This window comes from Nicotiana sylvestris, chromosome 8 (genome assembly GCF_000393655.2).
Source record: "Nicotiana sylvestris chromosome 8, ASM39365v2, whole genome shotgun sequence".
NCBI lineage: Eukaryota > Viridiplantae > Streptophyta > Magnoliopsida > Solanales > Solanaceae > Nicotiana > Nicotiana sylvestris.
This window is the reverse complement of record NC_091064.1, coordinates 97,610,857-97,682,945: the sequence shown is the minus strand read 5'-3', so window position 1 is coordinate 97,682,945 and position 72,089 is coordinate 97,610,857. Positions and strand designations below refer to the sequence as shown.

General features: G+C 36.6%; 5 protein-coding genes across 5 annotated transcripts; 4 read left to right on the top strand and 1 right to left on the bottom strand.

The window, feature by feature from the left end:
- The first annotated feature begins 11,377 nt into the window (after positions 1 to 11,377).
- On the top strand, positions 11,378 to 15,953 carry LOC138875428 (uncharacterized). The gene is made up of 4 exons (XM_070154257.1): positions 11,378 to 12,773; positions 13,377 to 13,486; positions 14,664 to 14,912; positions 15,699 to 15,953. Exons 1-4 carry the CDS (start codon positions 11,378 to 11,380, stop codon positions 15,951 to 15,953), a joined length of 2,010 nt encoding a protein of 669 aa, XP_070010358.1.
- Positions 15,954 to 26,999: 11,046 nt separating this feature from the next.
- On the top strand, positions 27,000 to 36,449 carry LOC104214009 (uncharacterized). The gene is made up of 6 exons (XM_009763601.2): positions 27,000 to 27,317; positions 28,171 to 29,226; positions 29,544 to 29,738; positions 29,820 to 29,974; positions 31,621 to 31,731; positions 36,005 to 36,449. The coding sequence occupies exons 1-6, from the start codon at positions 27,150 to 27,152 to the stop codon at positions 36,063 to 36,065; spliced, it is 1,746 nt and encodes a 581-aa protein (XP_009761903.1). The 5' UTR covers positions 27,000 to 27,149; the 3' UTR covers positions 36,066 to 36,449.
- Positions 36,450 to 38,815: 2,366 nt separating this feature from the next.
- On the top strand, positions 38,816 to 39,277 carry LOC138875427 (vinorine synthase-like). Its single transcript, XM_070154256.1, has one exon. It carries the CDS (start codon positions 38,816 to 38,818, stop codon positions 39,275 to 39,277), a length of 462 nt encoding a protein of 153 aa, XP_070010357.1.
- Positions 39,278 to 41,229: 1,952 nt separating this feature from the next.
- Positions 41,230 to 43,899, bottom strand: LOC104236498 (large ribosomal subunit protein uL30y-like). The gene is made up of 7 exons (XM_009790423.2): positions 43,811 to 43,899; positions 42,872 to 43,056; positions 42,691 to 42,788; positions 42,561 to 42,618; positions 41,937 to 42,016; positions 41,746 to 41,848; positions 41,230 to 41,655 (listed from the first exon to the last, which is right to left on the bottom strand). The coding sequence occupies exons 2-7, from the start codon at positions 43,052 to 43,054 to the stop codon at positions 41,440 to 41,442; spliced, it is 738 nt and encodes a 245-aa protein (XP_009788725.1). The 5' UTR covers positions 43,055 to 43,056; positions 43,811 to 43,899; the 3' UTR covers positions 41,230 to 41,439.
- Positions 43,900 to 46,209: 2,310 nt separating this feature from the next.
- On the top strand, positions 46,210 to 47,552 carry LOC104218599 (uncharacterized). The gene is made up of 3 exons (XM_009769131.2): positions 46,210 to 46,282; positions 46,754 to 47,118; positions 47,304 to 47,552. The coding sequence occupies exons 1-3, from the start codon at positions 46,210 to 46,212 to the stop codon at positions 47,550 to 47,552; spliced, it is 687 nt and encodes a 228-aa protein (XP_009767433.2).
- Positions 47,553 to 72,089: the final 24,537 nt, after the last annotated feature.

The window sequence follows — 72,089 nt, the reverse complement described above, 5'->3', positions numbered from 1 at the left end:
TTAAATCATCTCAAAATTCCTTGTAGATCAAAATATATAGGCTTCCGAAGTCGGACCAGCGAATCTGCAGATCTGCCTGGAGCACCTCCGTGACCAAATTTACGTTGTCGCGCTCCCTATTCGGCCCTGAGCGAAAATTAAGCACCAGAACCATGCATGAGTTCCGGTAATGCCCGGACTCGCTCAAAACTCACCTGAAACACACCCGAGACTTCCGGAACCTCAACCAAATGTGTCATCAAGTCCTAAAATGTCATACCAACTCAATCGAGCTCTCGAAATCACCTCGAACAATAACAAAAACATGAATCGCACACCAATTCAAGTTTAATGGACTTGAAACCTCAAACTTTCACAACTGATGACGAAACCTATCAAATCTCGTCTGAATGACCTCAAATTTTGTACACACGTCACAAATGACATTACGAGCCTACTCCAACCCCCGGAATTCTATTCCGACTCCGATATCAAATTTTCCATTGTCGGCCGGAAATCGCCAAATTTCCAATTTCGCCAATTCAAGCCTAGTTCTACCACGGACCTTCAAAACATAAACCGGGCGCGCTCCTAAGTCCAAAATCACCTAACGGAGCTAACAGAGTCGTCAAATAAAATTCGAGGTCAAATACTAAAAAGTCAAAACTTGGTCAAACCTTTCAAATTTAAAGCTTCAAGCTGAGAATCATTCTTCCATATCTATTCCGATTAACCTGAAAACCAAAACCGACAATTTACATGAGTCACAATACATCATACAGGGCTAGTCATGTCAGAGAACTGACGAGCGAAGTGCAAGTGCTCAAAATGACCAGTCGGATCGCTACAGTAGTACTTTTAGAGTATACTATCAACCATATAAAATATTAAAATATATAAACACCATCTTGGTGTACAACACTCAAAGTTGTCGATGGGTAAATAAACTAACAACGACTATGTATTGATTTCAATACTTAGCAAGGGCTCTATACAAATTCATGAGTGTGTAAGCTCAATTATTTCACCTTCACCTACTCTCCCCACTGTAGTGTTCTTCATCTGTTCTACTTTTATATCCCATTTATTTGTTTGCCTATATATTTTAAATGTTTTTTTTGAAAAGTTTTTTGACAAAATGTTTGTTTAGTGTCTGAATAATTCTAGGTTTTAACACGTTTTATTTTATTTAAATAAAAACACATAGAAAATGTGTTGAGACAGTCTTTAAATTAAAAGGTTTACTAAACAAACACAATTAAGAACAAAATTTACGAATTTTATAGTAGTAGTTTGCATAGACAAATAGCACATTAAAATTTAATAACTAATTTTATAATAATGTGGAAAGTAGATAATGGATTTTTGGCTAAAGGAATATATAAAAGGTCCAAAGATGTCATTTTTGAGGGTTTTGAGTTTTGACCACTATTTACAGTGTTTTAGACATATAATATATTATTTGGTAAAATATACACAAAGGGAAAAACTCGACTAAAAGCTTTGTCATATTATGATAAATATCACATTATAGTGGATGTCTACTCTTCTTCCTTGATCTTCATCTCAAATACTTAATGACATATTCAATGACATATTTTGTATGTTCAATGACATATTTTCTTCACTTTTTATGCCTATATAAAGATCTTGTAACAAATATAAAAATACACACAATTGAAGAAGAAAATCTCTTCCTTCTCTCTATCTCCATTTCTTGTTCATGTTTTACTAAATTGCTTTTATTTCCTTATTCCATATAGTTACTTTGAGTTATATTTCATAATACGTTATCAGCACGAGTCTCTAATATTTCATTTATATCATCATACCTACGACATTTCATATATGTCATGTTGATAGTTTGCTTATATTGTCTATTTTAGTCACATTATGTTTTTCACTAATGTTTTGGTCTTCTTCAACTTCTAAGTAAGCCACAAAATTAGGCATAAAAGTTGAAGTGTTGCAGCAAAATTTCGTATGGTCTTTCCATATCTCGCCATGAAATGAAAAGGAGTTATATGCTAGTTTGGAGCGGATGAAACAAGGTAGGACCATCAGATGCTAATATTTGGTCCGTTAAATAACCTTTTAGTGGTTCTATAAATTATAACATAATTACTACAAAAGTTAGACATGTATATTAGGTAGATAATAATTACTGCTATATCCTAGAGGTCCCATGAAACTAAATTTCAAGCATGTTAGAGTTAAATACTGTTAATCTGGAAAAGGTGATTTTCTTATTCATAATAGTTATGTCACATGATCATGTTGGAGGAATGACCATATTACTTTAAGGATTTTAATATGTTAGTAATACTATGTTGAGATTTTATTCCGATTTTGTTTGGCTTCGTGATGTGATTCTATTGCTTCTTTGAGAAAGAAAAAATTTTGCGAGTGAAAAACTGTATACTTAGGTTTCTATTTTGGTAAAGGCAATATTTTTCGTTAATCTTTTGCTTTAGGCACAAGAAAAATAATGTCAATTATATTATGATCCATACTAATCTAATTAGATGCAACATGTTTTTTTATGTTGATAGTTGGCAAAGTGATATCATTATGTTTACTAGTCTATTTTGACATCTTCTGTTAACAGAATATGCTAGCAATAGTTATTACTCATGATTATTTGCTTTCTGAAATTGTATATTTAGTTATGTATTTCAATTCTTGTGTACATTTTATGTAATCATCATGCATTAATTTGCAGTAACACATCATATAGTAATAACGCTACATGGTGACTTTCTGTTTTGAAATATTTATATGTAAGATACTAGTACACGAGTTTGTACTCCATCATATTTTTGTTGATAATAGTTCTTATCATTTCTATTTACTTATTTGTGGCTACATAAAATTATGTTCCATTCCTAAAAGTGAATGAGACAATTTGTGATAAATATTATATGAGGGTAAGACGATGGGCTCAAGTCCCAACGCACCATAAAGATAAGACATTTAGTTTAAGTCCTGATGCTCCATGATGACAAGAGTTGGGTTTAAGTCCCAATTCATTATAGCCTAACATGCCTTTATATGGGTAAGACATTGGGTTTGAGTTCCACTATACCATATTGATGATATATAATAACTAAAGAAAAATAATATATTTTTCATTAAAGGCATGAAGATTGTCCCACTTGATTTGCTCCATTCTTGAAGTGAATGTGGTGGCAGTGCATAATAAGTTTAAATAAAGACAAGTGGTTGAACAACGAACGTAGGCATTTCAAAGATCAAAATAATAATAATCATCACTATGATTATAAAAGGAGAACAATAAGGGTTCTCAAAATAGTCCTTCAAAATGTGAAAGCAATGTTTACCATCAAATTGGTATGAAAATAATAAAGCACGTCGTTGATTATGATCCATTCCTTGAAGAGAATGTGACTTATGATAAGCATTGAGAATGCAAACCCATTCCTAAAGTTGAATGTGGCAATATGTGATAAAAGCAATGAATAAAGACATGCAATTCATGATTATATGAATACCACACAACTCACCTCCAAAGGAGGTTTGAGTGAAATAAAGAGAATAAATATTATTGTGTGGTTACCTGAATATGTCATTGGTCGCGTACATGTGATACACCAAATATTATTTTGTCATGCCTTATAAAAGTTATTAAAGGCAAAATTAAAGCAAGAAATGATTTTGTTTATGATAATTTTGACCATGACAATTTATTATGATATAAGTTTCTCCGTGAAGGAGACATTTACCATATGAATGGTATAATAAAAGATCTTGTAGTACAAAAGTTATTAAGAGCTCCGGAAAACTAATTTATTACTATCCGGATGAATAAAATTATTCATGACATTGATATTGTAAAGTCTCAAAAGAAACGTTTTGAGTTTCAAATGTATAAGTCAAAGTGGTTGGCATGTTGAGACTATAAATGAAAGGAAGATTGAATATCTTCATATTTCTATAATCACACCGGGTAAATATGAAAGGTTATCCGATTTTCTTTCTTTTTGTACTACAAAAATATAAGTATGATAATGAAATCATATGCCACAAGTAAACTAGAGGTTTACTAAAACAAATATTAGTTGGCATAACCGGTTGACCATCCTTGTTCAATTATGATGCAAAAAATTAATTGAGAACTACATTGGCATATATTGAAGAATAGAAGATTCTTCAAGAATTATCTTGTGCTGCTTATTCTCATGATATACCAGTTAAGGTTGGGATTGAATCCCTTGATTTCTGGAACAAATAAAAGGTGATAAATATATGGGCTCAGTCACCTGCCATGTGGACCGTTTACTATTATATGATTTTAATAGATGCATCTATTCTATGGTCACATGTGCATTTGTTATCAACTTGTTGTTTGGATTTTGCAAGATTGCTTGCTCAAGTTATTAGAGCACAGTTCCAGAATATAAATTATGATGATTTATCTTAATAATATTGTTTTAAATCCAAGTTGGTTTAGTAGAAATTGTATGCCTCCAATTATAGCTAAATTATTGGTTATGAGAACAAAACTCCCTAAAACAAAATTTGGTATGAGATGTATTATTTACTATACAACAACACTTGTACTCATCTAGCCAAGTTATAAAAATTTCTCCCTATCGCAATCAGTTCAGAGTCAGGAACCCAATAATTTCTATATAAAAATATGGATGTGCTATATGATTTAATTATGCCACCAAAATGCACAAAGATGAGTTCTCAAATAAGGTTGAGAAATGTGTTGGTGATCCCAACATTAGGGGGAGAAAATGGGCAGCTAAGAAAGTGATACGTGAAATGAATTATTATGAATACATATAGATCCTCGTACAAGAAAATATGAACTTGAAGTTCAAGTGATAATTTATTTACAAATTATTGCCAGACGCATTTGCTGACCCAAAGCTAAATGTCATATTTCAGCTGCTAATGCTCCAAATGAAATGAAATCCATGAGGGACAGAGTCTATGGTACGCATAAAGTGTAACAGACCAATCGGTTCCAAAGATAAAACTTCTTGAAGAAGTAGAGGGGAAAATATTCAAAATGTTCATAATAAGGAGGCAAGTGTCCTGGAAGAGCACCATGACATAACATTTCATAAGACCTCATGGGAGAGGCTTAGATATCTGAAAATAATGAGATAAAGAGATCTCAATAAATTATGTCTTTATTAGGTAATAATGGAACCGACATAAAGTGATCGTCGATGATATTGTTAATATAATGTAGCGCTCAATATTATTAATATTGACGAGGATCTTGAGCTCAAATCTGTCATGAAATTTGGATAGATAAATGATTGGCCAAAATAAAATTAAAAAAATACGCAATCAAGATTGATTTCACCTGAAAAATGTGAAGTTTGACGGATAGTCCAAACACCTAAAAGTATAAAGCCAGTGGAGGTATAAATGTATTCTTGTGCGAAGAAAGACAAGTCGATAGACATAAAAACGACTTGTGTCACAAGAAGATTTGTAAATATCCTGGCATTTCAGGTTTTAATCTGGTAATACATGAAAAACTTGATATGCATATAATGAAAATCATTGAAGGATTTAGATTGTTCTGAAGCATATTAAGGTTTCCAAGAATTTATTAAATAAATTTTCAATAATCCTTATACGGATTGAAACAATCAGGGCGCATGTGGTAAAATCACCCAAGAGAGTACTTGTTGAAAGAAGTGTACAAGAATAATTCAATTTGTCCTTATGTCTTTATAAAAGGATCTGGATTTGAATTTGTTATAATCGCCGTGTATATCATTAGAACTCCCGGGGAGCTTCCTGAAGCAATAGACTGTTTAAAAAAAGAATTTGAAATGAAAGATCTTGTAAAGACAAAAATAAAATTTTGTCTTGATCTACAAATTGAGTATATGAAAGATGAAATTTTTGTCCATCAATCAGCATACACTGAAAAGATTTTAAAGTGATTCTATATGGATAAAGCACATCCATTGAGTACCCTGATGGTTGTGAGATCACTCGATATAAATAAAGATCCATTTAGACCTCATGAAAATAATGAAGAAACTCTTGGTCCTGAAGTATCATATCTTAGTGCAATTGATGTATCTTGCTAACACTACAAGACATGACATAACCTTTTCAGTTAATGTCTTAGCAAGATATAGCTCTGCTCCTACAAGGAGACATTGGAATGAAATCAAACATATATTGCATTATCTAAAAGGGACTACCGATGTGGGCTTATTTTATGGCAATGATTACAATCCCGGTCTTGTTGGTTATACCGATGCGGGGTATTTATCTGACACACACAAGGTTTAATCTCAAACATGCTATGTGTTTACATATGGAGGCACTGCCATATCTTGGATCTAATCATGTTGAGATAATTGCTATTCATGAAGAAAGTCGAGAATGTGTACGGTTGAGGTCTATAATACATCTTATTCAAGACAAAATGTGGTTTGAAGTGTTACAAACTACCTACAATTTTGTATGAGTTAGCATGCATAACTCAAATTGAAGGGAGGATTCATAAAAGGAGCTAGGACAAAGCACATTTCACCAAAGTTATTTTTCATGATCTTCAAAAGAATGGTGATATCAATGTGCAACAGATTCGTTCAAGTGATAATATGGCTGATTTGTTCACCAAATCTCTACCGACGTCAACCTTAAAGAACCTAGTGTACAAGATTGGGATGTGAATGATCAAGGATGTGAATTGATGTTCTCATCAGGGGGAGTTAATACGCGTTGTACTCTTTTTCCCTTACAAGGTTTTGTCCCGCTGGCTTTTTCTTTGTAAGGTTTTTAACGAGGCAACCAAAAGGCGTATTTCTAAACATGTGTACTCTTTTTCCTTCATTAGGATTTTTTCCCATAGGGTTTTTTCCTAGTAAGGTTTTAACGAGGCACATTATCTATGGACATCCAAGGGGGAGTGTTATGATAAATATCACATTATAGTGGATGTCTACTCTTCTTCCATGATCTTCATCTCAAATGTTTAATGACATATTCAATGACATATTTTGTATGTTCAATGACATATTCCATGACATATTTTCTTCACTTTTTATGACTATATAAAAGTCTTGTAACAGATAGGAAAATACACACAATTGAAGAAGAAAATCTCTTCCTTCTCTCTATCTCCATTTCTTGTTCATGTTTTACTAAATTGCTTTTATTTCCTTGTTTCATATTGTTACTTTGAGTTATATTTCATAATATGTCATGATTTGTCTTATTCTTACCTTATCCTCATTTTTATTTAAGAAAAAGGGAAAAGGGAGAATAGAAGAAAATACTAACATATGCATGGACTAATGGCCCACATCAGTAGCTTTAATATAGACATATAATGATCACTTTTATAGCATGTTTGGCGAAGCTTCTCCAATGTCAAAAATACTTTTTTTTCTTTAAAAAAATTGAAGTGTTTGGCCAAGCTTTTAGAAGAAAAAGAATACTTTTAAGTAGAAGCAGAAGCAGTTTTGGAGAAGCAGAAAAAAGTACTTAGAAGCACATTTTTACGGCTTGGCCAAACACTAATTGCTGCTCAGAAGTACTTTTTAAATTAATTAGTCAAACAAAAATTGCTTCTCACCAAAAGAACTTTTGAGCACTTTTGAGAAAAAAATACTTCTCATAATAAGTTGATTTTAGAAGATTGACCAAACAGGCTATTAATAACTGTTATTTTCTGCATTGGAGAAAGTAAAGTTTATTTTTAGAGAGAAAAAGTAGTGAGAGATTGAAATTCTATTCATGTTAAGTCAAAGGGTACCTTTGTCTTATCACTCCCATTCTTGACATTTTTGACAATTTTTTTCCTGACAGAACGCTTTATTGTAAAAAAGGGGTGGGATAGTTACTTTTTAACATGATATTTAGTTTTTATTTAGTATTTTTAATGCTGAGCAAAAATAGCCACTATTTTATTAAAATTAATACGAAAAATATTTTTATTCTTTCTTCATGAGTGTTGTGTAAATATTAAGGACATGTTGTCCTTAACATTTACACTGCACATATGAAGTTAAGGACAGGATGTCCTAAAGTTTAACAATGGAAGGCGTAAATACAGGACACTTTGTCCTTAATATTTACACAACATTCATGAAGTTAAGGACACCATGTCCTTAATATTTATACAACACTCATAAAGTTAAGGATACTATGTCCTTAGCGTTTACCTGCACATATGAAGTTAAGGACATGAGGTCCTAATTTTTAACAACAGAAGGTACAAATACAAGTTAAGGACATTATATCCTTAACATTTACACTGCACACATGAAGTTAAGGATGTTATGTCCTTAACATTTACACTGCACATATGAAGTTAAGGACTGATGTCCTAAAGTTTAACAACGGAAGGCGCACATGATACTTTGTCCTTAATATTTACACAACATTCATGAAGTTAAGGACACCATGTCCTTAACATTTACACTGTGCATATAAATTTAAGGACATTATGTCTTTAACATTTACATTGCACCCATGAAGTTAAGGAAGCCATGTCTTTAACATTTACACTACACATATGAAGTTAAGGACATGAAATCCTAAAGTTTAACAATGGAATGTGTAAATACAGGACACTTTGTCCTTAATATTTACACAACATTCATGAAGTTAAGGACACCATATCCTTAATATTTACATAACAACCATGTCTAGCACAGGGCTATTTCGTTCGGCCGGGTAAAAATTTATTAAGCACCGACTAAAGAGTAAATACATTTTAAACAGTGGCTAAAGAGTAAATATATTTTAAACAATGACTAAAGAGTAAAAACATCTCTAATTAATAGCTAACTGTGCACTTCCCCCTATTTATACTATGAAGAAAAAGACCATTATAGATGGCCAGATGGCCCATTCAAATTCCTAAAAGTTCCAAAAGGAACTCGAAGGACGCTTCAAATAGTCATTTGTGCAAATGGTGATTTGCACAAATAGGATCATTGGGTGCCGCAAATAATATTTATTTGAGCCATGTAAGAAAAATCTTAAAAATTAGCCTTCGGCCAGAAATTTGGGAAGCCCTTGTAGTAAATTGCCAAAATTTTCATATGGTGAGTTAGAATTTTCATATGGTGATTACCAGAATTTGCTATAAAATATGACAATCGCCAAAATTGTTCATATAGTGATCGCAGTAATTGCCATAAAATATGGCAATCGCCCGAATATTTCATATAGGAAAATTCTGGCTATTACCAGAAGCGCTTCCCAAAATTTTAGTTGGAGGCTATTTTCTAATACTTTTCTTACCATGGTCAAAATATTAATAATGATCCTAAAAAGGTCCACTTAGTGTAATTTCTCAAATTTATAACTATTTGATATTCTTAAAACTAATAAGTACCTACTATTATTTTTTAAAGTTTTGATGAATTCGTGTGAAACAACGTTCCCAGGATAGGCCATTTATACCAAAAAAGTTGAATTAGAACGCCTATGATAGTTGAGAATATTCTACTTTAACTATCAATACTTTGAAGAAGTATTCGTTTGGTGTATATTCTGTTTACTTAGCGCAATAAGAAGTTGAATTATGTTCTCCTTGCATAATTTAATAAAATAGGTTATCAATTATGTACTATATAGATAAGCTAAAATTATTTTATTACATGCTAGAAAATAGTGATGTATGAATGCGACTCTTACATGCTTGCGAAGCATTGCTTAAATAATGTTTACATGACCATAACCAAGGGATGCTGCGTTGGTCATGGGTTGAATGAGATTGCTTCATTCTTAAGTCGTAACTAAATGTTTGGAGCTTAAGTCCTGAAATAGAGAAACTTTTAGTAGGAAGTCCGTTTCTTTTAACGAATCATACACAGTGGAATCTTAACTAGTTAGACAAGTGAATTTTGCACCTAATGACTTTTAGAAAAGAAAAAATGAAATACCGTACCATAACTAGTTTGGGCAAAAAAATCTAGAAACAAGATTGAACTGATTGAAGCTTCTGAAAGTAAACTAATAGGAGTATTGATAATTTCAATTGGGATATACTTTTGATCGAAGTAATTTTAAGAGAAAAAAGTTATATCAAACACTTTTTTCTTTTGAAAAATAATTGGTCACTGGTCGGAGTGTCCGCATTGGAAAGTTTGAGATTACACCTTTGGTACTTAATTCTATCAACTTTGGAGGTTATTAGTGTATAGGTCCAAATTTGACAACCACGGTAACGGATAAGCAAGACATAGGATGAGATCGACTACAAAACAGCGACCGACGGTTGTGTGATAAAGGCCGACGATCAAAAGCGGGCAGTTAAGATAAAATAATAACAGTAACTTGAACTTAGAGAGAGACAGGAAGAATATTCCTTCGGATATTCTCTGTGTTGTATTTTTTAGGGTTTTTTGAGGATTGTCCCTTATAAATAGGAAGAGATAATGAACAATGAGAGGATCTGCCCTTTTGAGAACTAAGAAACACATTGTAAAGTCAAGAAAAAGATATACGAAGGAGTTGTCTTATTCACTTTATTCAAGCATATGTTATTCAACCTTCATCCATAAATCTCAAAGATTCCTCATTCATATCAACTGTATACCTCTTCACGTCATCAGAGGGAAGAGACACCCAATCACACAATCATTGGGTGACAGTTCCTTTACGCTATAATCATTGTCGTTTCTTGCATTTATTGCACATTTATGATATTACATTTTTCGTCTATCATAGTATACTGAACGCACTAATTAATGCTTTTAAATTCTTCCCACTATACAAGAATCTCGCTCTATTTGATCTAGAATTTATTAAGCTCAACTGAGATTTACCCCATTAATTTATTATTAATTGGTTTAGCATTTATTTACTCAAATAATTTGGCGTCGTCTGTGGGGAGATTTTAGTTGAAACTATAGTTCTTTCTAGATCATAAAAAAATACATTTCTTCCACGTTTTGCACAAACAAACGATGGCAGGAAAAGGAGATGCGAGACTGAAGGCGATAGCAGGCGTTACCACCAACATTCTGAACTCCATCAACGAAGATGACAGGGGAGATGACGAGAATGCGACACCAAACGGTACTCCTATGCGAAGTATTTCACCTCCCACTCATGAAAGCGTGACGGTTTCATGCGAAAAGGGAACCTCCACATCCACAGCCGAAGAAGCACAACCAGCAATGAAGAAACGACTAGAAGAGTGGTTGACAAGCACTCTAAGCAATATACTCGATAGACCTTCCCAAAGGGAAAGCGGCAACACCGCGCAAGTAGATATCGTAACAACTACTGGCGAGCAACCCCTTCCTCAAACAGGTAACACTTACCCCACTATAGATACAGGTAACGATGTGCTCGCAGCCGTCCTAAAGAAAATGGAAGAAATGAAAATGAAAATAAGGCGCTCCGCGACCAGATGAAAAATCATCAAAAAATGGTCGACAAGATACCAGGTGCCCCAAAGTTACTACCAAAACGAGACGTTGGTCAATTTATCGAGCAACCGTACAGCGAAAAAGCGGCTCCATATGCCATTCCCAAAACCTTCAAAATGCCACTGTACCTGAAGATATACGATGGTACTATAGATCCAGAAGATCATATCGTCCACTACGCTATAGCGGTGAAGGGAAACGATCTCTCGAAGGAGCAAGTAACATCGGTACTACTAAAAACGTTCGGTGAAACCCTAACAGAGGGAGCCCTAACCTGGTATTCACAACTACCGGCGCGGTCAATAACAACGTTCGAGGAAATGGCCGACAAGTTTGTCATTGCCCATGTAGGGGATAAGAAGGCGGAAGCCAGGGTGAATGACATATTCGCTATTAGGCAATCACCTGGCGAGAGAATCATGGACTTCCTCTCCCGATTTAACAGGGTGAGAATGAGCCTACCAAATGTATCAGAAGGGATGGCGGTAGCGGCCTTCCAGAACGAGCTGAGCAGGAACGGGTCGAGAGCAACCAGAAAATTATTAAGCAGGCTCATGAAATACCCTCCCACCACCTGGGAAGAAATCCACAATGCCTATTGTGCCGAGGTGAGAGCCGACGAGGATGATCTTAATGGTCCAATCCAATGGCTGACATTGGTTCAAGCAGAATCGAGAAGGGATCGTCATAATGATGGTCGAAGGGATCAGTCGGGCCCCCGTCTCAACCGAGAAAGACATCAACCCTACGTCAGAACATCCGTCCTACCACCTCCTCGACATATGGAAGGGCCGCCTAGGCCGTACACTGGGTCTCAGCGAAACGAAAGAGGTATGCCTCCACTCTTATCCGCTCACAATTTTTGTGTTTCCCCTTCAGAAATAGTGTATGCACTAGAGAAGCTCGACACGAATGTGAAACGGCCAAAAAAGATGAAGTCTGACCCAAATATTAGGAAGTCAAACGCCCTCTCTGAATTTCACCAAGAACGAGGTTACAAAACCGAGGATTGCATAGGTCTGCGACAAGAGGTAGTGAGAATGTTAAACCAAGGGCACTTGAAAAAACTGATGAGCGATCGCGGACGAGCCAACTTTGCCCGCAGACGCGAACTACCCCAGGGACCTCCAAAGCCGCCCTCTCCAGCTCGCACTATCCAAATGATCATCAGTGGAGGCAACGAAGCAACGATCAACCATGTGAAGTTCACCACCATGCATAAATTTAAACGGTCGATGACCCACGAACGGTACGACGATTTTGGAGACAGTATCATCTTCGATAAGTCAGATATCGACGATTTGACTTTCCCTCATTTCGATGCTCTTGTTATTACTTTACGTATCTTAGACACTGATGTAAGAAGAATAATGGTAGATGATGGAAGTGGCGCATGTATTATCCACCCTCGAGTCCTCGCACAAATAAGACTCGAGGACAAGATAATACTGCGTTGCATAACACTAACAGGTTTTAACAATGCAGTTGAGCGAACCTCCAGGGAGATAACACTACCCGTTTTGGCTGGGGGTGTCACCTTGGAAACAATATTCCATGTCATGAACCAAGACACAACTTACAACGCCATCATAGGGTGGCCCTGGATACACGCCATGAGGGCCATCCCGTCGAGCCTCTACCAGGTAATCAAGTTCCCTACTCCATGGGGAATATTCAGTATTATGGGCGAGCAACGCACCGCCCAAGAATGCTATCACATCGCCCAGGACTGCACGTACACCCAATAGATGAAGGGAGCAGACGCAGAGGCATAATAATTACCGCAGTTGGGGACTGGACTCAACCTACAAACAGATGTCATCAAGGACCCTGACATCGTAGAAGTAGCCGAATAAACGGTAGAAGATCTCCATCCCTTCCAACTAAACAACAACGACAGCAGTAAAAAGGCTTACATCGGGCATAAACTCTCAGAACCAGGTAAATTTCTTAAGTTTTTAATTGACAACGCCGATCTGTTTACTTTCTCCCATGCAGATATGTCGGGCATCTCAAAAGACGTGGCCACACACAAGTTGAACGTCGATCCACTTTATCCGCCAGTACGTCAAATAAGAAGGAAATTCAATACTGCAATCAACGAGGACGTAAGGGACGAAGTGGAAAAGCTCCTCGCCAACGGTTCCATCCGAGAATCAAAATAATCCCAATGGGTCGCTAACGTAGTCATGGTAAAAAAGAAAAACGGAAAATGGCGGATATGCGTTGATTTCACAGACCTAAACAGGGCGTGCCCAAAAGACTCCTTCCCATTGTCGCACATCGACCCGCTCATCGACGCCACAGCATGACACGAGTTGCTAAGCTTCTTGGATGTCTACTCAGGCTACAACTAAATCCTCATGGAGGAAGAGGACCAAGAGAAAAATACCTTCATCACTCATCAAGGAACGTACTGCTATAAAGTCATGCCGTTTGGGTTGAAGAACGCAGGAGCAACGTACCAAAGGTTGGTCACCAAGATGTTCAAAGATCAACTCGGCAAAACAATGGAAGTCTACATCGATGACATGCTGGTTAAATCAAAAAGAAAAAAAGACGACATCGATCACCTGAAGGAATCCTTTGGTATACTAAGGCGGTACGACATGAAACTAAACCCCCAAAAATGCGCCTTCTGCATAACCTCGGGAAAATTTCTCAGTTTCTTGGTATCACAAAGAGGCATCGAGGTCAATCCAGATCAAATCAAAGCCATTGAAGGGATACCTGAGGTGTTGACCAGTAAGAAACAGGTGCAAATATTGACTGGCCGTATAGCCGCTCTATCAAGATTCGTCTCGCGGTCATCCGACAGATGCCACAAATTCTTCAACGTGTTAAAAAAAGATAACGGGCTCCAATGGAATTTAGAATGTGTCGATGCCTTGAGAGAACTAAAGGAGTACTTGTCCTCGCCCCCACTACTCGCCAAAGCAAAGCCCGACGAGCGCCTCCTAGGTATTTGGCCATCTCAGAAGTCGCGGTAAGTGAGGTGTTGGTCCACGAGAACAAAGGTACACAATCTTCGATTTATTATATTAGCAAAACCCTGGTCGATGCCAAAACGAGGTACCCCCACCTCGAGAAGTTGGCCTTAGCACTGGTTATAGTTTCACGAAAGCTTAGACCCTATTTTTAGTGCCACCCCATATCAGTGGTGACGACCTTCCCTCTGCGGAGCATCCTACATAAACCCGAATTGTTGGGAAGACTGGCCAAGTGGGTCATCGAACTAAGTAAGCATGATATAACATATTAGCGCAAACAACGATAAAATTGCAGGTACTCGCCGACTTCGTCGCCGATTTAAGTGCCAAAATAATGCGCGAGGTTGAGCAGGAAGTTTCACATACCTCCCATGGGAAACCCAACCCCTGGGTTCTTTACACCGACGCCATGTTCAATGCGTCAAGATCGGGATTGGGACTCTTACTCGAGGTCCCAACAGGGGAAGTTATCCGTCAGTCCATACGGTGCCCCGATATGACTAACAATGAGGCCGAGTATGAGGCCGTAATTGCAGGGTTAAAGGTAGCTCTCAAGTATGGAGCACGACGAGTCATCCTCAGATGCGACTCACAACTCGTTGTCAAACAAGTCATGGGGACTTTCCAAATCAAAGAACAAAGACTACAAAAGTACCAGGCAGAAATTCACAAACTACTGCCGGAATTCGATAAATGTCAACTCGACCAAATACCCCGAGCTCAAAACATCGAGGTAGACAGCCTCGCCAAACTAGAAGCTGCCACCAAAAATATCACTAAAGAAAACGTGGTCACCGTCCTCCACTCGTCAATAGACCAACTCGAGGTACGTTCCATAAATTTGACTTGGGACTGGCGCAACCGCATTATGACATATTTGCAGGAGGGAATAATTTTGCAAGACAAAAAAAAAGCCAAAAAGCTTCGAATGCAGGTGGCTAGGTACAACAACATAAATCACGACCTGTACAAGAGAACATTTGGGGGGCCCTTGGTGAAATGCCTAGGGCCGAGCCAGACAAGGCGCGTGCTCGAAGAAGTACACGAGGGCCACTATGGTGCCCATACAGGCAACTGATCCCTCATTAGATGCATCATTCGGGCAGGATATTACTAGCCCATTATGAAAAAGGAAGCCACAAATTATGTCAAGAGATACGAGAAGTGCCAAAAGTACGCGCCTATGATACATCAAGCGGGCGAACACCTCCACTCTGTCACCTTGCCATGGTCGTTCATCAAATAGGGAATGGACATCGTTGGACCCCTCCCAGCGGGGCGAGGTAAGAGATGTTTCATTTTAATTTTAACTGACTACTTTTCCAAATAGGTGGAAGCAGGTGCGTTCACCCAAATACGCGAACAGAAAGTCATCACATTTATATGGAGGAACGTCATATGTTGTTTCGGCATCCCCAAAGAGATCAGCTGCGATAATGGACCCCAGTTCACTGGGAAGAAGATGACCAAGTTCTTCGAAAAATGGCGCATCAAGCAAATACTCTCCATGCCATATCATCCCGCTGGCAATGATCAAGAGGAATCCTCCAACAAAACCATATTGAATATCTTAAAAAAAGCTTGAGGACGCCAAAGGGCTATGGCCAGAGTTGCTACCAGAGGTATTATGGGCCTACCGCACCACACCAAAAACAAGCATAGGCGAAATGCCATATTCATTAGACAATGAAACTGACGCCATGATACCTGTTGAAGTCGGAGAACCTAGCCTGAGATACTCCAATGAAAGAGGACCAAACAATGATGAGAACAGAAGACAGGACCTCGACGAGGCAGAGGAACGGAGAGATATGGCTTATGTAAGGATGGTAGCCCAAAAACAACAAGCAGAACGGTACTACAACAAGAAGTCCAAAATACTCCACTCAAAGTCGGAGACTATGTTCTCAAGGCCAAAACACAAGCGACCAAAGACCCAAAAGAAGGCAAACTGGGAAACAATTGGGATGGGTCGTACAAAATAACAGCGGCAACAAGCAAAGGGGCATTCCAACTAGAAACAATGGAAGAAAAACTACTACAAAATAACTGGAATGTCGCCCACCTCAAGTACTTCAACTTCTAAAAATGACGCCCCTCAAGCCGTACTCTTTTTCCCTCACCCGGGTTTTGTCCCAAATGGGTTTTTCTTAGGGAGCTTTTTAACGAGGCGACGAGGGGGATGTCTCGAAGTTCAAAGTATAATTCATCGCCCCGCCTGACGATGACTTCTTCAGGCCGAACGATGAAGGGACTAGATACATGGAAACTTCTCCAATATATGTATAAAACAGACATGTATAGTACTCTAGTAAATCAAATAAAGCAGCATTTTGTACTCCATCAAGATACTCTCCAACAAAATAAAGCAACATTTTGTACTCCATCAAGATATTCTCCAACGAAGTGAAATAAAGCCAACATCGCTTCGCTCTCTTACACTTAACATTCGACCTCGCTCGAATTACAACAGGTAACATTTCGACAACTCAAAATAACACCACTACGGCCAAAGGCCATCGCCAAAGGAAGATATTCGACCTCGCTCAAATTAATTCACATTCGACCTTGCTTGAATTACTTAACGTTCGACCTCGCTCGAATTACTTAACATTCGACCTCGTTCGAATTACTAGCATTTGACCTCGCTTTAATCATTTAACATTCGACCTCGCTCGAATTACTTAACATTCGACCTCCCTTGAATTACTTAATATTCTACCTCGCCCGAGTTACCAAGATCTACGATCGACTACGCCAAAACGTTATGCACAAGCGACAGAAAAACCAATGACCCCTCACAACAAATAAAAAACCATTCGAAAGTACATAACGAAAAGATAACCATTTCATTACAACTGTTGTATTACAAAAACTTTTTACAAAGGGCTCGAAAACGCCCTCACAAAAACAATAAAACAAAACAAGATAAATACAACAACCCCATGTCGCATCATCCCCCATGGCATACTCCTCGTTATACCAAGAATTGGAGGCGAGCCTGTCCGCATCATCATCGACATCGTCACCGCCGGGCATATTGGGATCATAACCGCAGGCTTCATGGGTAGCACATGCTTTAACACGAACACCTTCAAGTTCTGCCTCGGAAACCTTCCCGTTAGCCTGCAGGGACTTGTAAACATCAAGCTGAGCCTCTGCATGGACCCACATCTCATACAACTCCTGCGGCACGACGGAATCAGTAGAGGTATGAGACGTGGAGGGTTGCAACTGCCGTCGCACCTCTTTCACTTTTAAAGCAAAAACTTGTTCGTTTAACACAAACAACTCCGCCTCCAGATCTTGGATCCGTTCCTCCAACCTCACTACCTTGAGCGCCGACGTCTCCATCTCACTTCCCCGCTCGGACCTATAAACATGAAAGGCATCTTCCAAAGCCGCTACCTCAAATACGGCAGTCACCCATCTCTTTTCAGCACGAGCTAACTCATCAACCTTAACGCTCAGTTTGCCCCTCAAACCGACGGCCTCCGCCTCTCTTCGAATAAGCTCAGAAGTCAAGGTGGCCACACGTGCCTGAAGGTCGGCGTTCTCGACCATCACCCTCTTGCTCACCTCAAACTCATCCTCCTTGGCCTTAAGAGCCGCCTCAAGTTCACTACATCAGCCAATGGACTTCACCAACTCTTTATCCTACTATTTCAGTTCTTCAACCTTCTGCGCCAACTCTTCCTCCTTCTGCTTGAGCCCCTCACGAAACAGCTAAAAATTGCTATCTTGGGTGAAGACATCGGCCAATGCACGATTTTTGGCGCGGTATTCTTTGTACTTCGAGGCCACCTTCCCAAAAATGGTCGTCCTTCGTTTATCCCTCCGATCGCACTCGATGTCCATGATAAGAGTCTGACATGCGGAGGAAAGAATGTCAGTTAAGTAGATTACGCGTACAAAATAAATCCAAAAATAAAAAGAAGAGAGAAAATACTTACTCGCAAAGCCATGCCAGAAATATTCCGCGATAGCTCCATGCCACTCATCGCCTGAAGCGCCGCGTTCTCAGAAGCAGTGCACAAAGGTCATAATCCACAGGAATGACTATGTGTCGGTTGGGACTCTCTGTCCTCACTTACACGCACGTATGTCTCCCCGATAAGGCCCGCACATCTTCAGGATCAATGTCTGAGCCTGAACCATCATCCCCCCCAGGCACCGCTCCATCCCCTCCGGCAGCAGACGGCGCACCCCCTTCAACAGATCGTACAGGTCCCCCGCCTTTACATGCTTTTTCGGCCCTAAGGGAACTCCCCGCCAAGATGGCATCCAACATAAAAACGGCCCCTGTGCCTAACCTAGGCGAAGACTCCACCCTCGAGGCAACGATTTTTCTATTTTCGACGTCGGTGGCGACAGCCTTCCCAAGCTCCACCCTCCTCCTCTTTCTCGATGGCGATTCATCTCCGTTGGAAGACTCATCAAAGAGGTTGTAGGTAGGTCGGGAAGAAATCTCGTCTTGTACAGCGACATCCCAAGGAGGGTCCCTCGTTCGTAAAGTCTGAGTACGACCTCCGCGGACGGACTCAGCTATAGTAAATTGCATCCCCGCCGATGCAACGACCTGGCGAAATGCTGGGACTGGGGCCTTCTTTTTTTAAATCCGTCAGCCTATCACCACAAAAAGGTCATGTCAATAAACGACAACAAACAACTGAAGGTCGAAGCAAAGGTAACACTTACCATACGGGACCTTCGGCCCAAAGCATTTGAGGAAAGCGACCCAATCTCGAATTCCTACCATGTGAGGTAGCACGCGAGCTACCCAATCCTCAATACCGATGACGGGAAAGGGTGCACGTATCTCAGCTGTACAGAAAAGTCACAGGTGAATTAGAATCAGAGAGAACGAAAGTAGATAGCAAGCGTATATCACCGACACGTACAGTTATGATTCCACTACTCTGGAAATCCAGCGGGGTCTGATGCCAAGTGTTTTGAAGAAAAAATGCGTGTTCCAAAACTTTCGGCTTGCCCTGTCATCTGTTCCCACCACCAATCCCATGGTCTCACGATGTCGCAGATGTATCATAGTACCCCTATGAAAGTTCAGGGAAAATAAATGCAAAAGGTGGTGAATGCTAACCTCACACCCAGCCAACTCCGCATACTTCGTCAGCACCAGAAAGATTTTATACAAGTACGGAAATAGCTGTGCCGGGCAGACTTCGTAAAACCGACAGAACTCCTCCGCCAGTGAAAGAAGAGGGAAGGTATGACCAATCACGAAAGGATACACATAAAAAGCACAATATCCCGGTCTGTGGACCTCCACGATGTCCCTCCCAGTCGGAACCATTTCGACATAAGGAGGAATATTGTACGTAGACCGAAGTTCATTTATCTAAATGGACCAATTTTAGAGATCACCGGAGCGGGAGAAGGGGCAGGCTCCTTGTGGAAATCGTTCCTGGACATAGGGTTTCTAGGGGAGTATCTCTTCTACGGTAGGGAAACTGTCACCCTTCTCAGCCATAATATCCTCGCCACCGAAAGGAGGGGCCACTGACAACGGAGTAGCGTCGGAAACATCATCGTGTGCACGAGAGGTTCGGGGCATCTTGATAATAGAGGGTGTGCTAGTAAAACTTGAAAGGAGGAACGATGACTGAACAGGAAGACGAGAAGCAGAATCACAGTGGGTCGAAGGAGAATAATGTATATACAAGGAAGGAAATGGCGAAAAAAATCTGCAAAAACGAAACCCTCACCTATTTATAGGGCTAAATGGTGCGAGAATCGAAGCGGAAGACCGCCAATGGCGCTAAACCCAAAGTGACAAGCATTTAGACGCTGTCTCAGGAAGATGTGTAACGATGACGCGCGTGGGAGTGATGTCACATCTTGACAACCACATAAATCATGATTCTGCAGGACGCGTCGCTCTCTCAATCTTGGTCAACCCGACATAATTCGATAGCCAAATTCTCCCACAACGGAAACGAACAATGTCCGCTTATCGAGGACGTGCATGGCTGCCACCTCAACAAACAGAGGGACTAACTGTATAGGTCCAAATTTTGCAACCACGGTAACGGATAAGCAAGACATAGGACGAGGTCGACCACGACACAGCGAGCGATGGTCGTTGTAATAAAGGTCGATGATCAAAAGCGGGCAGCTAAGATAAAGTAATAACGGTAACTTGAACTTAGAGAAAGACAGGAAGAATATTCCTTCGGATATTCTCTGTGTTGTACTTTTTAGGATTTTTTGGGGAATGTCCCTTATATATATGAGGAGATAATGAACAATGAGGGATCTGCCCTTTTGAGAACTAAGAAACACATTGTAAAGTCAAGAAAAAGATATACGAAGGAGTTGTCTTATTCACTTTATTCAAGCATATGTTATTCAACCTTCATCCATAAATCTCAAAGATTCCACATTCATATCAACTGTATACCTCTTCACGTCATCATAGGGAAGAGACACCCAATCAAACGATCATTGGGTGACAGTTCCTTTACGCTATAATCATTGTCGTTTCTTGCATTCATTGCACATTTATGATATTACATTTTTCGTCTATCATAGTATACTGAACGCACTAATTAATGCTTTTAAATTCTTCCCACTATACAAGAATCTCGCTCTATTTGATCTAGAATTTATTAAGTTCAACTGAGATTCACCCCATTAATTTATTATTAATTGGTTTAGCATTTATTTGCTCAAACAATTAGGTAGCTCGATAATTCATGGCAATTGGCAAGTGGGATGATAGCCGTATAACATTCCTATTGTTAGAGCTAAAGGATGTGGTTGGGGTATAACCTTGAAATCCTACGTTCAACATGTGAGAGTGTTGTTGATATTTCACACTTTGAAGTATAAATTTTCACTATATTACTGTTGTTGGAAGGAAGAGATCCCTTCATCCTTGACCCTATTTTCTGTACCATTGACTCTAAATCAATGGTTTTAGGTGTAGATTCTAAGAATGAAAGTATTTGTGGTAAGAAGCATATCCCTTTAATAAGCCTTGTACAACATAAATCTAAATTAGTCAGACCGATGAATTCTCAATGCTATATGATTAAAAAACACAAGCTTCTTTTTTTCAACATTTAAGGAGCCATTTGGTATTATGATACCTTTTGCCTTTTTCGGTACATTAGAAAAGAAGAAATATCTCTAACTAGACAAGCACATAACCATCGTTATAGCCTGTTTGGCCAAGTTTCTGGGAGGTTAAAAGTACTTTTTTCCATTAAAAAATTACTTTCAAAAAAAATTTAAACAAGTTGGACATTACAAAAAAGTACTTTTGACCAACAGCAGAAGCAGTTTTTCTGCTTTTGGGAAAAAGCAAAAAATTCTAGCTTCTTCCAAGAAGTAGAAGTAGAAGTAGAAAATTAATTTATTCAAGACAAAATTATCTTTACCATAAATTTATATTTTCCAAATTATCCCTTACTAATTTAAGTTTTTTTTTCAATTTTGTTTATAATTGTTACCATTTTTTAAAATTAAAGATATCATATACATGATTCATATTGTAACTTTCCAAGTTCTTTATTGACTTTTCTTGTTTTTGATTTTTTCTTTGTGTAATGAATGTCTTGCAACTTTCCAAATTATCTTTTTATTTTTTCACACTAAAGCAAATTATCTACATCCTTCTTTGGATTATCAATTATCTTCCTACAAATAATCGTTTATAATTTCTTCTATTATATGATATTAGTTCCCAAAATTTTAAAATAGTTATCAAATTTAATTTGTGAAAATTACCGACAAATAGGTAATAAATTTACATTGCATCACATAATCTATCTATTCTATATAATATTAAAAGGAGAAGAAAAAGCATCCATATTAAGCCAAGTGGCAGTCTCACAATAGGCCACTTGGCAATTTAGGACAAAGATAATAAGGTTAGGTAATAATTAGTTTCTTTTTGAATTTAAATTTTAAAATTAAATAAATTATACATTATGTATTGTTAATAATTAGTTACTCTTTTTGAATTTGAATTTAAACATACTTAACCATTTTTTAGCGAAAAAAATTATTTTTATATATTTCAAATTATTTCTATCTTACGCTCAATGCCATCTTTCAAGTTTGACACTTAGAATCATCTAGTTATAACTACCATGACTATACATAAGTTTATCTGACGACATTCTTTTACCGATAAGGAATTCAATAATTATGTTAATGAAGATATTACTGCAAAGATTGAGTGTGACGACCCGACCCGTCGTCACGTGAGTTACTGCCCCGTTTCCCCCATTTTATGCTTCTTAATATTTCGTTATCGGTATTCGGTGTGTTAGAGTTAAATCAGATTGGTTTTTGATAGGAAATGAGACACTTAGTCTCTTTAAGGAAGGCTTGTCTTGGAAACGTCAACCGGATGTTGACTATTGAGTTAGAGGGCTCAGATGTGATTTTCGGTGATTTGGTTAGCTTCGGGGGTTGATATGTGGCTTAGGAGTGTGATCGGAATTGATTTTAGAGGTCTGGAGTGGAATTAGGCTTGAATTGGCGGAGTTAGTATTTTGGCGAATTCCGGTTGGTAGGTGAGATTTTGATACGGGGGTCGGAATGGAATTCCGAGAGTTGCAGTAGCTTCGTTAGGTAATTTTGGATGTGTGTGCAAAATTTCAGATCATTCGGAGGTGTTTTGGTCGGGTTTTTGATCAAATACGTATTTCGGAAGTTTTTAAGAAATTAGGCTTGAATCCGATGTAATTTGATGGTTTTAGTGTTGTTTGTGGTGTGTTGATGATTGGAGCAAGTTTGAAAAATATTTTAAGATGTGTTGGTGCTTTTGGTTGAGGTCCCAGGGTCCTCGGGGTGATTTCGGATGGCTAATGGATGATTTTTGGGACTTAGGATGTTGCAGAAATCTGCAGATCAGTGCTGCAGGGTTTTGCTCTATGCGATCGCAGAAGTGGCATTGCGATCGCATAGAAGCATTTTTGAGGGGTTGTTTGGTTGTCCAATGCGAACGCATAGGGAGGCATGCGATCGCACAGTGTAAAGTTAATCCGGGATTTTCGTGGAAATTTGTTCAATGCGATCGCAGGAGCAGATGTGCGATCGCATAGGGTAAGGTCATTGTTCTATGCGATCGCAGAGGATAGGATGCGATCGCATAGGGTTAATTCTGGAGCTGCAGATTTTTATGCTATGCGATCGCAGAGTATTGGGCCGCGATCGCATAGAAGGTTTTACTGTAGCTGGGCAGAATGTTTTAAGTCATCTTGTTCGCGTTTTTGGGTCTATTTTCACCCATGACTGCCCGTTTTTGGAGATTCTTGGAGGAAATGAGAGAGGGGTTCAAGAGGAATTGACTTGAGGTAAGAATCTTGGTCTCAATACTCGATTATATTGTGCAATTGGCCTAGAAATTCATGGAAATTAAGCCAAAAAATTGATGAACTAGGGCTTGAGTTTTTGATATCCCAATTGGGATTTGATGGGTCATTTGAGCTTGGATTTGAGAGTTCTTGGTATGTATGAACTAGTGAGAAGATGAGGAATCCATTGATGTTAAATTTTCTGATTTCCGAGAAGTGGGTCCGGGGCTCGGGTTTTGCTAATTTCGAGATTCTTGATATTTTTCGATTTGTTTTCGATTGGGTATTGTTCCCTTAGCATATTATGATGTATTCGCTCTGATTAAGGTTAGATTCAACGCGTGTGGAGACCGATTTGAGGGACAAAGGCGTCGCGAGCTAGAGATTTCACCGGTTCGAGGTGAGTAATGAATGTAAATGATGTCCTGAGGGTTTGAAACCCCGGATTTGCACATCGTAGTGCTATATTGAAGTGAGACACGTGCTTGATGATGAGCGCGAGTCGTTTACTATTGGGGATTGTAACTTGGTCCGTCCCGAGTGATGCTTCTATTGCGTATTTGACTAAAGCTTATTTGTTATCATCATTATTTGGACTGATTGTCATATTTGGGCTTCTTGCCAATTCTTTAAACCCTCCGTGAAGTTTATTTACTATTTCCTCACTGTTTGACTTACTACTTGAACTCAGTCGTACCGTTTTCTACTGTCTTACAACTCAGCCACTTTTACTTGATTTTTGAAACTAAAGGATATATTAAATGATGTTTTGGGCTGAGAACTATTATTTTACTGTTGCCCGAGGAGCTTATATGATTTTTGGACTGAGTACGGCCAAGGGCCAGATGTAAGGATACTGTGGGATCGGGCTGCGCGCCGCAACAGTGTTATACTAATATTGATATGAGGCTGAGGGCCTAGATTTGATGCCACCAGATGGCTTGATATTGCGCTTGGGCCGCAAGGGGCCCCTCCCGGAGTCTGCACACCCCCAGTGAGCGCCGTCGACGATAAATAAATGGAGCGGGTTGCACGCCGCAGCGGGTACTATAGGGTACCGTTCTATGTGTTGATTTCTCTTATATGTCTGTCACTTAACTGCATATTTGTTGTAGTATTTCTACATTTCGCTTCCATTGGTTTATTACTCTCATATTACTTGTTTTTAAACTGTCGCAGTGTAGATTACTCTGTATTTTCCGTGATTTCTTATTCTCAATCATTGTTTATGCTTATTACTTACTGGGTCGGAGTACTCACATTACTCCCTGCACCTTGCGTGCAGATCCAGGTGCATCTGAGACTGAGCGAGGATTATTTCAGTTGAGCAGCGCATATCCGGGAGCATCGAGATAGCTGCATGGCGTCCGCAGCCCTGATCTCTCCCTTCTATCCTTGTTATTAATTAGTATTCCCTAGATGGACATGTATTAGGTTGTTAAACTTGTACTAGAGGCTCGAGACTTGTGACACCAGATCTGTATGGGCTATGTAGTGGTATTATCATCTGACTTTTCCGCATATTTAACTCGTTGTCTTAAACTCTTATTGGAGTAATTTAGCAATTTAACTGTGTTAACTGATAATGATTTTCATAAGAAAACAGAAAGGGTTGTTAGTTGGTCAGGCTTGCCTAGCAGTGTGTTGGGCGCCATCACGACCGGGGTTGGGGTCGTGACATTGAGGAAGGAGATGGGCCTTCTAATATTTCTTTATAAATAAAAGGCAAGTCTTCTACTAATATGGAGGCGTTGTGTAATAAAAGTAGAGATGAAATTGTTGAGAAATATTATCATGTGTGAGTGACTTACTTATTATTTCATGGTGGATTATTAATATATAGTAATTTGTAGAATAGACTTCTAATTCATACTGAATGATGTATTTTGATTATTCAAATCATTATATAACAATAAGTAATTATACTAGATAATATTATATGCTTTGGTATAGCTATATATGTAAAATTGATTTAAATCTTTAATATATTTGGTTACTTTATGTTTTAAATTTTAATTAAATAAAATAAAAAATAATAAAAATCTCTTACAATAAATATTTAAGTTTATTATTCTCTTTAAAGGAATTATAAGACATTGGTACTAAATCTTTTTTGGTAATTTGACACTCAAAAGTACTTTTTTAGAAAGATTGGCCAAATATAATTTATTTGCCAAATATTGCAAAAAGTACTTCTTAAATGAATTGACCAAACATAAACTATTTTTTTCCTTCAAAATTACTTGGAAAAAAGTACTCCTGAAAAAAAGTACTTTTCAAAATAAACAGATTTTGACAGCTTGGCCAAACGGGTAAACAAAAGTCACGAGAAATCGAATTCCTGCATAAAATAAAATAAAAATACACTACTTGGCATAAAATTTTGCTCATGTTAAACTTGATCATCATCCAATAAAACAATAGTCTTGTTATTCTTGTAGAAAGTTAAATAGAACCTCAGTGCCCTTTGTACGTAAGTAATACGTATCAAAGGTTTAGTTAAAGAAATTACTTCCAACATAAAGAGGTTTAGTTTCCTATAAATTGAAATCAGAAAGCAACATCATGAAGCAAATGGAAAAAAAGCATCCAATACTAAAGAGAGATGCTTAGACCTACGAGCCTATATCAAATCCTAGTGATCCTATAGGAACCAATATGACATAATTTATGTATATTTCCTCTTCCTACTTCCTATTATTTGCAGCTAATACTTTGGAAGCAGCAAAACTTTGTTATGTTGTGTGCATTGTGTTAATAGACAAGTAATGTTAATAGATAGACCACGTCACTTTTCTTACGCGATACAGATGTAGATAAACAATTTTAATTTCTTTTTGGGTCAATGAAAGCCAACTTGATCATATTTCCATGTCCAAGGCAGGGTAAGGTTATCCAAATTCAACATATTATTTGATCTTAGCTTATTTTGAAGTTGAGTAAGCAGGAAGGACAAGTCCATACTACAATAATCTATCTTATTATTCACGATATATAAAATATTTATATGATTATGTTATTTATTTATAAGTACTTTTCTTTTCAGTAAGCCATTAAAGAAATTTGCCAAAATCCAAGGGGGATTTAGCATAATCAGTCCTAAATCCAAAAAAAGGGGCATTATAACACCAAACACAAGGCAACAAAGTGATCACATTTGAATTCGCGCTATTACAACAAAGGCTGCAATAGACCAAAAGAGCAACAAAATATGTATACAATACAGCAGCGTCCCGACCAAGCTTGAATTTGAATCCTCAAATACTGCCATAAATAACGCCATCTGCTCTTCTCTTCCCCTCACCCCACTCCACCCCACCCCTTACCCCACTACCTCACTCCACTAATCCACGAAATTTTTTGCAATTAATTGTGTATAAAATAATGAAAATCCAACTGTTATATTCAAATTACTAGATCTGAAACTTCAGATTTGGATCTACACTGAAAAAATGGGTACGAGTAGTAGTAAGAATACTGCAACTGATTCACCGCTGCCGCCGCCGTCATCGCCGGCGGCTTCATCTTCATCTTCGTCATTTCGGAGATCTCGATCCACTCGGAGTAAAGTTTTTCAGTCCTCCTGTCTCGGATCTCGCGATTCTGACAACGACACACAGGTCTTGCTTTTTGTGTTTTCTTTCTGTGAGTTTCTGCATGCATTGATGTTGTACATTGTGGCTAAATGGTTTTACATTCTGGCTGCTTTTTTACTGTAAAAAAGGGCAGCTGGGTGCACTAAGCTCCCGCCCATAGCGGGTCGAGGGAAGAAACACACACGACTCGAACCGAACCCGTGACCTCCTGATCACCGATCACATGGCGGCAACTTTACCAGTTACGCCAAGGCTTCCCTTCATTTTTTTGATGTATGCTTTGTGCATATTATGATACAGAAATCGAGTATAAACTAGTTTAGTGCTAATGTACAACAGATTTGTAGTTTACTAGCATTCTGCATCTAACGGCATGCATAGAGGTTGTTCATTGTGCTTTCTTAGTTATACTTATGGCTCTAGAATTGTTAATGCTCCGAAAAAGAATTGCATTTATATTTTTACGCTGCACAGTTAAACATAGAATTTAGTATAAACTACTAAAATTTTCGTGTAAGTTTCTTTTTAGTGGTTTAGGTTATACAATAGTCTTATGTTAAACGGTTCTTGGCCTTGGTGAGCAGAGTTACCCGGTACTTGTGCTGGTGGTAGGTAGCAAGGTACCCGATGGAACAGTTGACTTGCGCTCAAGCTGGCCAGACACCACCGTCATAAAAATAGAAATCTTATGTCAAATGGTCCTGATTGATAAAAATAGTTAGGGAATGAGTGGAGGTAGGGGTGTGGGATGGGTGGGTGCAAATGATTGTTACATAGATGACGAGGAATGTGTGCATGCTGAATCATGCAGGATTTGATGTCTTTTAATATGAATACCTATGCAATATCTTTTTTTGATTCATAAACTTGTATTCAGGCTTCGGAACATCAAACCAAAAGAAACGGGGTTACTGGTCCTTGTTTGAGTGAGTCTAAATCAGGAGGAAGAAAGACCGAATGGTATGGAAAGGTTAAAGTTAAGAAGCATGATGAAACATGTGTAGACTCCAGTATTGAGCTTGACTGGGGTGAATCGAGGTTATCTGATACTGTGGCTAGGAGAGGTGACGCTTCTTCTCGAGCTTCCTCATCTAGATCATCGAATCTTTCTGGTCGTTTCCTCCCCCGCTTCAGTTTTCGTCCTGGAAACATGAGCTTCCGGCTGAGCAGAGCAAATAGTTTAGGGTCAGCAAGGTCCCTTTTTGCATCTTCACAGAGGTTTGCTATTTCAACCGATGAAGCTGAGCTTCCACGCTCAAGTTCGCCAGGTAGATTCACCGATAGAAATGAAAGGCCACAGAGTTGTGACTTCTTTCCTAGTTGTTTCAGCAATCAGTCTCCTAGCCGATGTTCTGAGGATGTTACTTCTAATCACTTGGCATTCACTCCTTCAACTGCTAACTTTCCTGATAATTTTATGGATGAGGCACATATGGCGTCCAGAAGAGGTTTGTCCGGTGACAGAAATGATACTAGAGTAGAGTGTAGTGTTAATTTATTTTCTCCAAGAAATCATAATTATACTGATGGTTTCGAGACAAGAGTTTCTGACAGAAGAAGTGCTGCTCGTGAGCCTACTGAAAGGAATATCAGTATTAGTAGAACCCTGAGTGTTGGTAGACTTCGTGATAGGGTTGTTCGAAGATCATCATTTCCTGATGTTTGTTCCTTTCAACGGGAAACGGAAACCAGACATGCTAGTGACAATAGTCTGAGACAGAATTTAGGTGGTGAATTAAGTTTGACAGCATCCGAAAGGAATGACTTAAATCTATCAAATACTTCTGGCCTTTCATCATCTGGTACCTCTACCTCCTTGTATGGGAGCCAATATTATGCAGTTGAGAGCCCAAGAGGAAGAGAAGCAAGATATAGTGATATGCTGGAGCATAGGTCAAATTGGCTAGAGCGGCGAAGAAGAATAAGATCTCAGGTATGTGAATATCTGCCTAACTTCATTGTGCTTACATTTGGTTTATATTGCATCCCCATATAAGTGAGAGGGTAAAAGTCTATTTTTCTTCATACATGAATGCAGCACTTCTAATCGTGTGTCTCGTGTTTGGTGTAACTCGTTGGCCACTTATGAAATGGCTACTTCCAAATAATGCTTAAAAATATGTAGCCTGGAAACAGAACTGTAATCTGAATGAGCTTGAACAGCATATTATATGTAGGGTTCCTCTAATCATGTATAGTTTTGAGCCAGGACAAGATCCTCTTGACACGAACATATTATTCACTTTTTAGGTCTATGCTCTTCAACGACTGGGAAGGCGCTTTGAGAACCACTCTGGCCATGAGAGGTCTTGTGTCTTATCTGGTCAGCATCGAACGGGTCACTGTACATGTCGTATTGGTACACGAAGAGCTAACTTAGATAGTGACAGTAGTGCCAGGGCAAGCATTTCAAGAATTGTTATGTTGGCAGAAGCTTTATTTGAGGTACTGTTACCAATCCATTTTACTTTACAGACACTTACCTTTTAATCATCAGTACGAGTTGAACTTGGGTACTCATTTTAGGTTCTGGATGAGATTCATCAGCAATCGGTTGTGCTATCATCGCAGCCTTTTGTATCCTCAATTGGGTCTGTTCCAGCACCCAATGAAGTTGTTGAGTCCCTACCTGTCAAATCATACAACAAATTCCATAGGAGTTCGAATGACGAAGTTGCACAGTGAGTATTACATTTTACTCTTTGCCTGTATCTGCTTGCACCAGTTACAGTTTTGTGCTTAGGTTTTTGAAACTCTAATTCTTTCGGAGAAAGTTATTCATATATTAATATAGCACTTCCTAGAAGTAAAAGATGCATTTCCAAAAGGTTATGCCAAAATTTAGTGGAGAAATAGCTAGAAGAGTCACGAAGATTGAAAGAAAAGCCACTGAAAAAGAGTAGAACTTCCTACCAGGATGAATAATCAGTAGTCCTTTGGAAAAGGAAAAATATGACCAATGAAAATAGGCTCACTGGTCTGGCAACTCTTGCTTAACCCTCTCTCTTTCCTTCTAAACTCTTGCTTAACCCTCTTTCTTTCCTTCTAAACTACATTCAGCAGACCCCGATATGAGATCTTCTCTTCCTCTGAACGGAGGTGAATCGATGTTTCTGAAGGTTTGCTATAGAACAATGATTGAAGAATGTTGAGGAATGTTCTGAAAAATAAGTTGAAGTATCTCTTTATTTTCTGATTTTTCAATATGTGGAAGTAGTTTTCAGCTCTCAGTGTAAAGCTTGAATTATGCGATGCATTTCGACAAACCACTAGCCAGGTCACTTGGCATTAGTTGTAGTGTCGGATTATTTAGAACCATTTAACAAGGAGATCTCTGGTTCAGCTGGGATTTCTGCCATTGTAATCTTTGTTTTCTTCGTTTTTTCTCTTCTGAATTGAGAGTTTGCTTTGTCTGAAACGCAAGCACGGACATATGCGTGAATAGTGTTCTGGCATGCTATTCCAAATTATATACTCCCTCCGTTTCAGAAAGAATGAACCTATTTCCTTTTTAGTCCCTTCCAAAAGAATGGCCCCTTTCTAAATTTGAAAATAATATAACTTTAAACTTCCCGTTTTACTCTTAATGAGATGATTTATAGCGACACAAATATCTATGGATTGTTTTAGATCACAAGTTTCAAAAGTCTTTTATTCTTTCTTAAACTCTGTACCTAGTCAAATAGGTTCATTCTTTTTTGAACCAAGGGCGCAAGTCATGTTATGGTATCTCTAACACTGGAACATGCGTCTTTGTATATTTGATGTTGCCAACACAGACCCCGAGCGAATGCAGTGATTCTTGACAAAAAGAAACAAGAAAAAATTTAAGATGCTGGGAAACCTCTTAACTCCAAAGCATTTGCAACGAAGCACAAACAATCTTGAGGGTCTTCTTTACTAATCTTTTGCTGTCACTTCTTCTTTCTTTAATTTTTCCTATTCTAAATAGAAGTCATAAAGAGTTCTAGGTGGACGTAGTGGTTTTCTTTCATGCTTGATTTGCTGTTATCACTCTTCATGCAGGTCTTATGTTAGCATAGGATTTATGTTTAGACCTTGAAATAATCTGTTTGGTTACTAACACCATGGTGTAAGTTAACCAATCATAACTTGTTATGTCTGGAAATAAATAAAGTATGATTGCATGCTTTATATTAAAGCTCCTTTACTGGTTCTGTGTATTATCGAAGTCAAAATTCAGAATACATAAATATTTCCTTTTCTTTTGTTCATTCTTAGTCAAAATTTAATTTGTTATGCGGTCTTTTTAACTTGAATATTGCGGCCGTCTTTCTTATGTGAACTATTTGGCTTACTTTGACAGATGTTACATTTGTCTGGTTGAGTACGAGGAGGGAGATATTTTACGAACACTGCCTTGCCATCATGAATTTCACAGGACTTGTGTTGACAAATGGCTCAAAGAAATTCACAGGTATATTTTTCTCTTTTGCTTTGTGCTGGTATATTTCGAAGTCAATTACAGAAGCTCCTCAACTATATGTATCTTCCAATTTTCCTCGAGATGAGAGTTATGGAACTTCAATTTAGCCTTAAAATATAGGTTAAAGTTGTTTCCTCGTATCATGAGACTCACTTAGAGATGAACAAGGATACTTGCATATGATCTAATGAGATGGAATCTCTTTAAGACTTATTTCTTGTTAGTACCCTTCTGCCTCAGTTTTTCCATTGCCTTTGCAACCATACTCATAAGCAGAAGCAGCATGGAAATTAGGGTTAGCATCCAAGGGTGTGTACTGGTGGTTCGATGAAGTGGTTACTTTGGAGAGAAAGGTTCATCCGAGATAAGCTGGCCCAAACACCACCAATTTTTGTTTATTTTATTAAAAACATCAGAATTTATTAGAGACATTCTTAAGGTTTCTCTTGAAACACTCACTCATTTAGGTTGATATTATGTTTCCAATCAAGATGTTCTTTAAAGAAGTTCGTTAAACCCAATAGCAACCTAAGAAGGGGTAGATATTGGTAATTGTACACACCCAGTAAAATCTCTAAGTAAGATATTCCCAATTAAAAGAAACTGTGTAAGACAGGATAAATGCAGCCAAAACATATCCAAATTCTTAGACCTACACCAGAGTCCAATTTGAAGATAATGATAAAATATCTTCAATGTGTCAATGTTTCCACTTTAGTGATAGAATCTTCAAATCATGCAATATAACAATTTAGGACATATTGTAACAACAACAACGACAACAACATGCTCGGTGAATTCCCACAAGTGGGGTCTGGGGAGGGTGAGATGTATGTAACCTTACCTCTACCCCGGAAGGGCAGAGAGACTGTTTTCGATAGACCCTCGGCTATAGAAAGGATGAAAAGAAGTAATGGCAACAAGTAGTAAAAGCAACATATAAAACAAAATCAAAGCAAAGGCAGCAACTAAATGGTAGGTAATAATAGCAATCTAAGAGTAGAAAGATATCAAACTAGCACTAATGCTACAGAATAGAGGAAGACAAAGGGAAACGCTCGCCTACCTACTAACCTTCTACCCTACACTCTCCTATCAAGGGTCATGTCCTCAGTAAGTTCCAGGTGCGCCATATCCCGCTTAATTACCTCTCCCCAAGACTCCTTAGGCCTACCTCTACCCCTCCTTATACCCACCAAGGCTAATCTCTCACACCTCCTAATTGGGGTTTCTGTGCTTCTCCGCTTAACATGCCGGAACTATCTCAACCTCGCCTCCCGCATCTTATCTTCCGCAGGGGCCACTCCCACCTTATTCTGAATAACTTCATTCCTAATCTTATCTAACATGGTATGCCCGCACGTCTATCTCAACATCCTCATTTCAGCTACTTTCATCTTTTGGACATGAGAGTTCTTGACCGGCCAATGTTCTGCCCCATACAACATAGTCAGTCTAATTACTGCTTTGTAGAACTTACCTTTAAGTTTCAGTGGCACATTCTCAGGACATATTGTAACGATCTGTCAAATATGTAGAGTATATACAGTGTTTCAAAACAAGGTAATTAACAAGAACTATAATATTAAGAGAATAGTAGTATTTAAGAAAATTAGAGAAAGTAAAATATATTCGCATAAGTGGATGTCCACTTTTATCCGCTAAACTAGTAGATTATTCCTTCATCCCATCATTGTCATTCGTGACACTCGACATTACTGGAAAGAGTTATTTATCATGAGTCCTTGATGCTGAAATTTACCTAGGAGCTAAAGATCCTTGTAGTACTATTATACAAGGTAACGAAGCAATCACGATAAAGTGAAGGCTAAGATTTTCCTTCATTACCTCTACCCCTCCTTTAACTGTGAAAAATTCATTTGAATAGTAGAATAATTTAAAGGAATGGTATGACCTTTGCCTTTCTAACTCCACAAGGTAAGGGTAAGGTCTGCGTACACTCTACCCTCCCCAAACCCCACTTGTGGGATTTCACTGGGTATCTTGTTGTTGTTGGTATAACCATCTAAAAGTGATAGTATTACTAAAAGCTTGTCGTGAGTTCTATCATTTTCAAATTAGTTTTCAATTATAATTATGTGGAGATAACATCACAGATGATGTCTCGTTGGAGAAAACCTTTTATATTGTTCATGCTTCAAATGCACTGCTATATATCTATGTCGTAAAAAGGGTTTTAAGAAATACTATAAGTTAATCACATGCCTACTTGTAGCTGTGAAGAATAATACTCAGTAATGAAAAATCATTAAACTCGTTCCGCTGGATCTGCTCCATCCTTTGAAGTGAATGTAGAGAAGAGACAAGATAATTATTGTGGTTGTGGCTATAGACGTGGATGTGGATCTGCTTTGAGGATCAGAACTAAAAAGTTGATCAAGTATTGCTACATTTACTTCTGGGAATGGAGCTAATTCAGTGGGACAACCTTCATCATATTCATCAATAGAGTATTATTCTACTTAGGCACAAGTAGGCATGTGATTAACTCAAAGTGTTCCTTAAAATCATTTTGACAATTTCGATATTGTAACATTGCATTAGAAGCATGAAAAATAGAAAGTTCTTCCAAAAAGTCCTCATTTATGATATTATCTCCACATAATTTTAATTGAAAAATTATTTTGGAAACAATAGAATTATACTTACGGTTGTAAATTCCTGCCGCAAAGTGCATCTACCCATAACGAGCTTTTAGTAATACTATCGATTTCGAGTGATTATTATCGTTTCTTCAAATTATTCTATAATTCAAGTGGATCTATCATGGTTAAAAAAAAGTGGACATCCACTTGTGTGTATGTGTTTACACACCAGAGAACTAGTAATCTTTATTATTCAGTTTTATCCCTTCATGAAGATGAAGATGGTAGAAAATCACAACACTCATTTTATGTTGATTTGATACTTCATTATTTTAAAACCTTAAATGGGGCATAATTGTCATTTTCATAATAAGTTTTCAATTATAATAATTGTGAAGATGATATCACAGATGATGTCTCGGTGGAGAAAACCTTTTCTATTTTTCATCATTTGTGGTATCATCGTCATATAATTTAAACTGAAAGCTTATTTTGGTAACATTATTATTATACTTACTTTACCCTTCATGGATATGATGACGAGGAAAATCACAACCTACACTTTTCCTAGGTAGATACTTCATTACTTTGGATAATAGTATTCCAAAGACCTTGAGCATCAAGATGAATTTCAACGTCAAGGATTTATGGTAAATAATTTTTATAGTAATATCGAGTAGGATCCATGGTAAATAATTCTTTCGAGTAATGTCGAGTGCCACAAATGACAATGAAGGAATAAATCCGCTAGTTTAGTGGATAAAATTGACATAAACTGATGTGGATATATTTACAACAAAAGAACCATTGTCTCCAATAAAAAAAAAAAAGTGGACCCTTATGTATATGTATTTACAGCACAGAGAACTACTAATCTTTATTATTCAGGCGATTGAAATGAATGAACAACTTGTGTAAGAGGTATTGAAGTCCTGATAAAACATAATCTTCAGTATTCAAGCGATTGAATCATTGAACAACTGGTTTAAGATTGTAGAAGTGACAATCAGATGTTAAGAGCGAATAAAAGCTTTTTAAAGGGACCTTCTCTTACATTAGTTGACCCTGAAGTCTTCTTTGCTTTTTGGAGATTTAAAATGTCCCTCTTATAAGTCTTTCAGACATCGATAAAAGGGTTAATAAGCTAAGCAATGTCTAGAGGGAATAATGACATTTTTCGTCATCTAGTGAGATCTGGTTTTGGTATGAGGACTGTATCAATCAGGATTAAATAAATGACATCCATCTTGGTCACTACTCGAAGAAAACTAAAAAAGAACAAATTGAAGAATCAATGGTACTGTTATGAAAAGTGAGTAAGCGTGTCTATGAGGGAATAGATGAGGTGGGGCATAAGTGGTTACAGAATTGGTGAAAAGAATTAGATTAGGATAATATTACTCAGCCAAAGAAAATTAGATTAGGACAGGGTGTAGTTCCTGAAGTCCCTCCAGAGTGTCATTGTACCCTGTTATGCGTGGTAACTAGATTTTGATTAAGAGCTCAAAGAAATAAGATTGATTATAATTTTGTTTTGCGATAATTATCCTTTTCTTTGACGAAAAATATCTTCCACTAAATGAAAACTAAAGTTAGAACTTTCGTTAGTACTTCTAGAGTTCAATTATGTTGCATAACCGTAGTTCATTTTGATGTAGAGTGTGCCCATTATGTCGAGGTGATATCTGCCAATCCGACTCATTCCAAGGAAACTTTTGATATTGCTTGCCTGGATATCGTCTCTTGTATTACTGATCTCCTTGATAGTGTTGCAAGAAGAAGAGTTGGCGCGAGGAGTACCTTCACATATCTCTGACTTTCTCCGATACACTTCAGTATGGTTTGAGAGTGTATCCTGTTTCAATGCAGTTGTCCATCTCTTATTGTTGTAAAATATTCATTTGCGATAGAAACTTATACTTTCTCAGCAAAGATGGATCAACTACTGTATGATCTGAGGAGAGATTTCAAATGGGTGCTTTGAAGAAACAAGCTGCAGATCGATTTACCGCTGTGAGAAGACTTGTATTTTTCAATCAATATGATGGTGGTTTCTATGAGAAACCAAATCCATGATATTCGCCAGAAGTATCTTTTTGATTATTAGTCTGTCTTTCTTTTCATTGATAAATAGATAATGGAAGCCACGAAGGTCAATTGCTCCATTAAGAACAGTCATTTAAAAAAAAACAATTATTCAATTGAATAGGAGGAAAAAGTGGGAAGGGAGACGATGAGAGTTGAACCCAAATCTATTGTGAAAGATTTTCACCCATATTACTATACTATAAGTCTTGTTATTATAGATAGTTTTAGTTACCAGTAAGGAAGAAGGTACGAAGTAGAGATTGTTATTTTGAAATAAGAATTTAAAGTTTGAATATTGAGTGAGATTGAGAATTATTCTATTGAAATGAGAAACCGTGATAAGATTAAGAAAAGGAAAAGAAAAAAAATACTGTGACGAATAGCATCTTTGTGACAAACCCCCGGTCCAGCTCCAGCACATGACAATCATATTAATTAAGAAGTATCTCTTGGGGGATGTCTACTCTCTGTTGAAAGTCTACAATTAACAAGACCTAATTAATGTTAGAAATTAAGTATAAAAGACAGAAGAGTAAAATTTATTTAGGGACCAAGGGAGTTCTTAAATATTGCAGAATCTGTCAAATTTCGTTGTTGCCTATGAGTATTATTGGCCTTGAACTAGAAAGTGTGAGGGTGTATAACTCTCTAAAGAAAGTGATTTGCAACCAAGTCTTGACATCTACCTTTCTCTCTTCCTATCTCCCAACTTTTCCTACCATAATGTAGTGATTTCGATGATAAAACAATTATACATTAATCGGAAAAGGGTCAAAACTGCCCCTAGACTATTGGAGTTGGTACAATAATGCCCTCCATCCACCTATTTTAAAAAAATTGCCCTCACCGTTATCTTTTCGGCTCAAGAACGCCCTTACGACTAACAACCATGTTAGATAAAAAAAATTTAATTAATTTTCACGTGTCATAACGGAAAAAAGGTCAAAACTGTCCTTAGACTATTGGAGTTCGTACAATAATACCCCCCATCTCAAAAAACCCCCCCCCCCCCCCTCTCTTGCGTGTGTGCGTTTATATTCTTCTTGTTCTTCTCATCCTTTTTTTGACCTTGCACTCTATTTGAATAATCACTACAAACAGCATTAAAATTTTATTTTCAGACAACCAAAATTTCGAGTCACCAATAGTTTACGTCATACAAATTTCACCGGAATATATGAACACTAACAGAGTGTCAATGGTAATGATCATTGAGAATTTGCAATATTTTTTGTTGTATATTTCCGGACAACTCCACATCCAATTTTGATCATGGGCTCTTACTACACTTTATTGGTTCATACAATAAGCTCAATCAAGTGTTTATTACAGTCACATTCACCAATAAGTCGTATTCTCTCATATTCTCAGGCATATGATCTCAAATATTTCTCTTGATTTAACCGTCTCTTTAAAATTAGCTTTGTTGATATAACCTGAAGAGCATCCTCGTACAATAGCTTAATATATGGACATGATCGGATGTTCAGACTATGATGAGCCAATGAAGAAGAAAAAGGTCGAGGTCCGAGCAGAGACCAAATAAAACATTGGTATAATCAAAATTGGATGCGGAGTTGTCAGGAAATATACAACAAAAAATATTGCAAATGATCAATACCATTGACACTCTGTTAGTGTTCATATATTCAGGTGAAAGTTGTATGACGTAAAGTATTGGTGATTAATAATTCCGGTTGTCTGAAAATAAAACTTTAATGATGTTTGTAGTGATTATTCAAATAGAGTGCAAGGTCAAAAAAAGGATGAGAAGAACAAGAAGAATATGAACGCACACACGCAAGAGGGGGAAGGGTGGAGGGGGTGGGGGAGAGATTTTTTGAGATGGGGGGTATTATTGTACGGACTCCAATAGTCTAGGGATAGTTTTGACCTTTTTTCCGTTATGACACGTGGAAATTAATTAAATTTTTTTTTATCTAACATGGCCGTTAGTCATAAGGGCATTCTTGAGCCGAAAAGATAACGGTGAGGGCAATAGTCTAGGAGCAGTTTTGACCCTTTTCCGTACATTAATTAAAGATAACTTTTAAACCTTACTCTAGGAAACCCAAATAAACTGGGAAAAGAACTTCAGTTTTCAAAGAGCAAAGGTAATCCTGCATATTTTGGTAAGTTGTTGTACAGTATGTTTATATTTAGGTAAGTTGTTGTATAGTATGTTTATCTTTTGGTAAGTTGTTGTATAGTATGTTAGTAATATTTTGGTAAGTTGTTTTATAGTATGTTTGTCTATTGAAATTGTTTGTAATCCCATATAGTTATAAAACATCTTGCCCTTTATATAATAGTGTAATACATGTGGAACTCATCAAGCAAGCATTTCATTAAAATCTTATCTAGCTATACAGTGAGGGAAGATGGAAATGAAAGTTGAAATTACTCACAAAGGTACAATCAGACCATCTACTCCAACACCTCTAAGCCAAATAGATTACAAGCTTTCCCTTATAGATCAATTAACCCCAGGTCCTTATGTTCCTATTGTCCTCTTCTATGACTCAACCACCAAATTCTCCCATGATCACCTCAAAAAGTCCCTCTCAAAAACCTTGAATTATATGTACCCTCTAGCTGGAAGAATAAAGGATGATTTCACAATCGAATGCAACGATAAAGGAGTGGTTTTTCTTGAAGCAAATGTAAGCAACATTACCTTGTCCAACATTGTCAATGACCCAAAAATTGGAACTCTGTCTCAACTGCTTCCATGCCATCCTCATACAAGATCTAAAGAACCAAGTGATCAAGTTTTGCTAGCAATTCAAGTGACAAAGTTCCTTGTGGAGGAATTTCCATTGGTGTTTGTGTTTGGCATCTAATTGCTGATGCATCTACACTTGTCACTCTTGTCAAAACTTGGGCAAAAATGAATCAACAAAATGGTCAAGAGAGTAATGCCATTGGCAATGGCTACATCGTCGATGTTACTGGGATCTTTCCTCCAAGAGATCTTAGTAATAATCCCTTGTTAACCATGGTTCCAATCCCAGAAGAGTTGCCTTTCAAAGTATCAATGAAGAGATTCATATTTGATAACTCAAAGCTAGCTGCATTAATACAGAGTTGCGAACGTTGTCCGACTTGTTTTGAGGCTTTGTCAGCTTTCCTATGGTCGGCAATTATATCAACATGGAAAGACAAAAAAAGTGAAATCAAAGTTTGCATACTAATGACATCAATCAATCTAAGGAAGAGAATGATACCTAATTTACCAACAAACAGCATGGGGAATCTTATTTATCCAACAATGGCCAAATGGGAAGTTGAAGAAGGAGTCATTGATTACAAAAGTTGGTGGAAAGAGTTCAAGAGTCAATAAGGATGGTGGAAGATAGTTATATAAGAAAGATCCATGAGAAAAATGGATACATAGATTACATGAACTCAATACTTGAGTTGTGTATAACTAGAGGAAATGAAGTAGGAATTGCTGGTTGTATTAGTTGGTGTAAGCTTCCATTTCATGAAGCTGATTTTGGATGGGGTAAACCTATTTGGATAACTAATCCTATAAAGTTTCCATGTGGTTTCAATCTTTTAGATAGTGCTGATGGCAAGGGAATTGAAGTATGGATGGGGTTGCCAGAAGAGGAGATGCTGTTGCTGGAGAAGAATAAAGATTCTTATCATATGTTTCTTTAAGTCAAGATGTTTGAATTCATATTAGAATTTGCTTAAGGTTTGGATGGTCGTATTAGATTTAAGACAACTGTCCAGAAAAGAAGAACTAATAAATTTATTTGCTTTTTATTTTGGAATATTTGCTATCTATGATTTTTATTTGTTTGGAATCAATCCCTAAACACTTTAATAACAATTTATGTCAATCATTTGGCTATTTTAGTACTACTCAATATTTAATTTACAGATAAAAATAAAATTTTAAAAGTTATTAAAATAAAAAAGTGAAAACTGAGGTGAATATATTTGTTGTAAAGGAACAACAAATAAAAGCAGACAAGACCTAGCTATACTACTCCCTCCTGGACGATTGTTTATGTCTTCGATTTGCTTTAAACATGATTATCAAGGAAAACGTTGAGAAGAGTGCAATTTATTTGGAAGGAAGTTGGTCCCAAAGTTGAGATAGAGTTGAAATTTTAAACCAAGTAACATTTCAAATATTAAGAATAATACTAGAAAGAAACCGTCTACGTCTAGTAAAGTTTCGGCCCCTATGGTAATACTGTAGTAATATTTTTAGGGTCATTTATCTCTCCAAATAAGACAATCATTGTTTAGAATCAAACATGTCAAAATCTAGAGATATTATTCAGTTCGAACAATCGATGTAAAAGAATTAAACCTTTTAGTTCCCAAGACCCTTTCAAACATGTCAAAGTTTAATTGCAAGCAAGGAGATCCACAACATCTAAATCTGTCATCCCACCAATGTTTTAAAGGCAAAGTTTGTCTTTTCAGACAAAGCAACCTCTAGACAACGTCAGAGGTTAATATACTTGGAAGTCCAAAACATTCCCAGCAATAACACCGAATGCAGAAAACAAAGCTCTTTAGTAATACCTCAAAGGCCAGTTTTCTTTTCTCTCTAACTGTGTCATCAAATTACTAATGCGAGAATTTCTGATTCTTGACTGTAAATATTCAAAGGCACCCTACACAACTGCTTTCAAATTAAATTTTATTTGAAAGCTCCTCTTAATCAGAAGGTTTGCCACAAAATCTGGCTCTCTGAAACCTCACCCTAACATTTCGTAATTCACCCAAAGTTTTGAAAGAAAACTGTAGAATCACATTCAAGGCACCCAAGCACAAAAACTTCAAAACTAAATAGGGCTAATAAATTCAACATAGATGAGCTCCCTGGGGAGAAACCAAAAATATTGTTGTATATTCTAACAATTCTAAGCAGTCTCAAATGAAGGCAGAAAATCTGACGCTGTTTTTTACTCCAATACCCGGAAATGGTCTAAAAAGATGAGATGAAATAACTCCTAACAAAGCAAAATTGCCAAGTGCCTTAGTTCATCCTCCTAATAAGTTCATTGATATAGTTCTCGCGATTACCAGCATCACCTCCTTCAACATAGTGATTCCTTTTCTTCTTGAGTCCACCCAAAGGTGCCTTAAGCTGGAATGGCCATAGGAAGTTGTTGGCCTCCTTGAAATGGGGTCCTACGGTCAAGATCTCATGGACTAGGTCTTCCATGCAGATAATTCCATGTTTACCCAACACCTGTCCTCAGGTATACAAGCACAAATAGATGTTACCAAAACACGAAAAGACGTCCAATTATAAAAACGTGAAGCGCTTTCAGAAACTGACCTGCTCAATGACAGAGTTGTCAGTTAAAGCAATTCTCTGCTTGTCAACTTTCCCGAAACCTCTCTTGTAGATCAATTCTCTAACACTTTTCAGGTTAGGATAACTGAAATAGGAAAAACAATGCACATAAATAACAGATACATCAGCCAAAAAGCTGCAGGAAGAGGCAAAGCTCTCAAGTTATAGCCTACCCATAGGTAACATAAGGTTCAACCCTGTGAAGCATGTTCACGGTAGCTTTGTTGACTTTCAAAAAGACACCGTTAAAGATCTGCCATCAACATGAGAATAGGAGAATTACAAAATTAGAATGATGGAAAAGTAACAATAAGAATGCTAATACATTAAACTCAAGATATCAAATAAAATCTAAATGGATCTGCCTCACCAAAATCAAGATAAAAAGAAAGTGCAAAGTCATTCTCAAGGACAATGAAAGTCATGAAGTGCAACAAAAAAAATCTGAATGAGTCACCAAAATTGTTTGGATGAAGATCAAACAGTTCGAGCAACTACAGCAACAAAACCTATGTGTACTGTTCCAAGTGAAATCTTATTTGCGGTAACTTTCATGTTAAACAAAGATTCTGTTCTAGATTTTTGAAAAAGTTAAGTCATGACACAATAATAAAGAAGAGCATTTCTGCGGTATATTTCAAGTAAAAAAAGAGAAACTAACAAATGAAATCAAAGTAATATAGGTCAAAAGTTAATCTAGTTTTAACTTATTGCTCTTAAACTACCTAGAGTGTTCTAATAGTAACTCAATATCCTAGCACTTCTCTAGCAATACCATCAAACAAGTAGTTAGTTACCTGTCTCAACCGTAGAAGCTGCAAAATCTTTTTGGTCTGTGGGGCCATAGCGTTAATCCTATAAAAATTGAATATAATGAGTACCACTATGATACCAATGTTCTCAAAGAGCATCAGTAAGAGCTCTTACCCACGGATCCTAATGATGAACAACAGCTTTGCCTCAGGGTCAACATAGAAACCACCCTTCAATCTAGCCTCGCGCTTCAAACGAATCAACTCTTTATCCTATAAACAGCAATTTACAGCCAGTTACTAGGCTGGACACTGAAAACAAGAACATGGACCAAGGTTAATTGATCTAGAACAACCTGCTGCTCATACTCCTTAGCATACTGCTTAGCCCTGTTGTAGATCAATTTCCGGTTCTCGGCACTCTTCTTCTTTGCAGCTTCGAGCTCTTGCATTTTTGCAAGGGCCCATTCCTGACTCCTTTTTTGCTTCTTCAGCACTGACTCTGGAACTGGAACAGCTCCCTTAACTTCCTCGCCCATCTCTGTCATATAACAATGTCAAATGACATGATTCATCAAAGCACTGAAACTATGTTCATATCGAGAAGAATCATCAAATTGGATAACACCCAAGAACAACAACAACGCCTCAGTCCTAAACAAGTTAGGGTCAGCCTAACTGTCCATGTGGATAGCAACCCGCAAGCACAAAAAAAAAACTAGATAACCAAACGGATTAAATAGACTAGTATATATGCCCCCATGGCCGATCTTGCGACCACATATCATACATTTCGTTTGTTTTTAATTGCCCCTATATTTCACTGTTCCCTATCTCACCTAGCAATCCCAGTGCATTATAGGTTCTCTAAAAAAAATCTCTCTATCTTTTAAGAAACTAGTGCTCAGCTTAAACCCAACAAAAGAAACCAAATTCACACACCAATGATATTTTAATTATTAACACTGTAGTAGAACGAGTAAAGTAATTAAACAGCACATAATTAGCACAAGTATATAACTTGCTTAAGCTGAATCATCAACACTTAATATTGAGATAAAACAATCATTCACCAGTAATTTGCCATCTTTTTCACAATTCGCACGAACAAAAGAGATCACACACACACGCACACAAAAAAAAAACATATAGATTTTCAACAAAAAATAAAACCACAGAAAAGCTAGCTATATAAATTGAAAGTAACACTTGAAAAAAAAAAGAGGTAAAAGCAAGAGCAGGAAAAATGCAAATGAAATCTGAAAATGGTACATAGAAGCAATGTATTTCTGTACCTTGAAATTGTAGAAGTAAGAAGAGAGTAGGACTCTTTGATGAGGGAAACTGAGCTTTTTTGTGCTCACGGCGGGTGAAATGGCGACTCGGTGTGTGTTAGGGTTTTTGTAAAGTTTAGTGACCTATGCTGATGTGGATCTGGGCTGGTTAGCTGAAACGGCTACAGGCCTTGACGCTAGTTGACGTTTGAGCCCAAACTTTAAAAGCCCATTGAAAAAGGTATTAGAATTACAAAGTAAAAGGTTGAGTTAATAAGAAATTATTTTCCCAAGGAAAAAAGAGATATTTAACTTACATATTTCTCTTTTCTTTAAACGAGTGTCTTCTCAAAAATCTCTTTTTTGGGATGATACCCTAGGAAAATTATGCAGTATAACCGCTCCCAAAAATAATAATGGATAAAATGTATATTTTTTTATATTAATATATAATAAACATATAATGTACATAGATTTTATTATTTATATAATAGATCTAATTATTTTGGCCGACCGGTCAAATGTGTAACTTGGACTAATTATTTTATATTTCAAGATTGAAGTAATTTTATTAATTGGGCACCATATAAAAACTTTTAAGTAATTAAACGTTATTCAACTAGACAAAATAATAAGCATTATCTTTTCTCACTGCAGTTTGCCACAAAGTTAACGTCGGTCGACATATTCAGTTTTAGCTTTATAGCTTTATATAATAAACTATTCCTTCAATAAATAAATCTATGTTAAAAATTATATAACATTTAAGATTTTAGTTAACATTTAAAATTTTGAATTCACCATAATTTTTATGGGATATGATTTAAGGATCAATGTTTGCACTAAACCTTTTTAGATATACGAGTCTAGTTTATCTACTGTGTAGATACTACTATTTAAAAAATCGTAATATACGATATTGACTAACTTTTACCCTTCGTAAGTGTTGTCATGATGGATAAAATTATAATTACAACTAATAATATATTTTAATAGAAGTAATATTAGAATATTAAGTACTTATGTAAGGTAGAGCTTCTTTCTTTATTGATTTAGCTTTAGGATCGACAATCATCATTTTCATGATTTTACATTTTTTTTCTTAACATTTATTATAAATTCAAACACTATTTGTAAAATGAGTTATTTATGTGAATATTTTATATAAAAAAATGTATTCCTTGAGACGAGGTACACGCGCTATGTGCGTCGTAGTTTAAGACTAGTTTTTAGTTTTTAATTATTAACTAAGATGATGTGCAAAACATATGGTATTTAACTATGGTTAAGTGTTAATAGTTGAAAAATATTAGCAGAATACATTGGTAAGATTTTGTTGGTTAACACAAAAGCATAAGGTTAATTAGTATAATCTTCTTTTAGCTAATATTTTATCGAAATAATTAGCAAAGAAAGAATACGTATTTGTTCCTCTTGAATTACAAAGGAGTCCTCACAATAGCCGATTTGGTCCCAATGAGAATATATTTTTGCTTTATCCTTGCCAATTAATCATGTTTTTAATTCGCATTCCAGCATAAAGCACCGTTGTTACTAAGAGAGAGCAACCTCCTTTCCTTTTTCTCTTTTGCAATTCACATATTCTAACATTAAGTTATACCTGACATACTACCTTCACATAAACTCTTATAAATCATAGTTAATTAATACACATACTCACCTCACCTTTTATTTATGATTTAATTGTGATAAATTAATATGATTTTTTAGAAACATCCGAGTGTAAGTTTTCACCTTCAATTTCTATATTTGATTAGCACCTTAAATTTTATCAATTAATACATCAAAACCAAACCGTTAATATTCATGACTATTTATTTTTAAGTTGCTATTATCGAGTGAATTGTTTCTTTTCTTTTTCTCATACCTTTTATTATTAGCAACAAATTAATTCCGCCACAATAATATAAGATTTTCAGTATACTTTTACGTTCGTGAACACTAAAAAATAATTATTTTTTTATTTTATTTTTTTACTCTAATTTTTTGATTGTCAGAACTTAAAGATAAAAAACTTCCATATATACAGTTGAATAATAATATATAAGATTAAATATTTATACAAAAAGAATATGATAAAGAATGTGAAACTATAATATATAATAATGTGAAACTAGGTAACTCTACACACCAAAGGACATACAGACTGACATGTTATCCGAACACGGAGTGAACCTAAGCTACATGCAAGCATGGAGAGCAAAGGAAAAGGCTTTACAGTTTTTGAGAGGGAATCCGGCTGACTCCTACAGCAAATTACTCAAATTTTTTATATTCTTAAGGAGACTTATCCTGGTTCGGTTGTTAAATTGAAAAAGACAACAGATGAATGTTTCTTATACGCATTTGTTGCTCTTTGTACATCAATAAGTGGTTGGCAACATTGTAGGTCAGTAGTAATGGTTGATGGGACATTCTTAAAGTCAGCTTACATGGGGATTATGCTGACAGCAAGCACCATGGATGCAGCAGGTAAAAAGTGTAAAAATTTTGTAGTCATTTTGTAGGCAGTCTATAAAATGTAGATATATTGTAGTAATTTGTAGTTATTTTGTAGCTATTATAGGTAATGTAGATAAAATGAATATATTATGAATATATATTGTAGTTGTTATGTATTTATATTTTTATATAAATTTTTAAAGCTGCCAATTAATATTTTATGAATTAATAATGTAGGAACAATATTGCCCTTGGTATATGTTGTGGTTGATTCTGAAAACGACGCATCTTGGAAGTGGTTCTTTGAGCAATTCAAGTAGGCATATGGTGAAAGACCTTCAATGCGTGTTGTTTCAGATAGGAATGAAAGTATAATGAAGGCAACATCAATTGTCTATCCGGGCATCCCACAATACTCTTGCATGTGACATATTTGGACAAATATAAGGTCAAAATTCAAGAAGGGTCATCTACAATTGCATGAATTGTACTTTGCTACAGCACGGTCATACACTCTGGATGAATTTAATGAAAGGATGTTGAAGATTGAAGAGGTAGACCCACGTGTGAAATCTTACCTATATGATATTGGTTATCATAGATGGTCAAGAGTACATGCAACAGTGAATAGAACGTGGACAATGACATTAAATATTGCAGAGTCATTGAACGCAGTAACAAAAGATGCAAAAGAGCTGTCGATATTTGACCTTTTAGAGTATATGCGGACACTGCTAGAACGTTGGACCAATGAAAAGTTATTGAAGGCGAAGGGTACTTTCACATTTCTTGGGGCCAAATTCAACAAAGAATTAGATGACAACAGAACATTATCTCAGAAGCTTAGGGCAAGATCTGTTTATTTGGTGCAGAAAAAATGAATCACTTAATATGCAGTATTTTCAGATTGTATATAAATTGTAGTCAAATTGTAGATAATTGTAGATTGTATATAAGGTGTAGAATATTTGTAAATGATTTGTATATAAGTTGTAGATAATAAATTTTTATGATTGAGATAATATTTTTTCTGTTTGTTCTGCAATTATAGGTGAGGGCTTCAACAGATCATATATATACTGTGTTAGATGGTGTGGAGCGGTACATTGTGTGTCTAGAAAACAAGAAATATAGTTGTGGCCAATTCCAACTTGAAGAACTTCCATGTGCGCATGCTTTGGCAGCATTAAGGCACAGGAATGAAACATATGAAAACTATTGCTCTCCGTATTACACAAGGGAGAGCCTTCTGCGTACGTATGAAATGCCAGTAAATCCTCTTCCTGATGAAAGCAAATGAAATGTGCCACAACATATTTTGGATGAGGTAGTAAAACCACCGACGGGAGATAAAAGACAGTCAGGGAGACCTCAAAAGGAAAGACATAAAACCTATGATGAAATAAAGTCAAAGAAGTACAAGGTGTCATGTGGAAATTGTGGAGGTGAATGGCATAACAAAAAATCTTGCAAGAATGCGCCCAAGAAAAAATGAATATCATGTAGTTAGAATAGTTATTCAAAATAACTGTTAGTGAGTTAAAGTTAGCAGATTTTTTGTGTAATAGTTTAAGTTTTTAAATATCATTATGAAGTAGACTAAAATTTGTTTATGTTTGTTTAATATGCTACATTTGTTTTTAAAGATCATGCATCTAAATTTGTCTTTGATAGAGTGTAATTAAATTTAAATAGTTATTATCTACAATACAACTGATATTTAAAAAAATAACTTTAATGTAAAGTGTTTCCAGATTGTAGGTAAAATATAAGTTAACTGTATTTAAATTGTAGTCTTAGTAATAATTTGTAGATGATTTGTAGATCAATTGTGGGTAATATATTTCTATGATTGGAGTAATTATTTATTCTGTTTGTTGTGTAATTTAACTTCATCTGACAGTTATATACAGGTATTACCTAGAACTTGAAGGTATTTCATAAAAATTATGAACATATACAACTACAAAATTATATACAATTACTACATTGAGTGTTGCCAAAATGTAGATATTGTGGAGATTATTTGTAGGCAAATTGTATTCTAAGATGAAAGATAAAATTACAAAACAAAAAGGTATGCTGCAATAAAAAAAAATTGTTCATAAAGTAGTGTATTCTCCTTCAACTACAAATTGGCATCAACTAAACTAGGAAAACAGGACATTATTTCTTCTTTCTCTGGACTTTAGTCTTCTCATTCAATGCAGGAGCACCCTTCCTCCTTGATAGCCTGCCTGTAACCTCACCTTCACTGATTGACCCATCTTATTGCTTCTTTGTAGCATAGTCCCATATGAGAGCTCCATAGCGTCTACGGTGTTGGTCGATATCCGAAAGGTTTTCTGAAGGGATTGACAAATCTCCAATGCAAACATACTCCGTAAAAGCAGCCACAAATACACCACAATCGCTGCATAGGACAAATTTTTTTAATTATTTAACAAATGATTATAAAAAAAATAATTAAACATCCAGAAAGAGAGAATGATTTTTTTACAGTGATCCTTTCTTTTGCTGTGGAATCTCTGCAACCATCCACTGTATGTTGAGAGGGTCTGTAACTGGTTTCTCAATGTATGCCTTTGTGGTTTTGAAGTCAATGTTTTTACGCTTCCCGTAGAAACCAGTGCAAGACAAATACAGAGGGATAATGATTGAAAACTTATCAACACATGATTCAACAACATTATGATGGTGTGAAGACACCATGGAATCATACACATAAAGTTGCATGTCCACTATGTCGAAAACGATCAACAACCAATGGAAATTCTCTACAATGTTCACGGGCATGATGACATAGTCAACTTCATCCCAGGCAACATTAGCAAGGAGTCTATACCTAAGAATATATTCTGCAACATCATCATCGGGTTTAATAACCGAATATTTTTTTTCTGGCGGAGAACTTATGAACTTGTCATAGATTTGTACAATCTTTGACTTGAACAAGCAATCAGTTGTTGTAAACCTAGTGTTGTTGGGGTTGGGGCCATATTTGCCTCTTTTTCTCAGGTAATACATAATAACATCAATGTGCTGTAAAATAAAATGAAATCTACTGTTAGCTACAATGTAACTATAATTATCAACAAAGCAGCTACACCTTAAAATACAAAGTTAGAATTCAAATAATCTAACAAAAGACCTCAATAATATCTACATGCAAACTAAAGTTAATATTATAAGTCTTCAACTGGATCTACAATTTTACTACAAATTAACTACAACCATAAAATATAGATATACCAATTCTGTCCAAATTAATAAATATACAATTTTTACATACAATTCATCATCAAATATGATACATAAGGTTCAACCTAAATACAATCACACTATAATAAATAAGAGCAGCATTTATAAGAAATGTCTACATTATATCTACAATTTATAATAAAGGGCATGGTCACATATATTTCATATCTACAATATAACTACAAAACAGAAGTGAAAATATATCTTGTGAATTTATTCTTTGATACTTACCGAGTCATTGAGGACTCCCCGGGTGAGCAAGGGAATAAAACCAGTCCTTCTTATCCACCTTTTCAACTCCAAGGTCTAACCAAGGATTGATTTGGTTATCCTTTATGGAAAATAGAGCCTTCTTCCTGTAACAACAAATAAATGCCCAATCAAAAAAATTCACAGAATGAATTACATTTTTAACTTTAAAATGCTGAAATGAAAGTGTCAAATTAAGCATTCATACCTCTTAGATACTTTGTCAGTACGATAGTATAACCACTTGTTGAACTTATCTAACATATCAGAATCTACATTTTCACCTATAAGAGTTGTGAATGGGTGTTTGAGGTAGAAAATTTAGGTCCAATAGAGCTGCTGCCTCCAGAATTATATAGCGGTATGAAAGGTGATCGTGCATGTTTCCCCGGTTGCCTGGTTCTCCCCGGATGAATAGGGGTTGCTTCATCTGGTATGAGCTCGCCATACTTAACCAATTGTGTTAAGTTGTCTGGCAACTCAAAGTCATCCAATGTCACACGCTTCTTATCAATGCCTGAACCTTTAGAAACAACTTCATCCACATGATGTACATCTTCACCTTCATTTAGCTGTTTCTCAATGACTTGTTCTGTCTGAGCTGCTACAGTCACTCCGTGAATTGGGGACTGTGCATTGATATCTTCAATATCTGTTACAAAAAACAATACTTACTTAACAGGGAATGTAAAATTGTATAAAGAACAATTATTTATTCTGAATGACAGTATGATATTATACCTGCTTGTTCTACCTCAGTTGCTTCTTGAAATTCTCCATATAAGTCAACATGTACTGGAACATGTTCTGGACAAACTGCAACTTCAATTTATAAAAATAAAATAGGTAAAAAATACTAGATAATGCTGCCTTGAAAGTTGCAAATACATGTAGGAAGTTGTAGATAAATTGTGAATAATAAAACTCAGTTCTATAAAGTTTTATAATAAGTATATATATTTGTATGTATTTTGTAGATACCTGTGTTGCTTGTGCTTGCATGCATTTGATCACCAAGATTGAACGGAAATTGTTGGTGGTTCACTCCTTGTTTTTGGTCATTGTTTTTGGTTGAACTACCAGCAAACTAAAGATTTTATGTTAGTTTGATTATATTTTTTAAAATGTTATAATTTGTTTTGGCATATAAATATATATCAACTCTTACATTTGCCTCATCCACGTCATATCTCCTGTTTATCAAATTCAAAACCCTCTTCATAGAATCATCTATAAACACTCGAAGGTCATGGAGTTCCTTAAATACATCCTTCCTAAAATTCTCTAACTTTCCATCAACCTAAAAGTTAAAAATATAGATAGTTGGTAATTTTATTCAAATAAATTACAATTTAGTGTAATTATGTACGAGGCAGTATTGTTTATACAATTGCCTCCAAATTGATACAGTTATACTACAATTTAACAGCAATGTTATCTAATGTAGATAAATTGTAGCAAATATGTAAATATATTGTAGTTAATAATTTTACCTGCTTAATTCCCTTTTCTAGCTTCCTAAGCTTCATAGCCACAGATTCCTTGTCCTCTTGACAGTCTGTATGTTTGGGTTCCAATATTGGAGAATCAGCATTTGGAACCTCTGATGATTGTGCACCTTGTTCATCTTCATACTCAATCTTGTTTGACAGAGTAAGCACTCCAATCTCTTCTCCAGATTCAGTCATGTTTGTGAACTGAATCATGAAAAAAAACAGTTAGTTCCACTAAGACAAAAAAATGTAGTCTAAATGTAGATATTATGAAGGTAAATGTAGGAAGATACAAAAATGAAAAAAAAATATCTTAATCCATTCAGGCTTGATCATCTTCTCTTCAAAGGCAGTTAACCAAATCTGCCCCTTAGTAGCTGACCATCTTAATATGCGAAGTATTGAGTCAGAACACCTCGTAGCAAGCTCCGTGCTGACGGTCGAGCAACACTCATAAAGCCACACTTGCAAGGCTAATGAGCATCCCCGTATGAGATAAGAATGTACACGGGGATTTAGACGATGCCTAACAGATTCCATAACCTGATTGAACGATTTAATACCCCATGGGTATGACTCAAAATTACCAGACTCTACCAAATAGAACCTAAAATGGTCTATAAAAGACACATGATCTTTGTCAGAAGGGCAAACAAAAAATTCCAAAAGATAAAGAATGCACAACTTGACTGCATCCTCATCGTTTACCCAAGATCTATTTGTTACTATGTTTTTCAAATACCACTTTTCTACTCTTTTTTTGTTAGGAAAATAGCTATTCATTAACTTGCTAATATAACTAGAAGTATATCCATAATCTGCAAACTTATTCACATAATTTAAACCGGTAATTAAACCAAACTCTCTCAAGGCAAAATTCAATTTTCCCCCTTCAAGTGGACTGAAAAAAATGATTCATTAGACTTAGACAGTTCATACTTCATCAGAAGATGAATAGCTTGATTTTGCATGCAAATGGAGAGGAAAGACAGTAAGTAACCAAAACAAGTGTTTTTAAAAAGCTTTAAAGCATTTGGAGACAATAACTCTTTTATCTGGCTAGGAATGCTAGGATCACACAAAGTGTGGAATCTAAGCACACCATAATCCACATTATGTGGGGCAAAATAATATCCATTCTGCACAAAATGATAAATTATTTCACATTAGTAAACTGCATAGAAATTAAGCATTAATATAAATAATATCTACATATAACTACATAATCACTACACTTATTGCTAAAAAAAATCAGGGAGAAAAAATACATACAAATCTGCTTCAAAAAAATACAGCCAAACCACACATATAACTACAAAAACATACAAGACATCTACACATATAAACATTATCTACAAAAATGCAGGAAGCAAAAAGTAGCTACAACTCTGTTTCAAAATTTAAAAGCTAAGGACAATATAACTACAACACGACTACAAAATAACTACAATTATATCCGTGTTTTAAACCACAACTACAAAAAATCTAGAAAATTAAGACAACTAATCTACAATTTACCAAAACACTTAAAACAGAGATTTTTACATCCAAAACAAAACTAAAAAAATGGAAACGAAAATACTAAATGTTTACCTTCACCAATTTTTTTTTTTTGAACCAATTTTGGGAGCTCTTTGGACTGTTTCTTCATTTTTTGTTTTGTGGAAGCAGGAGGCAACTTGGGGTTTTTAACTGTTGGAATTTTAGGGACATCTTCAACAAAGTCGTCATCTACACATACCTCTTTCCCCTTTCTTTTGAGTTATTTGCCGCATGGTGTAGCACTTCCTCCAACATCTACATCGTGCATTTTCTTTGTTCACATTTCGGCACGGATTTGTCTAGGAGATGAACTGTGAGTAGTAGGTTCCATTGCATGTGTAGATTTTACTTGTTTTTGTGGTGATTTTGGTGTTAAAACACCCAAATCGAAGAGGGGATATCACCTACTGTAGATTTTTTATGTATTTTTTTTTGGGAGATTTGATGTTCTTCATGGTTTAATTTCAATATTTGGTGAAATTAAATTGAGAAAAATGAAAGAACGTGGGTAGCTTTTGTTCTGTATAGAAGAAAACTGAAGAAAACGTGGGGGAGTGAAGGGTAAAGGTAAAACGTAAAGGTAAAACGTGAGGGGGGGGTTACGGGTAAAGGTAAAACGTGGGGAGGGGGGTTGAGCTGAAAGGAAAGAGAAACGTGGGAATATACGTCCTATAATTATGCCTAAATTAAATGCCCCATCAATTATATCCATATTTTAAATTATGGTATATAAATGATAATTTAGTATACTAAATGTAATTATCTCTAACCTTAAACATGGAGGGTAATAAGGTTTGATACGTGGCATAGGAAGATAAAAATTTCTTTTGTAAAGTTTAGTGACCTATGCTGATGTGGATCTGGGCTGGTTAGCTGAAACGGCTACAGGCCTTGACGTTAGTTGACGTTTGAGCCCAAACTTTAAAAGCCCATTGAAAAAGGTATTAGGTTGAGTTAATAAGAAATTATTTTCCCAAGGAAAAAAGAGATATTTAACTTACATATTTCTCTTTTCTTTAAACGAGTGTCTTCTCAAAAATCTCTTTTTTGGGATGATACCTAGGAAAATTATGCAGTATAACCGCTCCCAAAAATAATAATGGATAAAATGTATATTTTTTGATATTAATATATAATAAACATATAATGTACATAGATTTTATTATTTATATAATAGATCTAATTATTTTGGCCGACCGGTCAAATGTGTAACTTGGACTAATTATTTTATATTTCAAGATTGAAGTAATTTTATTAGTTAGGCACCATATAAAAACTTTTAAGTAATTAAACGTTATTCAACTAGACAAAATAATAAGCATTATCTTTTCTCACTGCAATTTGCCACAGAGTTAACGTCGGTCGACATATTCAGTTTTAGCTTTATAGCTTTATATAATAAACTATTCCTTCAATAAATAAATCTATGTTAAAAATTATATAACATTTAAGATTTTAGTTAACATTTAAAATTTTGAATTCACCATAATTTTTATGGGATATGATTTAAGGATCAATGTTTGCACTAAACCTTTTTAGATATATGAGTCTAGTTTATCTACTGTGTAGATACTACTACTTAAAAAATCGTAATATACGATATTGACTAACTTTTACCCTTCGTAAGTGTTGTCATGATGGATAAAATTATAATTACAACTAATAATATATTTTAATAGAAGTAATATTAGAATATTAAGTACTTATGTAAGGTAGAGCTTCTTTCTTTATTGATTTAGCTTTAGAATCGACAATCATCATTTTCATGATTTTACATTTTTTTCTTAACATTTATTATAAATTCAAACACTATTTGTAAAATGAGTTATTTATGTGAATATTTTATATAAAAAAATGTATTCCTTGAGACGAGGTACACGCGCTATGTGCGTCGTAGTTTAAGACTAGTTTTTAGTTTTTAATTATTAACTAAGATGATGTGCAAAACATATGGTATTTAACTATGGTTAAGTGTTAATAGTTGAAAAATATTAGCAGAATACATTGGTAAGATTTTGTTGGTTAACACAAAAGCATAAGGTTAATTAGTATAATCTTCTTTTAGCTAATATTTTATCGAAATAATTAGCAAAGAAAGAATACGTATTTGTTCCTCTTGAATTACAAAGGAGTCCTCACAATAGCCGATTTGGTCCCAATGAGAATATATTTTTGCTTTATCCTTGCCAATTAATCATGTTTTTAATTCGCATTCCAGCATAAAGCACCGTTGTTACTAAGAGAGAGCAACCTCCTTTCCTTTTTCTCTTTTGCAATTCACATATTCTAACATTAAGTTATACCTGACATACTACCTTCACATAAACTCTTATAAATCATAGTTAATTAATACACATACTCACCTCACCTTTTATTTATGATTTAATTGTGATAAATTAATATGATTTTTTAGAAACATCCGAGTGTAAGTTTTCACCTTCAATTTCTATATTTGATTAGCACCTTAAATTTTATCAATTAATACATCAAAACCAAACCGTTAATATTCATGACTATTTATTTTTAAGTTGCTATTATCGAGTGAATTGTTTCTTTTCTTTTTCTCATACCTTTTATTATTAGCAACAAATTAATTCCGCCACAATAATATAAGATTTTCAGTATACTTTTACGTTCGTGAACACTAAAAAATAATTCTTTTATTATTTTATTTTTTTACTCTAATTTTTCGATTGTCAGAACTTAAAGATAAAAAAACCTCATATATACAGTTGAATAATAATATATAAGATTAAATATTTATACAAAAAGAATATGATAAATCTTAGGGGACATTTAGCATTTGATTTTGAGAAATTGATTTTACTTTTGATTTGTGGAGAATAACTGATTAATGCATGGATAGTTGGATTTAGTATTTGAAACTCTTTAATGGGCAGCATTTAAAAACATGTTGCTGGTTAGCTAAGCCAAGCCACAAAGAATACAGATATAGAGTAGTTACGACACCTAATCAGAATGTTGATTAGATATTAACAATAAATATAGTGTGAAAGAATTATAAAAGATAATCGATCTCATTCATCCAAGATTTATGTATCAATAATAACTTAACTAATTAACCTGCAAAGCTTTCTCCATTATATTGTGAATTTATTGTTTGTATTATGTTCGGGTCCATATAAGAAGAGGCAAATTCTCATATGTCAACTCATCCTTGCATATAGTGAGTACGTACATTAATAATATTTCTAACAAGTTAAAATGGAGAGCTACTTGCTACTAATTGTATTGATTTTGACGGCTATTATCCGAAGAATTAACTGTAAAGTTTACCATTTTATGGAGTACGTACTACAATGGCCATCAACATTCTACGAGATGCAACTACTATCAAGGAAAACTCCTTGCAAATCTGGTATTCCGAAAAAATTCTTCATCCATGGTCTTTGGTCATGCAACATGAGAGCAAGAAGCTTGACATGTCCATGTCTCTCACCTAATCTCGAAGATCAGAAAACAGAGAATGTAGTAAGTGCTTGAAATTAGGACGAGTTAGCCTGCATTATATATATACTTTAATTTGTTAAGCTTTGTAGAGTTACCTAGTTTCACATTATTATTATTATTATTATTATTATTATAGTACAGTTTAATTCATGTTAATTAGAAATTAGCCATATATTTGTAATATATTACCTTGGATATCGTTGTAAAAAATTTGTTTACTAATATAAAGATTTGAATATTTTAATTTAAAACTTTAAAATATTCTACTATTAAAAAGAAGACAATCTTTCTCTTTTGGTTAAGATTTCACATTTTTTCTTTTTAATCTATAGACTTCATTGTTATGGCCGGCCAGACCCACTTGCTTTAGGCCCCAAGAATTTAAGGGCCCCAAAGTTATTATTTCTCTATGTATAGTACATACTTTATATAATCATTTCTTATTGTTGATGAAATTTATTTCTTTTGTTTTCATATTAGTGTTAATAACTTAATTTTTTTCTCTAATTAATATAACCAAAATAGTTTTCAATCAATCTTATTTTACGTTTTTACTGACTCATTTTTCTCTATTCATTAGTTAGTCACGTAATTATATCTATTAATCTACTCGTACCAATTTATATGAAGGTGTTTGACTGGACATGGAGTTTATGAAATAAAGGAGAGCTTTTGAAACTTGTGATCTAAAACAAAATATAGAAACTTGTGTGGCTAGAAATCATCTCATCAAGTAAAAAAAAAAAATTTAAAGTTGAATTATTACCAAATATAGAAAGGACTGACAAAAAAAAGGGTGTTACATAAGTTAGGGACGGAGGAAGTATGTTTTCTAGGTTCTCTCTTGTGACAAGTTCTCATTTTTTTCATTTCAGATACTCACTTATCTAATTTTTCAAATAATAATGCTCATTATATAGGCCTCTTGTTAAGGCTTTGCTTTAGGCCTCGAATGCTATTGAGATGACCCTGATTATTATCTAAGCGAAAAAATGATAAAATATATTATTAAGAAGTTTTGGGACCTCAAAATTAGGGGGCTAATTAAAGGCTTTACTAGACTGGTAAGTTACCACATTCTCTACCTTTTGCTTCACTTGGCCAAAGACCATGGATGAAGGAACTGTTTCTTAACACCAAAGATTTCAGTGACATCTCACAAAATGTAGGGAACCTTGCAGTTAGTATATATTGAGAACTACTTGGTGTTTATTTTACATTCTGCATAAAAAAATATGTTGTCAAGGAGACAAGGACCCATACATTTTGTGAGATGTCATTGACATCAGGAAATACTGCAAAGCTGGTATTAAAGAACGATTCTTCATTCATGGCTTGTGGCTATGTGATGCAAAAGTAAAAGCCTGACATGTTGATGTCTGCACCTAAATATGAAAACTAAATAGTAAAGAATGTGCGAATGCTGTTATTTTTTGTACGTGCTATATATTGTTATTCTTCAAGAATTTGCCTCAAGTAACTCTAGCTAAATTACAAACTCTAGCTAAACTATCTCATACAGGTCCATCTAGGTTTCTAAAATTACAATAAGGCATTCAAGAACTTCTGCAACATAAGATTCCTTCTTCTGTTAAGCTCGATAAATATGATCAATATTCACTAATTTTTAGAAATATTCATATTTAAAAAATTTTATTTTATAATTTAAATATATTATTAAATAAATATTTATGTTAATATTTAATCATGATATGGGAACACACATAACAGCATACACTAAAACTAGTACTCATTCAGAAGGAAAAGGTAGAACAAATAGAATTGGACAGTAATACCTCTCCTAAACCAAGAAGAATACTAAATGAGGAATTTAATGATGAAAAAATAATAATTCGAATAATAAGGTACTCCATCAGATGGTAGTAATTAAAGCAAATAATTAGTGATGTCTAAAAGAAGAATCGGTAACTCACTCCATCTAAACCTCTGCCTACTAGCAAAAAAAAGACGTATAGATCGATCTATCCTTCTCTCTCTTTCTCTGTCTCTCTCTGTACCCGAAAGGCCGAAACTACTATGGCCACTAGCGGTAATGGTGATCGTCCTTTCCATGAGAATTTAGCGGTGGATATTCTACTCAGGTTGCCAGTGGAGTTCTTGTTGCGATTCAAATGCGTCTGCAAGAACTGGTACGAGATAATGTTACGATCTGGATTTCCCACCATCGGAATCGTGATGACGCCTAATTTTTAGAATGCTAGGCAAGCCAACAGATAAGGGTCTAACATGCTAATCACTATTCAAAATAGTAAATAACAACAGTTTAAACCAAACCAAAGTAAGAAGTGCTGAAATTTATAATAAACTAAACACTATTACACGACTACCCAAAATCTGGTGTCACAATCCACGAACTTCTAAGAGTCACTACAAATACTGGTTTTAAAGAAAATACAGTTGTTCTCGGAATTAAAAAAATAGGGAATCTACGATAACTAGAAGGGGACTCCAGGGTCTGCGAACGCCGGTAGATCTACCTTGGGTCTCCTGTGGATTGAAGGCAGCAACCCAACTCTAATCAGCAAGGTACGGTACCGAAATCTGCACAGAAAGTGCAGAGTGCAGTATCAGTACAACCGACCCCATGTACTGGTAAGTGCCGAGCCTAATCCCGACGAAGTAGTGACGAAGCTAGGACACGACAACAACATAAACCGGTGCAGTTAAATCATATACGAAAAAATAACAACAATTGGAAATTTAAGTAGAAAATGACGGGAATGGGGAGAAACATGTTGGGGGAAATATCAAATTCTGTAACAGTACAGTAAAGAAACGTAGTAAATAACATGCTTTGCACCAACTAAAGTAATAACATAGCAGACAAGTGCACAACATCACCTTTCGTGCTTTTACTCTCGTCCTTACCATAAAAAATAACAGAAACGACTCGACATCACCATTTGTGCATTAACTCCCTCATAACATGGAACGACATCACCCTTCGTGCATTATCAATATCAGAATATGATACGGCATCACCCTTCGTGCATTATCACTCACAGAATTATGGCACGACATCACTCTTTGTGCATTATCACTTACTCACAATACATTGCACGACATCACCATTCGTGCTTTACACTCTTCCTCACCCAAACAAACAGAACAAACAACCCAGCAAGGGAATCATCAATAACCAACTCATTTCAACATTTAACTTCAAAATATAAATCCCAACTTGAGTCAATACTCAACCAATATCCAATACCAGGGAAAACATGATAAGATTTGTTTAATATGAAGAGTAACCAGTTTAAGCATGAACAGTACGAATAAAGAATACAATAGTCATAAGTATAAGACTCACTCGCATGCTTTGACCCGACAACAACGTATAGATACTCGTAACCTCACCTATACGTCGTACTCAACAACTAAACACATAGCAAATAAGTCAACAATACCTAATTCCTCAAGCTAAGGTTAGCCACAACACTTACCTCAATTCCACGGCCGAACTCAAGCCTCAATTATCGTTTTTCCTCTAGATTCCACCTCCAATCCACTCCTATCTAATCATAATTAACTTAATAATATCAATTATCGCTAAAAAGAAATCAATTCCAATGCACAATTACAAGTTTCCAAATATTTTTTTCCAAAAAATCAAAAACCGATCCAGGACCCGCTTGGTCAAAACTCGAGGTTCAGACCAAAATCCATTCACTCCTTCACCCCCGAGCCCAAATATGTAATTAGTTTCGAAATTCGACCCCAAATCGAGGTTTAAATTCCAATTATACAAAAAGCCTTAATACCCAAACCCTCAATTTCTACCATGAAAACCCTAGATTTTAGGTTGAAAATTGATGAAATGCAATGGGTAATTGGAAGAAAGTAGTTTTGAATCATTTACCAACACTTTGGGGAAGAATTTGTCTCTTGAAAATTTTCTCTAATCCTTCTTGTTTTTGTAAATATGAGATAATGGTCAATTCCCATTTTTGATTTTGTTTTTAAAACACTGGACAGGTCTTGTTCGCGTTCACGAGGGACCTGTCGCGTTCGCGATGCACTGCGGCCAAAATGGCTTTCGCGTTCGCGATGGTCTGTCCCCCCTGACCGTCTTCGCGAAGAACAGCTCAAAGATTCCCCAACCCATCTCCATTTTACTCTACGCTTTCGCGTGAAGCCGGTCGCGTTCGCGAAGAGCAGAGTGCTCCCGGTTCGCGACCATGGCTTTGCGTTCACGATGAACAATCCCTTCCCCAGCCCAGGTTGTACTTCGCGTTATCAGCATACCAGAAGCAACAAACACAACAGATTTTCTAAGTGTAAATCACCCTATAGTCTATCTGAAACTTACTCGAGCCCTCGGGGCTCCAAACCAAATATACACACAAGTCTAAAAATAACATACGGACTTGATCGCGCGATCAAATCGCCAAAATAACACCTAGAACTACGAATTTAGCATCAAATTGGATGAATTTTTTTCAAGAAAGTTCAAAAGTTCTATTTCATCAACCAAAGGTCAGAATCACGTCAAATCAGTCCTGATTCTCATCAAATTACACAAATAAGATATAAATATTATAACGGACCTGTACCGAACTTCGAAACCATAATACGGACCCTGTATCAACAAAATCAATTATTAAACAAATTCTTAAAACCTTTATATTTCCAGTTTAACAATTTTCATCAAAAATTCATTTCTCGGGCTAGGGACCTCGAAATTCGATTCCGGGCATACGCCCAGGTCCCATATTTTACTATGGACCCTCCGGGATCGTCAAAATACAGGTCCGAGTTTGTTTACTCAAAATATTAACTGAAATCAACTAAAATCAACTTTTAAAGGCAAAACTTAATATTTTCTCAAAATTTCATATAAAGGCTTTCCAGAAACGCGTTCGGACTGCGCACGCAAGTCGAGAAGAAAGAAAATGAGGTTTTTGAAGACCTCAGAACCCCGAATTAGGCTCTAAAGCACAAGATGACCTTTCGGGTTATCACAGATAATTAAGAGCCATAGCTTTATCAGAGAACACATGAATTGGAACAACAAGAGCAAATCCCCTCAAATCCTGATTTATGATCATAGTGGCCCAGATGATTCCTCTCCAATCACTTTTATTTCGATTTTAGATGCTGATGTACTTGAAAATCCACCCGATTATCTCCAGGGCTTCAGAGGTATGACATACCTTTTAGATTCTGTGGATGGCTTATTTTTGTTGGAACGAGAAATTGATGGCAGCATATTCAACATCTCCTTGTCATTGTGCAGGGTGGCCCTTCCATAAAGCAAGTAAAGCAACCCTTTAGGCCCCTTATTTATGTGGGCCTCATTTTTTGTTACGCCTAATTGGCTATGTATAAGTTTAAAAAAAGGTTCTGTGAAGTGACAAAGTTTGATTTCTTTCTTTAACAAGTATAGAGAAGAAGGATTTGCAACTGCTATGGTTTCTGCCAAGAAAATTACACTTGAAAGGAATATCCAACCCAAATTTCGTAAGAAATGTGTGATATATAGGAAGTAACAATTTGATGAGAATGTTGATAAAAAAATCTCAAAATCTTTCGAAGAGTCATTTGGAGTTGATTACTTTATACATAGTAGACAAAGCTATTTTTTCACTTCAAAATAGATTTGAACAATTCGAAGCATATGAAACTATTTTTGATTTTCTATTTAGCGGTAAAAATTAAGATCACTACATGATGGGAATTTGAGAAAATAATGCCTTAATCTTGAGTGTTCCTTAAAGCATAATAATCAATTCGATATTGATGGTTTAGATTTATTTTCAGAATTAAAAGTATTAAGAAAAATAGTGCAATTAGAAGATAGCGGTTTAATTGATACACTCGGTCAAATAAAAAGATTTGATTCTTTTTCCAATGCCAATATTGCTTATGGAATAATGTTAATAACTCTTGATACCGCCGCTTCAGCGGAAAGAAGTTTTCAAAATTAAAATTGATAAAATCATACCTAAGATCATCAATGTCTCAAGAAAAGTTAAATAGATTAGGTATATACAATTAAGAAAGACTTATTAGGAGTTATTGATTATAAGAAAATTATTGATAACTTCGTATCTAAGAAACGCTAGAAAAATAGACTTCAAATAAATAAATAATTTGTTTTTTAAGAAGTTAAGGCCCCTCAAGAAGTTTGGCTTTAGGCCACAAAACTTGTTGGGCCGCCCCTGTCATTGTGGAATCCTGCCACCAGGGAGGTGAGGCCCCTTCCTGCAGCCAACTTCGAGGTTCAACCATCTTTCAGACTAATCAATTGTCAGTTTGGGTTCGGATTAGACCCCATGACTAATGACTACAAGGTTGTTTGGTTTCGGTCCTTCTGTGATGACATCAGATATCATACTATCACTCGACAATATGCAACAGTCTATTCTTGTTCTAGGGATTCGTGGAGAATCCTTGAACCTGCAAATCTCATACATGAACCGCTAGTACTGCTTATTTAAATGGAACTTATTATTGGCTGCTATATGGCGGGCGTTGTACTTCTGATGATTGTAGTGGTTTTTCATTTGGCTTTGGCAATGAGGTGTTTGTAGAGATCGGAAGGCCAGATGTTGGGCGCGCTTTCAATCATTGCAATGTGCAACTGGTATTGCTTGATGACTTCATTGCCCTCATGACCGTTATTGAAGGATTTATTTATGATATATATGAGTAATGATCCAACCAGGTGTTTGGAACAAATAATTTACCTTTCAATGCACTTCAAATATAAGGTCTTGGTATTCTAGCGCTCTCATTTTTGTAAATAAACGTTCCTGCCTATTCTCCTATGATGTTAGGACTCAGACGGCGATGAATATCATATTTCGTCATCCAGGCCTAAGGAGAGTTATTTGAAAAACCACTGTGAGCACGTGATTTTTGCCCTACGAGAACTACTCCCAAAAAATTCAAAATAAAATAGTTTTGTGTTGTTTGTGATTTATTTGTATTTTTGTCCGTGCGTGTTTATTTCTACTTTAATTAAGAAAGATACAAAAATAGGTGTTGCATATGCATTTAGGATTTAATTTTACAATTAGGAATTAATGAAAATCACAAAAATGTGTATTTTTTGCATTTTTAGCATTTAATGTCCGATTATGTGATTGTGTTTTAATTAGTGCTTGATTTTAGATTTTACTTATTATTAAGAGTCAATTAGTATTTTTTTAGCTAATTTTGGTTTTTGATTTAATCTAGGATTTTGTTTGTAAAATAGGAATTAAAAAGAAAAATAAAAGAAAAGGAAGAAATGAAGAATAAAGAATAAATTCGGAACTGGGCTAACTTTTTAAAATCAAAATCAGGCCAAAACAGATGCCCAGACCGGTCCAAATCTCACAGACGTTCGAACGACTTCGTTTTAACGGAAATCAATCACATCCGTTGATCCTGCATGATCTAACGACTCAAAAGCCGTCTCCCTTACCCATTCCCTGGCCCGACCCGTTACCTGGTTCAAACCGACCCCCTACTTAAACCAAACGACGCCGTATTGGTTAATCTCCTTGATCCTAGCCGTTGCTCTTAATTGATCTAACGACCGGGATTAAATTCCCCACATGGTATATATTCCTAAATCCTACCCCGCCTCCTAGACCAAACCCCCCTCGCCCCATCGGCTCTCTCAGACCTCTCAGAGACGACCCCTCGAAACCCTAGAGCCGCCACCCCGCCCCTTCGCCGTAAACCCGGCGACATCGGCTCCGATGGCCATGAAAATAACACCCATTGACCACCATCCCCTCCCCTCCACAAATCCATACTCGACTTGCTTCGAATCATCCCCGAGATTCTCGAATCTTCAATCGAAGAATCATCCTAAAACCTCACCTCCTCCGATGACAACCAAATTCACACCCCTGAACCTTCTAACCACCCTCAACACAAATCCCTACCCCTTTAACCTCGAATCATCCCGGTTCGTTTTGAATATTCAGTCGAAGATTCGAGCAAAACCCTAAAACTACCCAACCAGCCCCAAGTTCACACTCTAGCTCCACCTGACCTCTTTCGTTCCCAAATAACCCCTACCGTGGCTCGAATCTTACTAGAACTGGTCGGATTTTAAATCGATTGAAGACCCCTAGGAGGATCAAACCTGGAGACGGTCCGAGTGAAGGGGAAATTTGAGGTTCCTAATCGACTTCAATCGAGTGTTTTCAGTCGAGAACACTCGATTGAGGTCCGTTTGGACCTCAAAAATTCTAGTCGAAGTGAAAGAGGAACTGTTTGGAGTTTCAGCCTGTAATTTTGAGGTGTTTGTCTTCTTTTTCTTTTCCATTTTTGTTGTTTATCCGTTTGAACCTCGTTGTATTTCATCATCCTTTTAATTTATTTCTCTCCTCTTTCGGACCTTTTTTTCGGTCCAGTTTTCTTCTGATTGATTAACATACGTTATAAATAGTTTCGTCGATTAATCCGTTCATGTTTGTAGTTTAGTAGTTCTCGTCAATTTGTTTTGGTTTGGTAATTGGTGTTGACTCGTTAATTTCAGTCACTTGTTGAAGTTAGTCAGTTTGTCGATTTGTTTTTAAACATTTCCGATTTTCGCAATCGTTAAAATTAAGTTTGTCCGGTCGCTAAAATTAAGGATAAGTTCATCACAATGTTTGAATCGCTTAGTCATTCGTCACATTGTTTTGAATTTCTTGGTCAGTTGAACTGCTTCGTCACAACTGTTGTTTTGGTTGTCACCTGAACCTACTGTGTCATGCCCTATAAGGGTGTTCTGAGTTATAAAGCCTTGGCCTTTATTTTTTTGCTATTTGATTCAAGCCTAAGCAATTGATGAATCGAATCCTACTGTTTAGGGTCTAAAATGAATCTGACATTGGTTTGAATTCAGTGTTGGTATGATAATGTCAACTAGATAGTAGTGAGTCATAAGGTTGCATTCAGAACTTAGGAGAATTGGTTATAGCTGCAATTTCAGGGACTCTAGGAGGGTATTTTGGGATTTAAAAGGTTTGAGAATGGCCTAAATTTAGTGGTCTGACAGTAGGGTACTAAAGTATCAATAAACTAATGAATTGTTTAGTAATAGTGGGGAACAAGGCTTAATGGCATGGGAAGTTGATTAAATAAGTTAAGTCACCCATAACCTTGGATTAAAAAAAGAAAAACATGTAGTAGTAGTGGCTGTCAGGGAATATCATGGGCAGAAACACTCTCTTAATTAGCTGAATGCTCCTAAGAGTTAAAGGGTTAAGAAAGTTTGGCTATAAAGGAGAGGAGCTGGACACAATTAAAAAAAAAAGAACATTCTGGAAATCTTAAGGGTGTTGAACATTCTGAAAAACTGGAAGAGAGTTTTAAAAGTTAGTCTAGTTCAACTAGTACTATCCCATTGAAACTAAAAAGAGCTTCAGCTTTAACTGTGGAGTTGTATTTTCGAGTTTTTCTTGATTACTGAATTCTAGGGGTGTTGCTGCTTGTGTTTTGATTGATATTTGGTTGCTATCAAGCTGTTTTGGGGTCAGTTACTGGGTGTTTGTATTGCTGTTGGTATTGCTGGGAATTTTAACTGGTTTCCTGAGTCGCTGCTGGTTATCTTTTGTTGCATTGCTGTTGCAACTGATGTTTGCTACTGCTGCTGCTGACCTTCCTCTCTTCTTCTTCCCCATTGTATTCCTTCCAGGTACACATTTGTACACTCTTGGCTTGAAGCGAAATGAAGTGTTGACCAGGCTTTGTTCCTGTTGAATTCCTCCTGTTTAGATTTGTTCTCGAATAGAGTTTTTAGATTTGTTCTCGAATAGAGTTTTCCTTTCTTTGTCTAAATATGTAGTTGACTGATTAATGAGTCATAAAGTTGCATATGTATAATGTTTAGTTTTCTGTAATAAGACTGGTTCGTGTAAATGTACCTAATTGGACTGTATCTAGACCATGTGAGCTACCGTTTTTCCAAGTTTTTTTGGATTCAAATGAATTGAAGGTATCATCATATAGGTTCAAAGATAACGAAATGGTTACTTGAATAATGTTAGCCTAACGTCAATTTTCAAATACTGAGGTATTTTCGACAGTTGTAAAAAGAGTTCAAAAATGGCTTGGTATTACATTTGATTCTTCTAATAACCCATTCATCTAATAATGTTAGTTTAAATTAATCAAAGAATAGTTAGTTTGTTTTGATATTACTGTGTGTCAATCTCGTGTTCAATTCATAATCTCAACTTTAGTATTATTAACTAATAGAACAAGGAACGATACAATCTCCCTTTGAGCAAGCTCGGTTGCAATTTTCCGTTTGCATTTGTCTTAATCTAATAACTAATAAGAGGCACGAGCTTATAAACATGTAACTAATTAGGACTTCTTCTCTTTTATTTTAGAGATGAACTTAATAGAAAAATGTAGTCACTTTAGGTTGTCCTTTTAAAATAAACGAAATGAGCCTCGCCTAGTAAAACGCATAGATTGCGGGGCCCTCACAAATGTATGTATTAATTACTTAGAACTCGGGATCGGCCGCTTAGCGAACTTCACGGCCTTTTTCCCAAAATAACCACGTGTTAATCTCTTTAGGCGCGTACTTTAAATAACATTACCTTCTCAAATTCGAGTGCGCACATTTATGTGACCCAAATCCAAATCCCAATGGAGTCGAAATATGTCGACAACCACGGGTATATTGATGTGACGTGGTTTGAGATACATCTTCACAACGTTGCAATTCTCTGTTAAAATAATAATGATAATAATAAAAACGGTAAAGAGTTAAAACTTGCATATAAGCTCATAATTGTTAAAGTCAGATAAATAAGTCGAATGTGATAGTTGAGCGACCGTGCTAGAACCACGGAACTCGGGAATGCCTAACACCTTCTCCTGGGTTAACAGAATTCCTTGTCCGGATTTCTGGTTCGCGGACTGTAATACAGAGTTAATCATTTCCTCGATTCGGGATTCAACCGGTGACTTGGGACACCATAAATCTCCCAAGTGGCGACTCCGAATTAAATAATAAATCCCATTTCGATTGTCCTTTAATTGGAAAAACTCCCTTTACGCCCCTTTGCGGGGTGTAGGTAAAAAGGAGGTGTGACTGCTCTGGCGACTCTGCTGGGGATGAAACCCAGAATCTCTGGTTCAGGTTTCAAGAATTCGAGCCTGGAATAATTGTTATTATTTGGCTTCATTTATTATTTGATCTTATTACATGTTTTGGCCTAAATGTGCAAAATGTTGCTTTTATCGCTTTGATATTATCTGAAATGTATATAAACTGCTACGAAACCCTTCTCTTCTTACCTCCGGGGATGTGCTTACTGGTTGAGACTCCCTATTCTGTTAGTGTCATACCCTGAAATAAGAAAGAGGCCGGACAAGTTACAAAGCCGGACGATCTCGTGGGTCCCCAGTACGTAGCCCACTCCTCGACTCGAGTTGTCCGCTCGGGTACACAGTCTAGAACAAATAACCAGGTTACGAACCTAGAATAACTCAGCTTCATGCCGAATCCCTAGTAGGAACGTTTGTTTGCATCATGTGCATTTGACTTTGGAGGCTCAACACAGGGGTTGGGTCTGTCTAGGGCAGGTGTACCAAAACGACAAAAGACCATCCTGATGCATCCAACTTGCTACCTATGCATTTGTTTGCTTCAGACTTGCATGCTGACCGGCTTTTGAATACTTTGAGGAAAGAGAGATAGATGTAGTTAATCTCCTGTTTTGAAAAAAATCAATGTCCAAATAGCGTCGAAACCCTGTCGAATTTTTGAGAAAATGAAAAAAAGGGTTTTGTTTATGAAAAATGGTTTTATTTGCCATTGAAAAGAGTCTTGTTTTCAAAAGAAGTTTGTTTTATCTACCCGAACTACGCCGGTTTGATTCTCACAGGGTGCGGGATACGTAGGCAACCCTCATCGGGTCCAACCTCCCCTTTACAAAAATGTCAAAATTTTAATTTTCGTCATAAATAAGTCGGGTGACGCCGTTTATGTCAAAATAGCCGAATGTTCCAAAAAGGGACGCCGGAAGGCTGACTTTGCATAAACGGCCACTTGTAGTCATTTTTTGTATTTTTGACCGGTTGACTCACCCAGCCTCAAAATCTTCGTTCCCGAAGTGCTGAAAGGCCGTGTTCGGAACCAGATCTTTCTTTTAATCTGTGAAAAATTAAAAATAGCCAATTGGTTGAGTCAAATAAATTTTATTTTTTGCTTAATCACCTTAATAAATGTGCAGGATGAGCGCGATGCAAAATGAACCTTTTTCAATAATAACTAAAATCCCTTTCAAGTTGCGGCTATGGTGGGATGATTTAGGTGGTGAAGGGCAAGATGAGGTCAAGAAATATCTAAAAGGTCTTACGGGTTTATTGGAAATCCAGCCTCGGGGGATATCATAAGAGCTTTGGTCACCTGCTGGGACCCGACACACAATGTCTTCCACTTCTCCGATTTTGAACTCACCCCGACTTTGGAGGAAATAGCCAGGTATATCGGAAATGCTGAAGTTCCGTTGAGGCAAAAATACCTGGTTGCTCCAAGAGCTGTCACTGTGCATCGATTTTTAGATTCATTAAAGATACCCAGGACGGTCCATAACCCAGATTTGGCCGCAGGTTTTTGTAATCCGCACTTCATATACGACAGATACGGTCATGTCGGAGGATTCAACAACCCGGGTAACAAGTTATGCAGCAAAAGTAACCGTCAGAAATGGGACGAGCATAGACGAGTGGCTTTTATGATAACCTTTTTGGGCCTTTTGGTATTTCCAAGGAAAGACGGAAACATTGATCTGAAAATAGCCGGGGTCGTCAGTACCTTGCTCACTCAAGATGAAAGCACTCTTGTGCCTATGATAGTATCTGATATCTTCCGAGCTCTCACAGCCTGCAAAGCCAGAGGAAACTTTTTCGAGGGGTGTAACTTGTTGCTACAATTATGGATGACTGAGCATCTCTGCCACCGTTCCCAGCTCTTGAGTTATGGTTCCTCGAAGAAAACTTGCATAGAAGAATTCTACACAAGAATCAAGGGGGTCAGTCTACCCGAGGGAGTTACGGCGTGGACATCATTCTTTCGGACCCTCACCGCCAACCAAATACAGTGGACACTAGGATGGTTGCCCGTTGACGAGGTCATCCATATGCCGACATCTAGGACCCACTTTCTATTGACGGGGCTCAAGAGCATTCAGCCTTACGCGCCATATAGTGTTTTGAGACAACTCGGGAGATGCCAAACAGTGCCACAGGAGGAAGATCTTAGTGCTCAAGTAATTGAGATTAGCCCTGACGGACAGTTCCCTGAAGCAAGAGTCCGTCAGATCTGGAGTGAATACCAATATTTAAAAGTAGATACTTGCGTGCAGGATCAGGCCAAAGGCGAAGTGGCGCCAGGATACCTTGCTTGGTACATGAGAGAACTTGAGCACGAAAGGCCGGCTAAAGACCCCATCTCCAGGAATTTGTCAAGGCGTCGCAAGAACAATGGGATTGGTTGGCTAAAGAGCACGAGTACAGGGTTACAATAGGCAAGTTGGAGAAACAAGTTATAGATTTGAAATTTGAGAAAGATTTGCATATCACTGCAGATGAGGGAGAAAAGAGAAAACTAGCTCAAGAAAATGAGGTCCTCAAAGCTCAAATCCAGGAAATGAAAATAGCTACCAGAAACCCGAAGAGAAGCTGGGCTGATGAAAGGCTCATAAACGGTCTAAAGAAGAAAGTCCTCGAGTATCAAGAAGACCTGGAAAAATCTAAAGCTGGTCTAGCGAGAATCCAGGTGAAATGGATAAAGAAGGCAGAAGAGCGAGCACGGTTTATGCAACAAATGAAGAGGGACTACGAAAGGAACATCGCTATATTGAGAGAAACAATATCCATTCTCAAAGAGCGGATCTTCAGACAAGCCCGAGATGCTAGAGCAGATAGGAAGTGCTACTATGATCTAATGGCCCGAATGGAGAAACAGATGAATGAGTTTCAGGATCAACTCCTTTACAACGCTCAAATGCTGGGGACACGGAATCAACAAATAGAGCGATTGCTTATGGAAAGGGACAGAATCAAGGGAAGAATCAACGATATCGGGCACTACATCACCATAAAGTGCCTAGCTTGTGAGGATATATCCCGTACCACCTTCTTTGCTTCAATAATGATTTATGTCCACCAGATCATGGAAGATTTGAAAGATCTGCAAAGGGGCCTTGCACCAAAGCCCGCGGCGAGGCCGAATGACGCCCCGCGGGCGCCAAAATTCAAAACTCTAAAACATTCATAGTTTGAGTCTGTATTTTCCTTGTCTTTAGAGTCTGTTGTCTATCGGAGTTTGTATTTCCCTTTTTGGCATAAAGTCTGTAGTCTGTATCAAGTCTATCAATTTCCTTTCAAAAATGTTTTGCCTTGTAATAAAACGTTTTGCTAGTAAAGGTTGAAAAATCCAAAAATGGTGTCTTTATTTTCCGCACTTGTGGCAGAACTACGCGCGGTCTGATTCATGCGGGGACATGATACGTAGGCAATCCACATAATATTCGACCACCACTAAAAAGAAAAAGAGAAAAGGCAAAGTGAATAAAAGAAAGGAAAAGAAAGAAATAAAAAGAGAGATAAAGAAAGTTTCAGAAACACTTAAACGAGGCACAAACAAAGTAAGCCGGAATGACGCATGCGGTCGAAGCAAAGACATGTTAGAAATGGTTAAACTGCCTAGGAACATTGCATCCCCCAACGTGAAATTGCAATATGTGTTAAACTCTAACGCTAACAAGTTTGTTGTTTCTCCAGAGATTTCGAACCAGTTAGTTTGTTAGAACGTTCTGGCAGATTACCATTACCAAACAAGATCCAAAGGGCCCATACTAAAAAGCATGACTAGTTCAGACCAAAGTGTCGAGGATGAAAGGACGGAGAATCAAATGCTGAAGGAGGAAATGGATAAGATGAGACAGGAGATGAAAGAAATGCAGCTGGCCTTAGCTAGGGTACAAAAAGTGCCTGACCCTCCCGTTACTCCCACTCTCCCACCAGGACACACTCCGGAATACGCTCCCCCCCAGCCCTTCGACAAGCTTCCCCAGTCACCAATACTGAAATGCCTATGATCCCCAAGCTTCACAACCCAATCAGAACCCTCCTCTACCAAATGTTCCTATTTTCGTGGCACCCTTACCAGCCACACTGCAAAGATCATCCAGCGAGCCGTTGTTTCAGGCTCACGATAACCAATATTACCCCCCTAAACCAACCTTCAAAGCACTCGAGCCTCATACTTATAATACTTACTTCGAGATCCCGGTAGAGACTGAAAAGCCGGCTAAGAGCTTAGAGTAAGACGAAGTGATTCGAAAGTTTAAAAGTCTAGAACAGTCTTTTAGGAATATCCATGGGTTAGGCAACCAAGTCAGTGTGGCCTACAAAGATCTGTGCCCATTCCCTGACATTCAATTGCCGGCAGGGTTCAAGATGCCAAAGTTTGATCTATATGAGGGGCACGGTAATCCAATGTCACATCTGCGAGGTTTTTGTAGTAAGATGAGAGGGGCCGGGGGAAAAGACGAGCTGTTGATAGCTCATTTTGGTCAAAGTCTAAGCGGGTCTGCACTGGAATGGTACACAAGACAGGATCCTAGCAGGTGGTACACCTGGGACGATCTGGCACAAGCCTTTGCAGGCCACTTCCAGTACAACCTTGAGATCGTCCCTGACCGTCTCACATTGCTGAAACTTGAGAAAAAGCCCGGGGAAAGCTTCCGAGAATTTGGGTTCCGCTGGAGAGAGCAGGCGGCAAGAGTTGATCCTCCGATAAGAGAGGGGGAAATGGTGGACTACTTTCTGCAGACTCTGGAGCCAAC

Bases quoted from the DNA above. Each gene is read 5' to 3' on its own strand.
- LOC138875428 (XM_070154257.1), top strand. From the start codon at position 11,378: ATGGTCGACAAGATACCAGGTGCCCCAAAGTTACTACCAAAACGAGAC. The intron at 12,774-13,376 runs GTATTATCCACC...TCTCCCATGCAG, and splicing joins AGATGATGGAAGTGGCGCAT to ATATGTCGGGCATCTCAAAA. The intron at 14,913-15,698 runs GTAGCTCTCAAG...TTTTCCAAATAG, and splicing joins CCGTAATTGCAGGGTTAAAG to GTGGAAGCAGGTGCGTTCAC.
- LOC104214009 (XM_009763601.2), top strand. From the start codon at position 27,150: ATGGGTACGAGTAGTAGTAAGAATACTGCAACTGATTCACCGCTGCCG. The intron at 29,739-29,819 runs GTACTGTTACCA...TACTCATTTTAG, and splicing joins TGGCAGAAGCTTTATTTGAG to GTTCTGGATGAGATTCATCA. The intron at 29,975-31,620 runs GTGAGTATTACA...TTACTTTGACAG, and splicing joins TCGAATGACGAAGTTGCACA to ATGTTACATTTGTCTGGTTG.
- LOC104218599 (XM_009769131.2), top strand. From the start codon at position 46,210: ATGGTTGATGGGACATTCTTAAAGTCAGCTTACATGGGGATTATGCTG. The intron at 46,283-46,753 runs GTAAAAAGTGTA...ACTTTGCTACAG, and splicing joins AAGCACCATGGATGCAGCAG to CACGGTCATACACTCTGGAT. The intron at 47,119-47,303 runs GTGCAGAAAAAA...CTGCAATTATAG, and splicing joins GGGCAAGATCTGTTTATTTG to GTGAGGGCTTCAACAGATCA.
- LOC138875427 (XM_070154256.1), top strand. From the start codon at position 38,816: ATGGAAATGAAAGTTGAAATTACTCACAAAGGTACAATCAGACCATCT.
- LOC104236498 (XM_009790423.2), bottom strand. From the start codon at position 43,054: ATGGGCGAGGAAGTTAAGGGAGCTGTTCCAGTTCCAGAGTCAGTGCTG. The intron at 42,619-42,690 runs GTAAGAGCTCTT...CAATTTTTATAG, and splicing joins TTCATCATTAGGATCCGTGG to GATTAACGCTATGGCCCCAC. The intron at 42,017-42,560 runs GTAACTAACTAC...TGTTGATGGCAG, and splicing joins AGCTTCTACGGTTGAGACAG to ATCTTTAACGGTGTCTTTTT.